We start from the raw sequence: 72,089 nt of genomic DNA on the forward strand, positions 1-72,089 counted from the left end.
ACTCCACGTGTCTGCCAGGTGGATTCCGCTTACGTGGACGCCGCCAGAATTCCACCTGGCAGCCACGTCAAGTCCACGTCACGCCCGGGCTGCGGCGGCGGACCAAATAGGCATTTCGGGCTGTGACGCGGCGAAAAAAAAGATAGGGCTGTAACTCGAATTTTTGGAAAACTTTAGGCTGAACCGTGATATTAACCCATTTATTTTTAGATTTTTTGGAGTCAGATGCATAATTTTTGCCTCAGATGTGGAGATGGTTGTTAATTGTGTTCTTGTACGTAATTTTGATAATAATATCTAAAACTGCCAATTAATTTTCAGCTCGAAGAAAATATGAAATCATGGTGCAAGTAGTTTTTTTCTAAGCTTCATTATGGGGCCTTTAATGAGCTTTGAGAATCGCCTTTTCCTCTTGATTTCTTTGGTATCTCAAAGTGTCCTTCTACCTTTCACTATTAAGTTTTCTCCTTATAACTGATGCAGAACGTACGCCCAGGACGTCGTCCCGTCGTCACTGAGTATGATGGCTCGACGACGATAAAGAATATGTATCGGGAGCGACGATGTTGTCGTCCGACGACACCCTAACGGGTATGTAACTACGGGATGAATGCCCTACGTGTCGTACGTGCAGGCCCCGACTCGAGGGTGGCGCCGAGCTCCTAGCTTGGACGAGAGTTGCCGGGTGACGGCAACGGGGGCCACTCGACCTCGTCGGAGGGACGTAGGCGACTATGGCCGAACGGACTCAGTCCGTAGGGCTCGCACGTGACGGACGAATTCGTCCGCACCGGTAAGACACTCAGATTCGTAGTTTTTCTCTCGTTCTACCACACTCACCTACCTAGCCCGAGCGCGGTGGAGTCGAGACGAAAATATACTGCAAGGAATAAATAAACGAGCGTCGGAGAGTACGGTGTACCTCGACGATGAGCTCGAAGTGCAGTATTCGACGACGGCCGATGTCGGAGCGGGTTGGGTGACGGGCGCCGGAGACGTCACGGCGGCTCGACGGGCAGCGACGGTGCCGGAGCGACTGGCAAAGTTCGGTCGTCGAGGTCTAGGCGTCGGAGCGCCTATCTAGCGGAGTGGTGGTGACACGGGAATGACGCGGAGCGGTGCAGGGCAGCGCGGTCGTCAGCGAGCGGCGCGGTGGGACGACGGCGCGAACACGGCGGTGATGTGGCCGCGGTCGGACGTCGGCGGTATCGGCTGGCGCAGCACGGGCGACGACTCGGCGTGGGCGCGAGCGGAGCGGCAGCATTGCGGTGCGGCGGCACAACGGCGCGGCGCGGCGGCGGTGCCCAGGAGGCGCGACGGCGGCGGCGCTGGCGGCGCGCGCGGCGACGCCAGGTGCGCGAGCGGCGCGCGGACGGCGACGGCGCGCAGGCGCTCACGTTCGTGGCGGCACGCGGGCGGCGCTCAGAGTGACGGGCGCGAGCGGCGGCTGCGTGAGGGGCGGCGCGAGCGGTGGCGGCGGCGACCCTCCTCCTTCCTCTCCTCCTCTTCCTCCTTCCCTTTCCTTCCTCTTCCTCCTCCTTCCCTCTTCTTCCTCTTCTTTCTGTTCTTCTCAAAACGAGGAACGAGACCCACCAACTGTTCGATAAAATGCTTCAATGAAAGAAAATGTGTCTAACTGACCTAGGGCGCCCTCTCTTCCCTTATAACGGGGAGAAGAGTTGGGCCCTAAGTGGGCCATCATGGGTCCGACTTGGGGCCCTTCTAAATGGGCTCCCGTAACACATACAAGACAGAACTGAAGAAAATAAAGGGGAAATGAGGGGAATTTGGGGGAAGAAACGAGGGGAGAAGGGTGGATGGAGACATCCATCCCCTCGGTGGAAAAACAACGAGACACGACCGTCGCGGGAGCGACGAAACAGGACAAAAACAGTCAGAAGAGACGGGGTAAAACAAAACATGAACGAAAGAGAATGTAAAGCAAGGAAGATAACCGGAGCAAGGTCACCCGATCTTCAACGTCGTGGGCGCGGGGCGCGGATGACGTCGATGACGATCCTTGATGGCGTGCGCCATCAATAAATTTTGCCCCATGGAAACTGGACAAAATTTATTTACCACAGGCACATTATATTTGATGGTTCTTCCTCGAAAGCATTAACCATCAGTTACATTAACCATCAGCTACTTTGATTGATTTTCTGACTTTAACCATCAGCTACTAATCCCTTCTGTATTGTGGAAAATACTTTCAAGCCTAGAAAGCTTATGGCATAAAATAGCATAATTATGTTTGAGATAATTATGATAACATTTTTTCTTAATAAATTAATATTTAAATAATTAGATATTTAGTTTCATTAAATTGATTATCAACCCTAAAATGGTTAAATCTGCTTTCATAAAAAAATTGAATTTGTGAATTTTAAGTATTTTTTAGGGATTTTCCGATGCAATGTTCTCAAAGAAAAAAATTTGAGTCATTTTATAATTTTCCTCAACTTTTGACATCATAGTCATGAAGTTACAATTTTTCAATGTCATAAAAAATATTTCTTTTCATCTTTTGGAATTTTAATTTATTTAAGAATCATTTATTTAATATGTAAAAGCTCAAAATTTGCCGCACCAACTGTCACCATTCGATTTGTCTAACGATGGCCAATAAAAAAATATTTTAACTATTTGCACCAACTAATCATTGGATCTTGATTTACTCAATCATTGAAAAGATACTACTATGGCATCATGGCTCCATCATGATCATTAATTTCAGATACCTTTCTTAGTATTTTTTACCTAAGGTATTGATATGGCCCAATAAAAAAGGACAATTTTTTTTCTCAGTAAACGAGGTGCGGAGACCAAGGAAATCTGAATTAAAATAATATTATTGTATTATTATTTATCCTTTGATTGTCCAAAATTTTGGCATCCACTGATGTTTCATGAGAGACACCACACCATGTGCACATATTGCATGCACATGTATGTGTACACACGGTGCTGATGTGTCCATCATTATAACGGCATTTTAAAAAAGTAGATTGACCTGGCGCATGCAGACACCACACCACGTCATACCAATACTCTTTCATTTTTACCTTTTCCTGGAGGGCATGTTGTGCGACATGAACTGTTGACTGAGGATGATGCATAAACATCAAGGTCAATAATCATATTTAATGTCGAGATAAAGACAAAACCCTAGAAATGATGTGACGGCGTTGACAAGCATGAGGAGAGATAAATATTTAATTTAAATTGACAATTAGGAATCATGCAACTTCAAGCCCCTATATCTGATGATCAATAAGGCAGATGAGCTGAAATTTGGAGGGCAACTTTATCTTTATCCCCACTGTACATTGGAATAATTGGATAGCTAAATTGATCCTAGATCTTTGTAAAAAAATCTTTGAACTCACCTCATCCATCCAGGTTTTTCCAATGTCTTGAGTGCTTAAAGAAGTCCAACGAAGAAAAGAAGAGGTTGATCTACATCAAGAAGGCTGCATGATATCAGAAGAACATAGTGATATAAGGTTAGTATATTCCCTTACATTGACATTCTCCATCACATATTTTAGAAAGATCTATAACACCTTCCTCATCACCTCCATTCCAATCCATCATCCTCATTATCGCACATCTTCTACACCATCATGATCACGATCGTTTCACTATCATGTATTTAAATCATAAACCCTAAAATTCTACCTTCCTCTCTTTCCTTTCTAAATCATCTCATACATCCACCATCTTCCCCTTACATCTTCGCCCATCTTTCCCTCTCATTTTCATTCACTCTATTCACACCATCCAACCTACTTCTTCTCCTATTAATGGATACATCTTCATTAAATATTTGGTACCTCTCCTGTCATCTCACCCATCCCATCACATCAATACTGCTTTGATGTAACACGACGGAGCCAGGATCGAACGGCTCGTGTTACACCACATGGTGGTAAGGGTAGTAATATCATGTAGTGGAGACGACTAATGTGGACGTAATACAAGTGATAATGCAACGATGAAATCACTGAGAAGTATAAATTTGGCGTCAACGGACACCAACGACTACTAGGCTACGGTAAGTGCGACCTGAGAATGACACTAGACTCCCAATGACCTAGGCAACGGGTTAAGGGCAGACAGTGCGAGTATGACTATTGTTGCTCGTGCATGCACGTTCAAAGCACCAACCAAGATTGTACCGATGGAAACCTATTCCCACTAATATATTCCTATCTATCACTAATCTAACCCCGGCGGTGTAAAAAATGTTCAGAGGCACTGAAAGAAACAATATAACGCCGAGAGGAAACTGATGAGCGCACTAGAAGCAGTAGGGGGGTGTGGTGTATGAATCAACAGCTATGGAAAGCGAACAACACGTAGGCACGATGACGATGCAGGTAGGAGCGGCGGCAGGTCGGACGACAGACGCAGCGTTGGGCCCGACAATGGGCACAACAGTTAGCACAATATGGCACGACAGCTACAAGGCACAACAACAGTAGGGCGCAACAGTAGTAGGGTACGGTGGCGCAATGGTGTGGTGCCAACAGGGCGCAGCGGCGACAGGGTGCGGCAGCATCAAGGCACAGAGGTACGATAGGCACCAAGCTTAGGCCTGGCTGGATGCTAGGCGCGGTCAAGGAGCGGTCACAGAGGCCGGCGAAGGGGAAACCGCGAGACAGTTGAGGGGCGGCCACAGGTGTAGCCAAGGGGTGGCCGAGGACCAGCTGCGGGGGCAGTTGAGGGGCGACTGCAGGGCGGACGAGGGGCCAGCCATGGGGCCGACCATGGGGACGACTGAGGAACGGGCCTAAACAAGATTTTGAATGAGCAAATCACTCCACTAATCCTAATTAGGAACACAATTTATAGGTGCCTTTTTACAAATATGACATCCTCTATTTTTAGATCCAGGATGGTGGATGGCTTGAGGAGGGAAAGATGGAACGACCTTGAAAATTGTTCTCAAAAGTCCTTCTAGATCATTAGATATCATCCTTTAAATTTGGAGCAATTTGAGCCATCTGATTTTTTCTCTCCTTTAATTTGATTGGCAGATTGCCAGAATAGCACACACTTCTATGAGTGGAAATTTTTTAAAAAAATTCTTAAAAATAATAAACTAAATTTTATTTCTACGTTATATGAATTTATGTCAGAAAATTCAACAAAAATACAGAAAAATCATAAAATTATTTTAAAAATATTATAAACCCCTTAATATACTTAATTGAATCTAAATAAATAATTAATGACTTTTAAATTTATTTATTCATGACTTTAATGTTAGAAAGCTAAGTTAAAATATCATAAAATGAATAAAATAAGAAATTAAATATAAAACTGCAATAAACCATTCTAAGAATTAATAGTATGCATTTATGATCATTTAAATGAAAATAAGAACATAAAATGCATGAAAGTTTTAATAAAAATAGAATCATATTTATTCTTATCAAAAATATTTTTTGAATAATCTTTTGAGCTGGCCCCCCTAGAGAAGCATCTAAGCCACAATTGGGATAGCCCATGATATAGTCCTAAAAAATCAGATTTGAGAAAAATATAATGATAAATTACAATGGAAAAGAGTTGATTTTATATATTAAAATTTTAGATGTATATATTTGAGTTATTATTTATGATTTTTGGATAAAAGGAAATTTACAAAGAGAGAAATTGGTAGAAAATTGGTAAATAAAATAATAAATTAGTGTAAAATGAAGGAAAAATGGTGGAAATGGACGTGGATGATGGTTTCTTTAGCCCTTGAGCCCTTGTAATTGAAATGATAAAGCTCATGTCTTGAGCCCTTGGTTTCTTTATCTAATTTTAGGGGTAAAAAATATATATTGTTAGAAAACCAACAATAGATTGTCTTATTGATTAATATTGACTTATACAAGAAACGCATATAAATCATTTGTGATATTTGTAATGAAGTTCTTGAGAACATGATAAAATACTATTGAAATATGTTTTACCAATATTCCTTTTAAGGACACTCAATTTTGGATAGAATACCACTATTTAGTCCCACTCATGTGATGAGTATGAACAATTCACGTAATTAACAAGTATGAACCCTAATTGGTATTATGGATATTGTTTATAGATAGTGCTTGTTTAATATCATTTTTTATTTCCAATATTATGTAAGGGGTCCTTAATTATGTAAATATCAGTGATTTTCAAGCCAGTCACACATTCCATACTTCATTCTATCTTAATTAATACAATCTATTTATTATAGTGCATGTGTGATATTTATAATGAAGTCCATGAATACATGACTTGGGTTAGTGAATTATGACAAGATCATAATACATAGATCACTAGTATTCAATGATTTATTCTCAATATTCCAACTTGAAGGATACTCAAGAAGGTAATTTAAGTATCCGAATAGATTCGGACTATCTAGTCTCACCCATATGATGTATATGGCCAGTCTCGTAGCCATTAGTTCGGAGACACTAAGAATGAAGAGTGAGTGCATTTTAGGAGAAAGAGATAAATTAATTAATCTATATAGATCCCTGAATGGTATTATACCAAAGTCTCAATCAGATAACTCAATTGATTCATGTGATGGTTTTGCAAATGGCCCTTAGATGTAAGACACCAATAACATCTTGCTGAAGGGCAATTTCACTCTTACCATGACCTAAAAGTTAATGGAACTATAAGCATTTATATTATGGAACTCTAAATCATGGAATTCTAAACATTCATATTTTTGGTGTACAAAAACGTTCATGAAGACAATTAAGTCATTAAGATGAGATGATACACCCTCGATATAAGAGGAGAAAGCTCAAGGAAGTTGGTAAGATGATGTCCATGGCAAAGGATGTAGAATATCATAGAAGAGTTCTGATGATTTTCTAACACATCAGTATTAACTCTGATGTCTGATTAGGGTTTGATAGTTGACCATACCCTAAGTCATACTAAGAGTATCAAGCAGATAAGGGGCTATAGGTATATGGTAACAGACATTAGGTAGGTTCCATGAGTGGGTCAATACAATCAATTGTATCTTCTGGAGCCTAAGATATAGCTTGGCCCCCCCATAGACTAGAAACTTGACCTATCTATTGGGTTAAATCAACCCATGATTAACTAATCGATTTGATGATAAAGTTAATTTAATTGGAAGAGTAGTAAATTTTATTGGGCCATTAGATTCATTAATTATACCGACATATGTGCCTCGAGGGTCTCACATAAGTAAGGTTGGACATTTAGGACTGAGTGCCGGCTTAAGTGGACCTGACTGGGACCGTAGGACCTCTATTTGAGAGTGGATCAGTTTTTCAAACAGGTTTAGGTCCAAGGGTCAAACAGGACCGAAACCAAAAGTATATTATTTGATATTTATTTAGTATTTTTTATTAGAATCTAAAATATCAAATCCAACTCAATGGAAAGGTTTCTATTGAGCTCAACGTACACGCCATATATTTCACGATCTATGGGCACTTGATGTAGAGAATATTTAACATGACTATAAAAATAAATTTTCTAATTTGACTCTGACATTGACTAGTTAACCTGAACAGACAAGGATCAGACCGGGACCGAAAAAGAACAAACCAGAACCGGACCAAAGTTTAGGTAAGGTTTAGGTCTTTGCTAAAAACCTGGACTGGACTGGGACCATCATACCCTACACACAAGCATTTTTTTGGATGTCAGAAGATATACTTAAATTTAAAGGGGTTTTATGCAAAATAACTACTTGGTATAAATAGGGGAATGCCATAAAAAAATTTACCTTAGTCATATTTTTTTGAGGGTCCTTCCCTTTCTTCTCCCATCTCCCCTTGACTCATATCCATTCTTGATGTGATCTAAGCATCATACCGATGACGGTGGAGCATAAACAAGGCTCTTTAGGATGAAGGATAAATTTTAATTGCTAGGGTTCATGTGGATACAACTAGAGTTTGTAGGCTTGACCAGCTTAACATGTCTCACTCAAGAATTCAAAAAACCATGGATTAAATGTGCGTCCATATGATTTGATCATTAGCTTTTGAATGTTTTTTTATTATATTCAGAGTCTTCCACTACATAAATTTCATTCATTTCATCCAAATAAAGGCCATAGAATCTGATACTTTGGGCTAAGCAACCAAAGGCATCATGTAGATGGAGGTTTGTGTTTTCACTATGATCTGTGAGTTCATATTCTGTGAATTCTGAACCATCTTAGCTCATCGACAGCATGAAGTTCACAAACATAATTGAATATTCAAGATGGGATCATACACCTTTGATATCAGAGGGGACAGCTCAAAAAACATAATGTGATGAAGTTTTTGGCTAAGATATTAGACTGCAGAAGAATATTTCTTTGATACTCTCCAAATCCATGAATACTAAATGAGATGACCAGTTATGGTTTAACATTTCACCATACATTTAATCATCTTAAGAGGGAGTTATATGTACACAATAACTGATATTGGCAAAGGCCTTGGGAAAGATTTAATATAATCCATTGTATCTTCTCAAGCACAAGGTATCTTTTGGCACACAAAAGGGTAGCAGCTCCAGCTATCAATTTTATTCAATCAATCCATGATTAATTAATATAGTCATTTATATAATTAATTTATAAGGTTGTCCAATAAATAGCATCGGTCTGTTAGGGTGAATAATTAAATTTTATACATTGGCCTATATAGCCACACCTAAGTGGTATTTTGGAGATCAAAAGATATACATTAATATTAGGAGCATTATGAAAACTTTATTTTGAATATAAATAGGATAACTCAGTGAAAAACATTCAACCAGGAAAGATTTTCCCAGTGGTCATACTACTTCTGCCTTCTCTCCTTGAGTGAGCTCCCCTATCAATGTGATCAGAATACAAAATGACGATGGTGGATCAACAATCGGGCTCATCAAGATGAAGATATCTGACTTATGAGGACTGTGTGGATAATTCCCTGTTTTATTTATTATTTTATTCTGATGTTTTTGCTCTATCTTTTGGTATTGCTTTAGAAACCCATTAATTGAATTTCATGATGTATCTAGGAAGAAAATTCAGGGGATTTAAAACATGACCCCAACCATCTAACTGATCCTTTCAATTTAAAAACCAAATTTCCTCCAATTGGGCCCAACATCTCAAAGAAACAGCTTTAAAAATCATATGGATTGCTTAAGCCCATCGATCATTAGCACATTTAATTCTTGTAAATTTTTATACATGTCAGAGTTGAAATCATGTATCGATAATAAATATGCTTGAAATAAAAGTCAAGAAAGGTTAGTTATAATGCCCAAAATATGCATAAAATGATAAATATTATTTGAAAGTAATAAATATTGAAAGAATATATTTAATAACATGATAAACTAAGTATTTAAATGCTTAAATTCATATAAAATGCTTGGAATTATGGGTACATTTGTCATGTTATCACATGCACTCCAAGATACCAACATTCATGTTGGGTTGGGCATATAGGACTGGGGACTGGTTGGATCGGATCAAACCAGGATTGTAGGTCTACTATTTTAGGGTGGACAAGCCAATCTACAGTGATTTGGTCCATGAGTCAACTTGAACGAGACCACATGTTATTAAATCCTTTTTATGTTTTAATAAAAATATAAACTTCATAATTGATTGTCCTTCCCACCTATCTCCCCCTCCTTACTCCAGTTTCCAACCCCCATGCAATCTTGCCAAACCTCTCCCTCTCCATTACTCTGGCCCCCAAGCACCCCTCCCTATCCCAACTTCTCATTCCCACTCATATACTTGTTGGATGATCCCACATTGTTTTTCTGATGCTGAAGGTATCACATGACTTGAAGAGCAAGTGGGAATGGTAAAAAATATGTGATTGTTGTAAAGGAGAATCGATTGGCTGAACTTGATGACTGAAGTTGGTTGACTTTGCTTTGGGCCTTGGTGGTGGGATAGTTTATGGGGGTGGGTGATAACATCCATCTTGTGCATTCATTTGTATCATCCTTCACTATATTTAATGCATAATTCTTATGATTATGATGCATGTTATCATTACTTTATAATATTTTCATTATTTTGATGCTATTCCACTAAGTCATAATTTTTATATTAATTTAAATTCAATTACATATTTTATTCATGTTGGACCTTTCTCAAGGTCAAATAATTTCAAATTAACTACATTTATTAAGTTTAGTTCTTTCAGGAAAATAGTGGATAAACAAAGAAGGTGAAGATTAGAAGAATCAAAGCTGTTATAGTTTTGATTTTCAAGTAAAACTAGTGATTAATGTAAATTAATCATTTTCCTATCTAATCATTCATTTCAGGTGCCATGGGTTCAAAATAAGATAAATTAAGAATCAAATTAAGAAAATTTCATTAAAAAATACCTGTTAAATTAATAGATATGAATTTTCTATGTTATAGTATTTATTTCAGGGCCTAAAAGTAAAAATAATTATAGGTAGGGGGCTGACGTTGGTGCTATAATGTGGGGGTATCCCAACCAGCTAGCACAACCACATGAGCCTGATGCAGTGCCTATGTGGCATAGTGAGGCCCATAGGATCCCAAGAGAATTTATTTCAGAAATAACATTTTATAATCTTCCATTAATTTAAATATTTTCATATGAGATCATTGTTTCAAGGTTCCATGTACACACATGTTGAAGAAGGCGAGTAATTAGATGGTGATCTAACGATCAAGACTTGCACCCATTTATGGACCCCACAATGTGTAAGACATGGCCTCACACATGATGCCATGTGGCATCATCTTGCCCATCAAATTTCATTCTAAATATTTCTCACATTCACGTGCATTTAAATAAGTTTTTTTCTCTTTTTTTTCAAGAAAGATAGCTCAGAAATCAAAGAACAATCGCGCATGTAGTACTATTTTCTTGTCAAGTATAGAATGACTTGGATTTGCATTATTGATTCAAAGGCACTCATATTTTAGCAAAATTCGTGTTAATCTATCAAAAAAAGTGGGGAAATTGTTTCCAACAAGCTAGAATACTAAAAAATATTTAGTTTCTTAAAAAAATAGACAAATATAGTTATCAATTACTATAAAATACATTTGAGATTAATTTTGAAGCGTGATGTTCTCAAACTGACGGCATGATAAATATAGTGATACTAATATGATAAGTTTTGAGTACATGCTATCATATTAACATTATGTTAAGATTTAAAATATGAATAAAAGGTACATCTTAGATATTTTGATTGCATATTTCTTCATTTTTCCTCAAATCATTTGTGGTAATGTGAACACATTTTTTCTAACTCATTACTCTCCCAAATCTTGTGCTTGTAGTAAAGTTTGATAAATAATAATTTCAACTTTTAAAAAATTTTACACTCCAAATCTTGGTGGGACCACTGCATTCTAAGTCGAGTCATGATTTCTAATCATTGAATTGTGATATCCATATATCAATCCTCAAATATTAAAATTTTCATCATTCTCATACGTTCATATTGGAATCTCCTTAAGAGGCTCTATCTTCAGCAAGAATCACCTAAGGATGATTGATGCCAGATGTTTTTTGATCAGAAGAAGAGGTGGAAGAAGAGGCATAAGAGAAGAGGCGGAAGAGAAGACATAGAGGAGAGAGAAACCCCATATCAATTCATTAGTGCAAAACACCTAATGCAAGGTACGTTATGGTATGGATCTTAAGATCCGAACCCAATAATTACAATGGTCTTATTTACAGCCGTTAGAAGGACACATGCAAATATCAAGCAATATATGGGTGAGACTTTAATATGAGATTTGAACACTTTGGAATCCTCTACTCATAAGATTTCAATCCATAACTTCTTCATAAAATTCTGACATCAATTTCTTGGTCAGTGGGCAGCATGGGGATGTGTAGTTGGGCTTGGAGGATGCATTGAGTTGTTAGAGAGGCCCATATCAAGCTCGTCATAGCCAGAACAAATTTGACTGTCGCTGGGTGCCAAGTTGATGAAGAGGATTCTTTAGAGGACAAGGCTAGAACCCATTCCAAGCTATTCTTCTATCTGATGGTTCTTTTTGGTCTATTCACTATGAATGTTCTCTATGAACAGAGAGAGGTCTGGAGGAAGAATGACCCAGCGAGGGAGATAGAGAGAACGATAAAGATGGGTATGGAAGGGAAGGCACATTCATTACTAGTGCTTCTAAAGCTGGTCATGTTGATGGTCAACAAAACCATCAACTTGAATTTTTCTACTTTGACTTTGGCATTGATTAGTCAACTGGACCAGACTAGGACCAACAAGACCATGCCAGAATCAGACCAAACTTTAGGTAATGTTCAAGACATGGTTAAGAAGGGGAACAACAAAACCTACTTTCATGCCACTCAACTACCAAGATGCACACCAACTGCTGCCAACACTGCTTTGTCCTGCTTGAGCACCACACTTTTTCAATTCCCGCTGCTTCTTTTATTCAATTCTTCAATTTCTAGAAAAACTCCAAACCTTAGAAAATAAAATATATCAAATAAATAATATTATTTTTACTAATTTTCAGATTTTCTATTAATCTTTATGTGAAGAATTATAAAAAAAAATGTAGATTGGTGGAATTAAAAAAGTATATACTAAATAGTAGTTTACTCACATAGTATCCTGCTACCTATGGGTTGGAAGCTTGGTCGCCATAAACTAAGAAACTTTATATACCTTACCCTGTATGATTTAATCCAACTAGTTTTTGTTGTGATTTAGACCTCTTTTGGAACTCCATTTATGTGAACCTTGTTCCTGGATGAGGGTGATAGTTGCCTCTATCCAGGGCCTCCACATTACAGTCAAGAAGCGACATACTTAGTCAGGAAACCCAGAAGTATGAGAAGCTTCAATATCTTGAGCTTACAAATATCTTGAGGATAAGAAATGTCAACTTTTTGCCTTTTAATTAACAGTCCTCATACAGTTTTGAGCCTTTTTTTAACTTGCAGTATGCGCCTTCTATAACTGGTTCAGAAAATACAATCACCAAATATCATCATTTTTTACTGCATTTCAGGTGTCTCACATGTTAAATAAAATATTAAAAAACAGGACACCTATAGTGCTACGTATGCGGTTGCTTTTTTGTATGGTGCAGTGCATTAAATGCATGAAAATATGTATTTTTTTCACTATACCACTTCAGGTGCAGACTAAAAAAGCAAATTATTTTTACCGTCAAACTGTTATATTGCCAACACCTGTTGGCGTTCCCAGAGAAAAGATTTTGATCTTTGACCATTGTCACAAAGACATAACATCCTTTGTCTTAAATCATCCCATGATTAGAAGATAGCATTTACGAGGAAATACTCAGGGGAAGCAAGATATGTCAGGTTTAAATAATCACTCCCGTGTAACATGTTGCATCGTGATATAATCACTAAAACGCCCATAACAAATATAAAAACCCCTTGAAAATCCCTTTTCAAAAATCAAAAAATATATTTTCAAACTCAATAATTTAATTTATATATGAAATAGTTAGATGATTTATTTTTGACATAAAATTTCAAAAATTTTAATTTCTTGAAACTCAAGGACAATTCTAGAATAAATTTGGGTATCATTTCGTACGTAATATTATTGACAAAATACCTTAAATGTCATGAAAATAAGAATAAACATGGTTATGCATTAATAATTTAGATAGCTATAAAAGAAATGATAATATCCATTATTATAATCAGTTAAATGGCTAAAATGATGATAATTGAAATGTATTGTCAAGGTAACGAGGTCTACAGACTGAACGTCGCGGCATCTGCTAAATGCCTCGCTCAACAGGACATGAAGGCAAAGTGAATATATAGACAGATCTTGGTCCATTATTGATTAAACCTCCAAAAAACATAATTTTTTTTCTAAAAAAATATTTACATTAGTCCACTGCTTGACTTCTACTGAGTCGAGTAGGGTACGTAAGCAAAATAGATAAAAGATAATTATATGTACATAGTATTTGAGCAAACAGGCGGCAGCTATCTGCTGACGACCAAAGAGGATATGACATTTGGCAAAAGAGGCAAAGGAAGAAACCTACATATAATATTAATTGAAGCGGTCAGAATGCTTTTTTAACATTGGAAGAGTGGCTGCATGAGATTATGACAAAAGAGAGGTCCTCTTTACACATATCACGCTCGCGTGTACTGATATAACTTATTACAGATGGTACTAGCCGCACCGTTCACAGCTCATCAGCCTAGCGCCTTTATTCGCAGATTACACTTCATCGCTGGATCGCGGTGCCTCCCGGCCTTAGGGAACACATTTTGTTCTACATGCGGATGAGGCAGCGAAGGCCTTCGCCTCGGAACATGAGATCGAAGGCCTTGTTAATCTCCGCAAAGGGCAACTCATGGGTGACGAATTTGTCAAAGTCCAGCTCCTGAAAGATCAATCAAGAATCAAAATCACGCCTGTGGAAGCCTAGGGACAATCAGACGAGTAGAAACGTCAGTCTACTGGCTCTTATGCTCAACGAATTTATTGAAAATCCGTTGAGCGACTTTTCCGGTCGTAGGACTTGCTTTACAGGATGAAGACAAGCCGAATCAACCACGGGTTCGAAAGGACCCTTGAAGAGGTACTCGATTCCCACGGTTGCTTTGTTTGCATCCAGTTCACCTTAGGGGGGGGGGGGGGGGGAGCAGAAATATTTCTTTTCCTTTTTCAGATACCGCTCCACCAGTGGGGAATATCGGTTCGGGGTTGTAGTTCCGTAGAAGGTACCCGTCAGCGTCCGCTCGCACAGGAAATTGATCGGCAGAGTCTTGAAGTACGTATCTTTAGGAGGCACTCCGACCAAAACCGCCTTGCCCCAGCCCTGCAACCGCCGCATTTAAGAGAAGATAAGTAAAAACAGCGACACTAGTCGGCACAGAAGATCTGCAAAACTCGGAGGTGTGTCGAGCGAGATTACATCGTGGACGCATTCGAATGCAGAAATCATGGCGTTGACGTTGCCGATGCACTCAATGCTGCGGTCTACTCCGCCGCCCGTCATCTCTACGATAACCTGTCACACCACGTTTCAAAGGATTAATAAAGGTGCCCGCACAAGGCTTTACGGATACTAGTGATTCTGAGAAGTGAGATCGAAAGAGAAGAGACGCCCAACCTCTTGAACGGGCTTGTCGTAGTCTTTTGGGTTCACAAACTCCGTCACTCCGAACTTCTTGGCTGTACACAAAACAAATATACCCCGAATATCTTCAATTCTCTGGTCCACTTCAGACGACTAAAGCTTATTATTTCTAAGAGTTTGGACGCAGACCTTGCTCGAATCTGTCCGGGTTCAGGTCGACGCCGATGATCCTTGAAGCTCCGGACACCCTGGCTCCCTCCGCGGCCTGTTTTCATCAGATCATGTAAAGGACTAATCCGGAGAAGACGGCCCAGGGCAAGTCCACGCAGGTACAGGATAATTAAAGCGAATTAGACGGTGATAGAGGGACACTCACGGCAAGGCCGACGGATCCCAATCCGAACACGGCGACCGTAGAGCCTTTCTTGGGCTTTGCCACGTTCACCGTCGCGCCGAAACCTGCATAGGACACGCCCGTTTGAACATCGGTATTGTAGTTCCAAATTCAGAAACGCGCGAGGACGAGGAATCGAAAGCTGAGATCGTTGTTTCATGGGAGACGCACCCGTGGCGATACCGCAGCTGACGACGCAGACCTTGTCGAGGGGAGCGGCGGGGTTGATCTTGGCGAGACAGCCGACGTGAACGACGGTGTACTCGCTGAAGGTGGAGGTGCCCAGAAAGTGGTAGATGGGCTTGCCGTCCTTGGAGAATCTCGTCTTCCCGTCGTTGAGCATCACGCCCCGGTCGGGGTCGATCCTCAGCAGGCTACACATGTTGCTCTCCTCCGACTTGCAGTGCGCGCACTCCCCGCACTCCCCCGTGAACACCGGCAGAACGTGGTCTCCCGGCTGCACATCCGTCACCCCTTCTCCCACGCTCTCCACAATCCTGATCCCAACAAATCCAAGAACGATATCCCAGATTAGCAACACAGCGAGACTGGAGAGTAGAAAATTGGAGAAGAGAGGAAGGAACGCGTTTGACGGCTTACCCAGAGGCCTCGTGTCCCAAGATCCTGGGGAATACGGGAGTCTGACCCTGCAATGCCGTCAAAAACCAGATCAAATCAGGAATTCCACCTTCGATCGGAGCCTCTTATCGCGTCTATCTGGTATGAATTGATGAATAATGCCGTACCTTGGCCTCCCAGAAGAAGACATCGGTGTGGCAGAGGGAGGTGAAGAGGATCTTCACCCGGACCTCGTTGGCCTGCGGCGGAGCCACCTCCACCTCTTCGATCGACAGCGGTTTCCCCGCTTCCCAGGCAATCGCCGCTGCAACATGAGCGAAGAAATTCGGTGGGGATTAGCAGTCGTACCAGAGAACGTCAACATTAGAGATCGCCGCCTCGTTGATGAGGGACCAAAAAGCTCTGCTCAGACCATTGCCATACGGGCTGGAACAGAGTGAAAGACTTTGCAACAATGGGCGAGCGTCGTACCTTTGCATCTGATGACTTGACCAGCCGTACTCGCCATCGTCTATCTCTCTCTCTTCCTCGCTCTCTCTCGCTCTTTCCCTCGCTCTCTCTTTCGCTCTTTTCCTCACTCTCTTTCTCTTAATGAGGATTTATGACCAGCAGTGGATACGAAGAAATACAGGGCCGTCCAGGGAATATATAAGGGGTGAAGCTGCCCTGGATATTCGTGGTTTCTTCCATCTCCAAAACCGTTTGTGCTGGAAGAAACGTCTCATACGGTGGCTCGGTTCTAGGCTTCGCAATGTCTGATGTCTTTTCACAGCTGTGAGGGGTCGACAGGTTGACTGATACGTCAACCTCAGCTGTATTTCTAGAATCCTGTATTCCTGGAGCGGTTTTGGTTTCAGCAAGATTCTCCGTTACCGGTGGTTATTTTATTTATTTCATCCTTATTACCGCTGCGGGCTACGGATATAGCAGATTGTTTAACTCAGTCGCTGCTTTCGCGACATTAATGGTTCAAAATTCTTGAGCGTGGTAAATTATAGAGGATGGGATGAGTATAAAGTGAGATTGAAAAGTATGATCTTTGATATTACATCCCGTTCCGGCCTTCCGTTTCATGGAGCTTCTGCCCATCACTTTTAACTTACCTCAAGATAAGTGGGTTTATAAGTTTGACTTACCCACAGCATGATTAGGGTCAGGAAAATGTCAAGGGATGAGATAGGTTTGCCAATCTCAGTTTTAAAATGATGATCTGGTGGGCCGGCTTAGTTTCCAAAACCGGCATCGGCGCGTGGAAAGTCGATGACTTTTTAAGCTCTTGTCTAGATAGAGTCCGACTGCTCTCAACGAAGATGCCAGCTGTCATCACGGTAAAGAATTGAGCATGAAACACAACAAAGACCATGGAAACGTCCGTTTCACGCTGTCTCGAAGTCCATGCTTCGTTTCTTTTATCCGGAAAATATGACGCATAAAATATCATTAAGATTTTCTTCAATCGACGGACGGAGCTGGAGAAGCCAAGTGGCACGTCCAAATTCGTTGAATAAAGTCAATGCCAAGAGTATCGGTCAATCGGCGTGTCAGGTTTGGCCTGGGTCTGGATCCAAAACTCAGCCTGGAACTATGCACGCTGGTTGGAACCCAGGACTTGGGCTATGGCTATGGATTTTCTCACCAGTGGATAGTGGCTGGTACAAACGCACACACTGACATACATATATATATGTATATATATGTATACATATGTATGTATATATATGTATATATATATTTATCGAGGTCTTTGATGATTTATCAGGCATGATTGACTGGCAAAAATATCTAGCAAATATTTGATCTATATGATGGAATCCTCAATATAAATATTTTAAAATTTGATATCATGAATTAATGCTATAATATGATTTCAATTAATTTGCAAATTAAATCATCAAATAAATATTTATGATATTCTAATTAAATAATTTTAAAGCTCAAATATTTAATTAATATTAAATAAAAAATCATACCACCTTATATTTAATTGGCCTTGAGTTAAATGATTTAAAATTTGAATTATCTTGAGAAAATAAAGAATCTATATTTTGGACCTATATTTTAAACATTTAGATTGATCATTTTTAAATAAACCCTTGTTATCATTTTGAAAAAATGTAATTGAATACTTTCTGATTTCAAGGAAGTTTCTCATGTTTGTTATGAGCAAACTTTTTAATATGAAAATAATTTACCTTTAAATAGAGACAAAAAATATTAAAATTTTTCTCAAATAACTCCCAAGGTAAAGCGCATTGGTCACAACCGTAATGCATGGCGCCACATCAATATAGACCTAGGATCCAAATCACAATAATTTGGGTTTGTTGTCTTACCTCTATACCTACTTATTTGGGAGGAACACATTTTGTGAATAAGATGCATAAGGTCATGGTAGAGGGATAATGTATCTTTGTTTTTCGAGCATAAGGACTGCATCTGTATCGATGCAGAAGCTTAAGGACCTAATATCCTACATGCAGAAGCTTCATGAGGACCTAATATCCAACATGCAGAAGCTTCATGGAGTAACCCATTATAAATGATGTAAATCATATCACTTTATGTTTAGCGGAGGTGGCTAAAGGTAATCTTCACGTCTCCGAACCTAGCCTATGTCCTTGAGATTGCCACTTGTGTTGAGTTTTCATTATATGTCTATGATGGAATATGATTAATTGCTATAAGTGAAATTATCATTTTGATATAGGTGAATGTAACACCTTGTCCTTGATGTGCTATCAATTGTTAAGGTAATGTAAAAAAAACAGGACACCTATAGTGCTACGTATGCGGTTGCTTTTTTGTATGGTGCAGTGCATTAAATGCATGAAAATATGTATTTTTTTCATTATACCACTTCAGGTGCAGACTAAAAAAAGCAAATTATTTTTACCGTCAAACTGTTATATTGCCAACACCTGTTGGCGTTCCCAGAGAAAAGATTTTGATCTTTGACCATTGTCACAAAGACATAACATCCTTTGTCTTAAATCATCCCATGATTAGAAGATAGCATTTACGAGGAAATACTCAGGGGAAGCAAGATATGTCAGGTTTAAATAATCACTCCCGTGTAACATGTTGCATCGTGATATAATCACTAAAACGCCCATAACAAATATAAAAACCCCTTGAAAATCCCTTTTCAAAAATCAAAAAATATATTTTCAAACTCAATAATTTAATTTATATATGAAATAGTTAGATGATTTATTTTTGACATAAAATTTCAAAATTTTAATTTCTTGAAACTCAAGGACAATTCTAGAATAAATTTGGGTATCATTTCAGACGTAATATTATTGACAAAATACCTTAAATGTCATGAAAATAAGAATAAACATGGTTATGCATTAATAATTTAGATAGCTATAAAAGAAATGATAATATCCATTATTATAATCAGTTAAATGGCTAAAATGATGATAATTGAAATGTATTGTCAAGGTAACGAGGTCTACAGACTGAACGTCGCGGCATCTGCTAAATGCCTCGCTCAACAGGACATGAAGGCAAAGTGAATATATAGACAGATCTTGGTCCATTATTGATTAAACCTCCAAAAAACATAATTTTTTTTCTAAAAAAATATTTACATTAGTCCACTGCTTGACTTCTACTGAGTCGAGTAGGGTACGTAAGCAAAATAGATAAAAGATAATTATATGTACATAGTATTTGAGCAAACAGGCGGCAGCTATCTGCTGACGACCAAAGAGGATATGACATTTGGCAAAAGAGGCAAAGGGAAGAAACCTACATATAATATTAATTGAAGCGGTCAGAATGCTTTTTTAACATTGGAAGAGTGGCTGCATGAGATTATGACAAAAGAGAGGTCCTCTTTACACATATCACGCTCGCGTGTACTGATATAACTTATTACAGATGGTACTAGCCGCACCGTTCACAGCTCATCAGCCTAGCGCCTTTATTCGCAGATTACACTTCATCGCTGGATCGCGGTGCCTCCCGGCCTTAGGGGAACACATTTTGTTCTACATGCGGATGAGGCAGCGAAGGCCTTCGCCTCGGAACATGAGATCGAAGGCCTTGTTAATCTCCGCAAAGGGCAACTCATGGGTGACGAATTTGTCAAAGTCCAGCTCCTGAAAGATCAATCAAGAATCAAAATCACGCCTGTGGGAAGCCTAGGGACAATCAGACGAGTAGAAACGTCAGTCTACTGGCTCTTATGCTCAACGAATTTATTGAAAATCCGTTGAGCGACTTTTCCGGTCGTAGGACTTGCTTTACAGGATGAAGACAAGCCGAATCAACCACGGGTTCGAAAGGACCCTTGAAGAGGTACTCGATTCCCACGGTTGCTTTGTTTGCATCCAGTTCACCTTAGGGGGGGGGGGGGGGGGTCAGAAATATTTCTTTACCTTGTTCAGATACTGCTCCACCAGTGGGGGAATATCGGTTCGGGGTTTGTAGTTCCCGTAGAAGGTACCCGTCAGCGTCCGCTCGCACAGGAAATTGATCGGCAGAGTCTTGAAGTACGTATCTTTAGGAGGCACTCCGACCAAAACCGCCTTGCCCCAGCCCTGCAACCGCCGCATTTAAGAGAAGATAAGTAAAAACAGCGACACTAGTCGGCACAGAAGATCTGCAAAACTCGGAGGTGTGTCGAGCGAGATTACATCGTGGACGCATTCGAATGCAGAAATCATGGCGTTGACGTTGCCGATGCACTCAATGCTGCGGTCTACTCCGCCGCCCGTCATCTCTACGATAACCTGTCACACCACGTTTCAAAGGATTAATAAAAGGTGCCCGCACAAGGCTTTACGGATACTAGTGATTCTGAGAAGTGAGATCGAAAAGAGAAGAGACGCCCAACCTCTTGAACGGGCTTGTCGTAGTCTTTTGGGTTCACAAACTCCGTCACTCCGAACTTCTTGGCTGTACACAAAACAAATATACCCCGAATATCTTCAATTCTCTGGTCCACTTCAGACGACTAAAGCTTATTATTTCTAAGAGTTTGGACGCAGACCTTGCTCGAATCTGTCCGGGTTCAGGTCGACGCCGATGATCCTTGAAGCTCCGGACACCCTGGCTCCCTCCGCGGCCTGTTTTCATCAGATCATGTAAAGGACTAATCCGGAGAAGACGGCCCAGGCAAGTCCACGCAGGTACAGGATAATTAAAGCGAATTAGACGGTGATAGAGGGACACTCACGGCAAGGCCGACGGATCCCAATCCGAACACGGCGACCGTAGAGCCTTTCTTGGGCTTTGCCACGTTCACCGTCGCGCCGAAACCTGCATAGGACACGCCCGTTTGAACATCGGTATTGTAGTTCCAAATTCAGAAACGCGCGAGGACGAGGAATCGAAAGCTGAGATCGTTGTTTCATGGGAGACGCACCCGTGGCGATACCGCAGCTGACGACGCAGACCTTGTCGAGGGGAGCGGCGGGGTTGATCTTGGCGAGACAGCCGACGTGAACGACGGTGTACTCGCTGAAGGTGGAGGTGCCCAGAAAGTGGTAGATGGGCTTGCCGTCCTTGGAGAATCTCGTCTTCCCGTCGTTGAGCATCACGCCCCGGTCGGGGTCGATCCTCAGCAGGCTACACATGTTGCTCTCCTCCGACTTGCAGTGCGCGCACTCCCCGCACTCCCCCGTGAACACCGGCAGAACGTGGTCTCCCGGCTGCACATCCGTCACCCCTTCTCCCACGCTCTCCACAATCCTGATCCCAACAAATCCAAGAACGATATCCCAGATTAGCAACACAGCGAGACTGGAGAGTAGAAAATTGGAGAAGAGAGGAAGGAACGCGTTTGACGGCTTACCCAGAGGCCTCGTGTCCCAAGATCCTGGGGAATACGGGAGTCTGACCCTGCAATGCCGTCAAAACCAGATCAAATCAGGAATTCCACCTTCGATCGGAGCCTCTTATCGCGTCTATCTGGTATGAATTGATGAATAATGCCGTACCTTGGCCTCCCAGAAGAAGACATCGGTGTGGCAGAGGGAGGTGAAGAGGATCTTCACCCGGACCTCGTTGGCCTGCGGCGGAGCCACCTCCACCTCTTCGATCGACAGCGGTTTCCCCGCTTCCCAGGCAATCGCCGCTGCAACATGAGCGAAGAAATTCGGTGGGGATTAGCAGTCGTACCAGAGAACGTCAACATTAGAGATCGCCGCCTCGTTGATGAGGGACCAAAAAGCTCTGCTCAGACCATTGCCATACGGGCTGGAACAGAGTGAAAGACTTTGCAACAATGGGCGAGCGTCGTACCTTTGCATCTGATGACTTGACCAGCCGTACTCGCCATCGTCTATCTCTCTCTTCCTCGCTCTCTCTCGCTCTTTCCCTCGCTCTCTCTTCGCTCTTTTCCTCACTCTCTTTCTCTTAATGAGGATTTATGACCAGCAGTGGATACGAAGAAATACAGGGCCGTCCAGGAATATATAAGGGGTGAAGCTGCCCTGGATATTCGTGGTTTCTTCCATCTCCAAAACCGTTTGTGCTGGAAGAAACGTCTCATACGGTGGCTCGGTTCTAGGCTTCGCAATGTCTGATGTCTTTTCACAGCTGTGAGGGGTCGACAGGTTGACTGATACGTCAACCTCAGCTGTATTTCTAGAATCCTGTATTCCTGGAGCGGTTTTGGTTTCAGCAAGATTCTCCGTTACCGGTGGTTATTTTATTTATTTCATCCTTATTACCGCTGCGGGCTACGGATATAGCAGATTGTTTAACTCAGTCGCTGCTTTCGCGACATTAATGGTTCAAAATTCTTGAGCGTGGTAAATTATAGAGGATGGGATGAGTATAAAGTGAGATTGAAAAGTATGATCTTTGATATTACATCCCGTTCCGGCCTTCCGTTTCATGGAGCTTCTGCCCATCACTTTTAACTTACCTCAAGATAAGTGGGTTTATAAGTTTGACTTACCCACAGCATGATTAGGGTCAGGAAAATGTCAAGGGATGAGATAGGTTTGCCAATCTCAGTTTTAAAATGATGATCTGGTGGGCCGGCTTAGTTTCCAAAACCGGCATCGGCGCGTGGAAAGTCGATGACTTTTTAAGCTCTTGTCTAGATAGAGTCCGACTGCTCTCAACGAAGATGCCAGCTGTCATCACGGTAAAGAATTGAGCATGAAACACAACAAAGACCATGGAAACGTCCGTTTCACGCTGTCTCGAAGTCCATGCTTCGTTTCTTTTATCCGGAAAATATGACGCATAAAATATCATTAAGATTTTCTTCAATCGACGGACGGAGCTGGAGAAGCCAAGTGGCACGTCCAAATTCGTTGAATAAAGTCAATGCCAAGAGTATCGGTCAATCGGCGTGTCAGGTTTGGCCTGGGTCTGGATCCAAAACTCAGCCTGGAACTATGCACGCTGGTTGGAACCCAGGACTTGGGCTATGGCTATGGATTTTCTCACCAGTGGATAGTGGCTGGTACAAACGCACACACTGACATACATATATATATGTATATATATGTATACATATGTATGTATATATATGTATATATATATTTATCGAGGTCTTTGATGATTTATCAGGCATGATTGACTGGCAAAAATATCTAGCAAATATTTGATCTATATGATGGAATCCTCAATATAAATATTTTAAAATTTGATATCATGAATTAATGCTATAATATGATTTCAATTAATTTGCAAATTAAATCATCAAATAAATATTTATGATATTCTAATTAAATAATTTTAAAGCTCAAATATTTAATTAATATTAAATAAAAAATCATACCACCTTATATTTAATTGGCCTTGAGTTAAATGATTTAAAATTTGAATTATCTTGAGAAAATAAAGAATCTATATTTTGGACCTATATTTTAAACATTTAGATTGATCATTTTTAAATAAACCCTTGTTATCATTTTGAAAAAATGTAATTGAATACTTTCTGATTTCAAGGAAGTTTCTCATGTTTGTTATGAGCAAACTTTTTAATATGAAAATAATTTACCTTTAAATAGAGACAAAAAATATTAAAATTTTTCTCAAATAACTCCCAAGGTAAAGCGCATTGGTCACAACCGTAATGCATGGCGCCACATCAATATAGACCTAGGATCCAAATCACAATAATTTGGGTTTGTTGTCTTACCTCTATACCTACTTATTTGGGAGGAACACATTTTGTGAATAAGATGCATAAGGTCATGGTAGAGGGATAATGTATCTTTGTTTTTCGAGCATAAGGACTGCATCTGTATCGATGCAGAAGCTTAAGGACCTAATATCCTACATGCAGAAGCTTCATGAGGACCTAATATCCAACATGCAGAAGCTTCATGGAGTAACCCATTATAAATGATGTAAATCATATCACTTTATGTTTAGCGGAGGTGGCTAAAGGTAATCTTCACGTCTCCGAACCTAGCCTATGTCCTTGAGATTGCCACTTGTGTTGAGTTTTCATTATATGTCTATGATGGAATATGATTAATTGCTATAAGTGAAATTATCATTTTGATATAGGTGAATGTAACACCTTGTCCTTGATGTGCTATCAATTGTTAAGGTAATGTAAAAAAAACAGGACACCTATAGTGCTACGTATGCGGTTGCTTTTTTGTATGGTGCAGTGCATTAAATGCATGAAAATATGTATTTTTTTCATTATACCACTTCAGGTGCAGACTAAAAAAAGCAAATTATTTTTACCGTCAAACTGTTATATTGCCAACACCTGTTGGCGTTCCCAGAGAAAAGATTTTGATCTTTGACCATTGTCACAAAGACATAACATCCTTTGTCTTAAATCATCCCATGATTAGAAGATAGCATTTACGAGGAAATACTCAGGAAGCAAGATATGTCAGGCTTAAATAATCACCCCCCTGTAACATGTCGCATCGTGATATAATCACTAAAACGCCCATAACAAATATAAAAACCCCTTGAAAATCCCTTTTCAAAAATCAAAAAATATATTTTCAAACTCAATAATTTAATTTATATATGAAATAGTTAGATGATTTATTTTTGACATAAAATTTCAAAAATTTTAATTTCTTGAAACTCAAGGACAATTCTAGAATAAATTTGGGTATCATTTCGTACGTAATATTATTGACAAAATACCTTAAATGTCATGAAAATAAGAATAAACATGGTTATGCATTAATAATTTAGATAGCTATAAAAGAAATGATAATATCCATTATTATAATCAGTTAAATGGCTAAAATGATGATAATTGAAATGTATTGTCAAGGTAACGAGGTCTACAGACTGAACGTCGCGGCATCTGCTAAATGCCTCGCTCAACAGGACATGAAGGCAAAGTGAATATATAGACAGATCTTGGTCCATTATTGATTAAACCTCCAAAAAACATAATTTTTTTTCTAAAAAAATATTTACATTAGTCCACTGCTTGACTTCTACTGAGTCGAGTAGGGTACGTAAGCAAAATAGATAAAAGATAATTATATGTACATAGTATTTGAGCAAACAGGCGGCAGCTATCTGCTGACGACCAAAGAGGATATGACATTTGGCAAAAGAGGCAAAGGGAAGAAACCTACATATAATATTAATTGAAGCGGTCAGAATGCTTTTTTAACATTGGAAGAGTGGCTGCATGAGATTATGACAAAAGAGAGGTCCTCTTTACACATATCACGCTCGCGTGTACTGATATAACTTATTACAGATGGTACTAGCCGCACCGTTCACAGCTCATCAGCCTAGCGCCTTTATTCGCAGATTACACTTCATCGCTGGATCGCGGTGCCTCCCGGCCTTAGGGGAACACATTTTGTTCTACATGCGGATGAGGCAGCGAAGGCCTTCGCCTCGGAACATGAGATCGAAGGCCTTGTTAATCTCCGCAAAGGGCAACTCATGGGTGACGAATTTGTCAAAGTCCAGCTCCTGAAAGATCAATCAAGAATCAAAATCACGCCTGTGGGAAGCCTAGGGACAATCAGACGAGTAGAAACGTCAGTCTACTGGCTCTTATGCTCAACGAATTTATTGAAAATCCGTTGAGCGACTTTTCCGGTCGTAGGACTTGCTTTACAGGATGAAGACAAGCCGAATCAACCACGGGTTCGAAAGGACCCTTGAAGAGGTACTCGATTCCCACGGTTGCTTTGTTTGCATCCAGTTCACCTTAGGGGGGGGGGGGGGGGGGATCAGAAATATTTCTTTACCTTGTTCAGATACTGCTCCACCAGTGGGGGAATATCGGTTCGGGGTTTGTAGTTCCCGTAGAAGGTACCCGTCAGCGTCCGCTCGCACAGGAAATTGATCGGCAGAGTCTTGAAGTACGTATCTTTAGGAGGCACTCCGACCAAAACCGCCTTGCCCCAGCCCTGCAACCGCCGCATTTAAGAGAAGATAAGTAAAAACAGCGACACTAGTCGGCACAGAAGATCTGCAAAACTCGGAGGTGTGTCGAGCGAGATTACATCGTGGACGCATTCGAATGCAGAAATCATGGCGTTGACGTTGCCGATGCACTCAATGCTGCGGTCTACTCCGCCGCCCGTCATCTCTACGATAACCTGTCACACCACGTTTCAAAGGATTAATAAAAGGTGCCCGCACAAGGCTTTACGGATACTAGTGATTCTGAGAAGTGAGATCGAAAAGAGAAGAGACGCCCAACCTCTTGAACGGGCTTGTCGTAGTCTTTTGGGTTCACAAACTCCGTCACTCCGAACTTCTTGGCTGTACACAAAACAAATATACCCCGAATATCTTCAATTCTCTGGTCCACTTCAGACGACTAAAGCTTATTATTTCTAAGAGTTTGGACGCAGACCTTGCTCGAATCTGTCCGGGTTCAGGTCGACGCCGATGATCCTTGAAGCTCCGGACACCCTGGCTCCCTCCGCGGCCTGTTTTCATCAGATCATGTAAAGGACTAATCCGGAGAAGACGGCCCAGGGCAAGTCCACGCAGGTACAGGATAATTAAAGCGAATTAGACGGTGATAGAGGGACACTCACGGCAAGGCCGACGGATCCCAATCCGAACACGGCGACCGTAGAGCCTTTCTTGGGCTTTGCCACGTTCACCGTCGCGCCGAAACCTGCATAGGACACGCCCGTTTGAACATCGGTATTGTAGTTCCAAATTCAGAAACGCGCGAGGACGAGGAATCGAAAGCTGAGATCGTTGTTTCATGGGAGACGCACCCGTGGCGATACCGCAGCTGACGACGCAGACCTTGTCGAGGAGCGGCGGGGTTGATCTTGGCGAGACAGCCGACGTGAACGACGGTGTACTCGCTGAAGGTGGAGGTGCCCAGAAAGTGGTAGATGGGCTTGCCGTCCTTGGAGAATCTCGTCTTCCCGTCGTTGAGCATCACGCCCCGGTCGGGGTCGATCCTCAGCAGGCTACACATGTTGCTCTCCTCCGACTTGCAGTGCGCGCACTCCCCGCACTCCCCCGTGAACACCGGCAGAACGTGGTCTCCCGGCTGCACATCCGTCACCCCTTCTCCCACGCTCTCCACAATCCTGATCCCAACAAATCCAAGAACGATATCCCAGATTAGCAACACAGCGAGACTGGAGAGTAGAAAATTGGAGAAGAGAGGAAGGAACGCGTTTGACGGCTTACCCAGAGGCCTCGTGTCCCAAGATCCTGGGGAATACGGGAGTCTGACCCTGCAATGCCGTCAAAAACCAGATCAAATCAGGAATTCCACCTTCGATCGGAGCCTCTTATCGCGTCTATCTGGTATGAATTGATGAATAATGCCGTACCTTGGCCTCCCAGAAGAAGACATCGGTGTGGCAGAGGGAGGTGAAGAGGATCTTCACCCGGACCTCGTTGGCCTGCGGCGGAGCCACCTCCACCTCTTCGATCGACAGCGGTTTCCCCGCTTCCCAGGCAATCGCCGCTGCAGCATCATGCCATAAACGTAAGAACGATAGAAACACGCGCAATGAATGGATCGAGAGAACAAAACCCACGAAATTCCGCTCCCCTTCTTGCGCAATCAAGAAACAAATTCGCATCCCATCTTTCGATGAGCGGAAACTGAGATCGAGGCCAAATAACAGCGAAGGACAGAGAAGAGATAGTGATAGAAGAGTAATTAACCTTTGCATTTGATAACCTGACCGGCTGTGCTAGCCATCTTCTCTTCTGTCCTGCGATCTTCTAGTCTCGAACTTTGCTGTATGAGCGCTGATAAATCTATTTGTAGATAGACTTGGTGAAGCGCCTTAAACGAGTGAGGAGTATATATAACGATGCAGGACGTTGTCGCTGGACGGAAAGCAGCCCGGGAGAAACCGCTACCACCGCCAGGTTTCACAAAACAAAAGCGGCCATAGTTTTCTAAGGAAGGTGGTTTCGACTCGCCCACTTGCCGGCCATCGCCCTGGTTTTGTGGGAGATCTCTCGGATCTAAAATTCACATTTTTTCCTTTCTTGGGTTCTTGGGTTTTGACCTGATCACGAGTCATTGTTCACGGTATTCACGTGTGGCGGTTTGCCGTCCACTGCATCCTTAATCGCATCCGCTACGTCTCTCGGTGCGACACTTGGCAGCAGCTGCGTAGCACTGAACTAAGGCTGCCATCCAAAGCGCGTCAAAAATAAGGGAAGTAGGTGCGACAGAAAAAATAGCACCTCAGCTTACAATGAATTAATTCCTCAAATTAGATGAATTAATCTACCATTCATTTATTTATTTATTTCTTAGATCTACTGATTAAGATCTCCAATATGGAGTTATTGGGATAATAACATCTTAATTATACTATTTATTCTTAAATAGTCCTAAGTAAGGAGTTTTGGGCTTAGAGAGTCACAGACATGGTTCATTGGACAGCGAGGTTGTACTTTAATCATGAGGTTTTTTTGAAAAAAATCCATATATTCTTAAAGGACAATAACTACTAGGTGAGAAGCGTTGAGTCATGCCACAATCAAAAATCTGAAACAGAATTTTCACACTAGAATTAATATGAATCGAGATAGACCTATAAAATAAAAATAAAACACATTGATGATTGAATCACCTAGTGCAGATTCAAATCCACTACTATTTGGTTCCTTAAATGAGTCCTCTCAGATCGGCAGGCGTTTAAACTATAAGATATACATGTAGTCCTTAGTATATCAGATATCCTCACCTTTTTCTCAATTAAATCTAGTAAATATTTGAACAAACCTTTTTTGTCATTGCAATCACACCAAATGGGAAGGGCACTGATAACATGCAATTTATGCATGTTATCTCATGGTAAGTTATGTGTTTATGCCAAAAATTATCTAATTATAGTACATGTTATCATGTTTTTATGCAATTTTTGGCATAATGGTATCATTCGACTCGTAAACAATAACTGCATGAAATTAATCTCATTTGAGCTTAAATTTGATTTGAGTGAAAAAAAGATTTAATCAGGAGTAATTTCATTTGAGCTTAAATTTGATTTGAGTGAAAAAAAGATTTAATTAGGAGTAATTTGGCGAAACTTTCTTGTAAAAAGGAGTTATATTGTAGAAGGTATTGAGATTTTAATTTTAGAGAATTTATGGAATTTTTAATACATTCTCTAAAGTATTTTCAGGATTAAAATAGCAAAAAAAGGCCCATTTATACCACCGGGCAGACATGCCATGCTGATGAGGCAAGCACACTTACATGGTGCTCCAATAGTGCATATGGTGCAGAGGTGGCAAGTACAGGTAGGGTTTGACGGTCCCGGCCTGGTCCAGTTTTTTTGGCATGGACCTAAACCTTACTTGAAGTTTGGTCCAGTCCTGGTCCGGTCCCGGTCCCGGTCCCCTCAAATTGACAAGTCATAGTGAGAAACAAAGTCAAAGATGCAAATTTGGCAAGAACTTTTCCTAAAAGAATATAGCATAATAAGGAAATTTACAATATCCATCTTGAAAAGTGAAAAACACCATTTAGATGATGCTTCCTCGCTCTCTTCAGTTTGATCGCTGCACAACCTCCAAAGTAACACTGCTTTGGCACCACCTTGCTGCTAAAACCTAAAAGAAGCATAGACATACATCATGATTAAACAACACGCAATTGGAAAATACAATATAAATTTTGAAAATTAGTTATACCATAAAATGATCACAAAACTTTTAGTCTTCATCGTCATCCTCTGAAATTTCCTCCACTTTACCATCTTCCTCTTTGTTCTCCTCATCGGCTTTATATGCCCAGCACTTTAAAGTCTTCAATATGGATATAGATTCTGCAGATAGCCGTCCTCTTTTTAAAGTGAAAAGAGACGCTTTGATGGCGCACTCGAAGCACAAATAGAGAGGAACTCCTTTGCGACCATGCAAGCCGTGGATATTTTGCAGACCCAACTTCAGACCACCATTTGAGTGGGTCATCATGAGGACCAATGCAAGGCTCTTTCAAATATTTATCTAATTCATCTCTAGTTTATATTTGACTTGGACTTGTAGTTGTTTTTGATGGAAATATATGTGGCCGGCAAGCCAATCACACATTCCACATGTCGTTCCATATTCATTAATGGAACATATTCATTATCGTGCACGTGTGTTGCGTATAGTCCATGAATACATGATCGGACTTAGGGAATTACGATGAGATCGTAATACGGAGATCACTAGTCTTTAAGCATGTGTTCTAAACATTCCTATTCAAAGGATACGTGAGAAGGACATCGAAGTATCCGGATAGAATAGCACTATCTAGCCTCACTCATATGATGAGTATGGCCGGTCCCGTAGCCATTAGTGTGGCGACACTAAGGATAGATAGTGGGTGCTCTTTAGTGGAAAGAGTTCACTGAATTGATCCGTACGAATCCCTGAATGGTATTATACCGAACTGTCAATCAGGTTGATTCACGTCATGGTCGTGTAAGTGGTCCTTAGACCTGAGACACCAAAGACGTCTTGTGGACGGACGGTTGTACTTTGGCTATGACCAACGAGTCTCTAATCATGGGATTCTAAACGGTCTTAGTTCGGGTGCATCAAGAAGTACACGAAGGCGATTGAGTGGTCAAGATGGGATCGTCCACCCTCGGTATAAGAGGTGACAGCTCAAGGAAGACGATGCAACAAAGTCCTTGGCCAAGGCATTGAAATATCGGAGAAGAGTTCTCCGATGATTTTCGAATGCATCAGTAATAACTCGGATGATCTATTAGGGTTTGACAGTTGACCATACCCTAAGTCGTCCAAGGAGCGTCAAGTGGATGAGGGATTATACATACACGATAACCGATGATGAACAGGTTCCATGAGTGAGACGATACACACCCCTTTGTATCTTCTAGGACACGAGGTGTAGCTTGGTACCCCACGTGTCGGAGTCTCGACCTATCGATTGAGTTAAATCAATCCGACATTAATTACTCTATATGATGATATAGTTAATTAATTTGGAAGGCCAATAAAGGTTATTGGGCCGCTGGAGTCGTTAACTAGACTGATACATGGGCCTAGAGGGTCACACGCAAATGGTCTTTTGGACGTTGGAAGATATACTTAAGTTTTGGTGGTTTTTATGAAAAATACCCACTTAGTATAAATAGGGGAAGGCCCTGTATGAAATTCACCTAGGCCAGAATTGTTCAGGGGCCTTTCCCCTTCTTCTCCACTCTCCCCACACCCCCTCTCAATCCCTGATGTGATCAGGATGACGTAACGACGCCGACGGAGAAAGAACGGGGCTCGTCAACGAGAAGGAGAAGATCCGACGCGCCGAGGACTGCGTGGATACATCTAGAGGCTGCACACTTGAGCAGCTCGACTCGTCTCGCTCTGGGATCGAAGAAATCACGAATGAGATTCATGCAAGGTACGCCGTTTCAATGTTTCTGTTGATACCGTTCAATTCGCAAAGAGTCTTCCGCTACGCATCGTTTTGTTCTGTTCATCCATCTCAAGGCCTATAGAACCCAACAGTTTTGTCAGGCTCCAGCAATGCAACCATTAATTTTGAGCGCTTTGCAAGTATAGATGGTTGTTCTTCAATAGTTTCTTGGTTGGTTGAAGTTAAAGAGCTGGACACTTTCTTGAGAAATTGTACAGTAGTATGGATGGCGAAAAAATTTTCATCATCGCAAATAAACTCAGGCTTCTTTCGTGGGTCTAAATTGTTGCAACGGCGAGAATATGCTTTAACTTAAAGTGATGTTGACAATCTATCAATTTCTCCTTCATTTCACCATATGCAAATTTAAGCGACCTTGTTTGTTCCTTGCTTGGTGATCTTGAGAGTTCAGGATGCATATCGTCCAACACATGAATATCAGACTCTAATTGATCTAACAGAAGTTGATGCGCCCTCAAAAAAGTAGATGTTGTAATGGTTTGTGACTGTGAAAATATGTTAGTAGCATCATGAAAGCCTTCTAGTTCATCATGAAAACCTTTTCAAGAGATCCCACTCTTCAGCCATGATTGAATAGCTAACTTTGTTTGTGTTTAGATAATCACTTGCCATCTTATCTAACACAATTCTCTTCTCATAAGCTGCTTCAATTCTTTCATATATAGAGTTCCACCTGGTGGGCACATCTTCAATGAGCAAGTTTTGATTTTCCATGCCCAAATCATGGCATAAAGTACGACAGTGATGAACTCTTTGTTGTGAGGCTCTAGCTGCAATGACAAGTCTTTGAAGTCTATGTAGAATTTCTTTAAATGAAAGCTGAGTATTATTAAAAAGGATACTTGGTCGTTAATATCTTCACAAAGTGAGCGTGTTGCCCCCGTAATGTGAGTCAAATTATGTGCTAAATGTTTTTTAAAATAAGGATTTTCATTAGAAAAAGTTAAGAACTTTAAATACCTAGCTCCTTCAGGCCTCTTTGAACTGCCAAATTTAGAATATGTGCCATGCATGATACGTGATATTGGTAGGTGAAGTCTGAACCAGAACCCTTCATGAACCTTTCTAAAGTTTCAACCAGGGTTTATTATTACTGGCATTGTCAGTTATGATGGCAAGCACATGGGAAAAAAGGTAAAAACATTTTAAATATGTAATTACTATATAATAAGAATTAATGATGACATACCTTGTTTGTGAGATTGTAGTCCTTCAATACATTGTGCACTACCTCTGCCAAGTAAGCACCTTGATGAAAGCCAATTAATTGGCAAACACTTAGAACTTGTTCACGAAGTATCCTTGTTGTATCAATCAAATGAACAATGATCCCAAGTATAGCTACACTATTTGAGGTTGTCCAAGTGTCCGTTGTGAGTGACACTTTTTCTATTGGCTTTGAGTACTTCTTTCAGCTTCGACTTTTCTTGTGTAAAATTTTCAGGTGTTGTGCGTCGTACAGTCTTGGGACTTGGAATATATGCATCATCACTTTGTGCATAGAAGGTTAAAACATTCTTAAATTTTGGATGGTCAATAAGTGAGAATGGTATATCCACACTCACAACAAGGTCCAAAAAAAGTGCTTTTGCTTCTTCTAGAGATCTACGTGAATACTTTGCAGTCTTTGTCAAATAACCTGAGATAGGTTTCATAGTAGTAGGAGGCTTTAAGTCATTGTATTCCTTGATATGCCATGCTTTTAGGTGCTTCCATAACTTTATGTGCTCCTCGTCTTATCCTTGGTCATCAGTCTATTTCTGCTTTTACAAAGTTTGCATTTGTAGTTTACGTCACTATTTTAAATATGATGTCAGACATCGTCAGTGGCATCGTCCGACGGGTAATTCACTAAAGAGAATGTAACGACGTGAGTGCAAATGACCTAGGTGGAGTGTACGTGCATGACCGAATTGTGGGAACTCTCCGATCTCCGAGCTCCAAGGTGGACGACTGGTGACGGTGACCCTCTGACCCTCGTCAGAGTGACAATGACGATAACAACGTCAAACGGTATAACACTGTTGGCACTCGCACGTAACGGATGGCTCGACCCGTACCTAGAGAATTCACTCTACTTCGTAGTTTTCAATAGATAGACTCTCACCTATTCTAACCTGAGCGCGGTGGAGTGCACCCGAAGATATACTATAGAAAATAATATAACAGACGAGCAAGGGATGGTGTACCTTGTCAATGGTGATGCTTGTCGCCGTGATCTCAGTCGGTGTAGGTATTAGTCGGGCTGATGTAGTGAGAGATGTTTCGTAGAGGGTTACTATTGAGCTCGAATGGTGGTAGCGTCGCGGCGCAGGAGCGGGAGTCAAAGGACAGAGGCGAGGAGTTGGTTGAGACCTACGGTGAGGTGGCTCAAGCAACAGTTGATTATGATGGGCACAATGCTTTGTTAGACAACGCAAGCGGAGACAGTCAACGGTTGCGAGCGAAGGCGAGCAGCACGACGTCAGGTGCAGGCAGATAGAGTGCAGGCGCGAATAACTCCCACGGTGGTCTTAGACATGTGCATCAACAACAAAGGCTCTATGTAGCAATTGGGTCGCTGGAGGACAGATCTGGGAACATCCTCATGCAACACACGCTTTGAGCATGTCAATGCCTGCGAGACAGTTGCATTTTTTAGTTGTGAGACCGGCGTGTGCACTGTGCAACGGGAGGGTCGTGGTGCGTGGACCATCAACGGTGAGAGGGTCGTGGTGCGTGGATTTTTTTTACGGCGAGAGGGTTGGATGATGCTGAGGAGTCGATTGGTCATCATATCCTGCGCAGCTGGCCGATCAGTGCACCAAAGGATTCATGAATTGCATGGCAAACCATGTGACCCGATGTGAATTAAACCGGTCCCACCCCACAGGTTGTCACCCACTAGCCTACTAAGAGCCGCGCGAATGGCAGATTGGCACACCCGGTCTACGGACTCGATCACGCAGGTTGTTGACTCACGCCATGCAGAAGCAAATCGATGGACCAACTAATAGGCACCCAATGTTGCACCCAGAGGGTCCCAGTGCAATCGATGGAGTGATTCGGTGCAGGACGGCGATGTCTGGTGCAATCGAGAGGAATGACCACCGACGCGTGTGGCGAATCATAGCAAAGACCAGGGGCGAACAACCGAGGTTATGCCTCTTGCAGGTTGCCCTTCTTCTCTCCTCTCCCACCTCTCTTCCTCCTTCCTCCTCCTTTCTTTCTTGGGTGAGATCTGAATGACAAGAATAACTGCAACAAACTGAAATCCAGATCTGAGAACATGTGGCGCCCATCATGGCCTTATATAGGGCCATGATGGGCCCTTACAAGAGGGTCCATTGGCCCATTAAGAAGGGTCCAACTTGGAGTGTCCTTTAACACAAGGATCCTCCTTAGAACAACATTAAAAGAAAGAATGATTCAAACGACAAAAAAACGGCGATGACGAAGATGAAAATGACGAAGGTGAGGATGGAGACGAAATGATAAGATGATGACGAAGACGAAAACACTGGAAATGATAAGAATGATTCAAACAACATTAAAAGACAAAAAGATGAAATCAAAACAGGGGAAAGATATGGACGTGCTTTTCACTGGGGGTTTCTTGAACCCGGGTGCCATCTTTTGCACCTTGGCGTGCCAGTCATCAGGGATGCGAGCCGGCTGGGGTCGATGAAGACGATGACGAGGGCTTCAAAGACACGGCGGTGTTCTCCGACGGGCGCACTCCATCATAATATAGTACTGCAAGACAGGTGATGACTTTTGACGATGGGAAGTCGGGGAGTCATCCATTATCTCTAAATCAGTTCTTGTAGTGTCCAGTACATGGTCTTCACCTACATCCATGAATCCAAAGCTGATTAGACTTGGAACTTAAAGAGAAAATAATAGAAAATTGGTCAAGATGAGGTAGTACAAGAGTATTAACCAACATAATAAGAAATAAGAGTACCAAAACAAAACCAACTAGAACATGAAAAAACAAAGATTCTTCTAGTATAAAATAAGAAGACAAAAGAAGAATAAAAGAGGGACAAGAGAACAATAAAAATAGAGGAAAATGAAAATAAGATGAATAAAAGAAGAAGAGAACAAAATAAAAGGAAGGAAGATGAAAATAAGAAGAATAAAAGAAGGAGAAGAGAATAAAAAATAAGAAGATAACTAAATGAAAAAAAATGAAGAAGAAAAAAGAGGAAAAGAAGAAGATAAGATAAGAGATAAGAGAAAAAAATGATGAAGATAAGATAATAGATAAGAGAAAAATAAAGAAGACCAGAAGTGAAGATAAGAAGAGAGGAATATGTAAATTAGAAGAAAAAGAAGAATAAAGGGGGAAAAGAAGTAATGAAGGTCAGAAGAGAAGAAAAAGTAAAAGAGGAATACAATAAAGAAGAGAAGAACACAAAAAGCAAAAGTAAAAATAATAAGAAGATAAGATCAAAGAAAGATGAAAAGAAGAAGAGAAGAATAAAATAAGAAAAGAAGATGAGTATAAGAACGGATGAAAATAAAACTACATGGATAAGAAAGGAAGATTAAAATTTTAACAGACACAATAAGAAATAAGAGTACCAGAGGCAAAGTGGAGGGGGGAGGAGGGGGGCGACGGCCAGTGTGGGGGATGTGTGGCAGTGACAGAGGGGGTGGGAGGGGGGCGGCGGCGAGCGCAAGGAGGGGAGGCTGCGGCGACAGAGCAGCGGGAAGAGGGGGCAGCGGCGAGCACGAGGGAGGGGGGTCGACGGCAAGAGAGCAGGGGGAAAGGGGGCAGCAGTGAGGGCAAGGAGGGAGGAGCGCCGAGTATGCCGAGCGGCAGGGGTAGGGGCAGCAGACGAGGGTGGGGATGGCGGAAGAGCGCGGGGGTGGTGGAGGCGTGGGGGTGGCAGACGATGGGGTGGATGATGGGCAGCATGTGGAATGTGGATCTTGCATGAGGGGGTGAGAGGCAAGGCTCTCGGAAGAGTAGGGTTGACCATACACCGGTACCAATCCGGTCTGACCTTCACACCGGATCCAGACCGACCAGGCGATCCCCCTGTAAATGGTGGACCGCCGGTCCCGGTGTGGTCCGGTCCAACTGGTCCCCAGTCCAAAATGTCAAAGCCTACAAATAGGTATGCACACGTGTGTGCATGTGCGCGAACGTGTGAAGAGAAGCGGAGGGGTGCATTAACGCAAATTTTTAATATCAAAATGCCTTTTGGTTTTATAGGAAGAATTTTCACACATAAAGTCCATATGGAATTCATCATTATTCTGTCTTTTTTCGTAGGGACACATGGCGATCATCCATGTGTTTCAATTGCATTGCCTATCGAGTCATCCAATCCCATGGAACCAATCCATGTGATCAGCTATCACGTGCGCCACATTTCCTATTTCAGCGAAGAACGTCAGCACGACACGTGGCACACTACTGCCTCTACGATTGTGATCCAGCGGTGAGGATTTTCCTTGTGTGTTTATTTTCTTTTGATTCAGGTGGATACTTGGTGTTGTCTGAAGCAATGGACTCAGTGTCCATCACATCCAACAACTGAAACGATTTCTGAGCATCTAAATCGTCATCCAATTGCTGAGAAATGCTCTGCACTTGATGAGATTGATCTGATGGTCCACATCACACCCACATTTGAAAAAGGAGCCAAGTCACGCGATTTCACCATGTGGCACAACCTCGTGCCTTCCAACTACCAGATGCGATGAATGGCCAGAAAAAAATCAGAGTAATCACCAAAAATACCCAAAAAATCCAAAAAGGGGCATTTTCAAAGCGTCATAACTGTCAATAATAAAGGGGTTAGTGGCTAAAAGTTTTTTGTTCGTCTCCTCTTCCACTACTCTTCATTCCAACTGGTGGCCATGCCCTAAATAGGTCCATAGAACTAAAAGTAGGTCCATAGAGCAAGCCTTGTGAACCAAGACCTTAGAGCGCCATTTTCAAGTTGTTGCTTGCATAAATAGGTGAGTTTATCCCTTCTCATCTTCAATTCTTAAAGTCAATAGCAACACAAGCCACGGGTAAAATATACGGGCTCACAAACAGAAATTAGGACCTTGGGGCATCGACAAAGGAGGTAAACACTTGGAGCTTGTAGTTAGGGTTTCTATAATTTTCTCTCCATTCCCATCATTCTCTCATCATCCACAAGCCTGGAACCACATTCTCTTCCCCTGTCATAGGTTCTTAAATCTTGAGAAGAGGATTTAAGGGCTGATATACATCATTTACACACACCTAGGTACTTCATTTTTCTCATTCTCTTCTTATCATCCATTTTGTTAAGATTAAAAAAGCATGAAAATCAACCTAATTATATCTCCTCTATGTGGTTAGAATCCTCGCTGATTCTATTTAATTTTATTAAGTGAATTAAGGGTAAAATTATAAGTATTATTGCATAAGCATAAAAATTGTGCAACAATTAGGTAAACCCCTATTTTCTGACTTATCGATTGGCAATATTGCAGGGGAGGTAGGTGTCACTTAGATTGATTTTGAATAAAAAATATTCATAAGATGAAACCACTATCATTTTACTGTTGACTAACTGTATCTAAATTTTTTCTTGAGTGTTTTCTATGATCAGTAGGAGATCATTTCATTGATGACTCTTCAACATCGAAGTTGGTGAGAATTCAACCTTCAGTTTACATTCTATACTTTTTATTACAGAGTATTAAAATCTCATAGAAGAAGAAATGGATCAAATTCCCACTCAAAACAACAATCAAAACGAAGGAAATCAAGGTACGTATTGTATGCATCTTAGGGAGTATTCTCACCCCACCATGAACCATGAGTACACTAGGATCTCATCACCCTTACCAGAGAGTGTCTCCTTTAGAATTGATCCTCAAATGCTCCAATTTTTACCCACTTTCTTTGAAATATTTATTGAGGATTCATATGAATTTTTGGAGGAGTTTTATGATATTTGTGCTATTTATAACTATCCCCAAGTATCAGACCAGAATTTAAAATGACACTTTTCCCTTACGCACTTAAAGACAAAGCTAAGGAGTGTTTAGGTTTCCAAAACAGTTGTTTAATGCTTGTAATGAAATTTATTTAAGTGTTTTTTTCAAAATATTTATTGCTTCAGAAATATCAAATCCCTTAAAAAATTGATTAGAAACTTTACCGAAGGGACAAACTTTGTTAGTGAGGAATGAAAGAGATTTAATGCATTAATTAGGTGATCCCCTCACCATGGAATCCCACATTGGGAGCTAGCCCAAACATTTTATGGAGGTCTGATTGATCATGAGAGAAATATGGCCGATATCGCTAGTAAAGGCACTTTTGTGGAGAACTTTTCCAATGAATCAATGGCCTTGATGGAAAGGTTAGTTGAAAATGGGCATCTCAAAATTATTAAGATGGAGATTTCTGAAATCTTGAATTTACATTTTTATGAAGAGGAAATACATGGGTATGAGGAATCACAATCAGATGCTTCTAAGTTAAATTTTCAGGATGATATGCGAGAAACGGTGGAAAGAGATGAGGAAGGTCAGTTTGAAAACACCCATCCTCATCTGGAAGAGTATCAACCTCCTATTCCATTTCCAAAAGCACTGCGTACTGGAATTGTATGTAAACCCATATATAATAGGAATGGAGAAGAGATGAAAGAATTTTCAAGACATGATTCTTTTGGAAAATTGTGCAGGGATAATTTTGGGGAGTCAAGGATCTCAATGGAAGAAGTGGATGAAATAATCTCTAACATCTACATGTTGTTTCTTGATGACAGAAATCATGTGAAGGAAAATAGAAATTTGAAGGCTTCCATGAGGATGGTATTGATGGATATAGAAATGGAAAAAGAATTTTGCAGTACGCCAAATGAATTAGTTAAATTTCAACCTAGGACAAGGATGAAAAAAAATTGTGATGAAGTTGAGGTTGAACCTTTCTTATGCAAAATTCTTTTTACAGATTGGCATGATTATTTATTTGAATTGAAACGGCAATCTTCTAGTAAGGTTTTCTTTGCATTTGATCTCTTAAATGTTTTACATTTGTGGACCAAAATTACAAGGAAACCTATTCTTAAATATAGGTATGTACACATGGGAATTGAGTTTCTCATACAAAGTCCTTTGAATTTTGCTTTATGATTGAGACAATCTTTAGTTCGATTTATTCTGCTTTTCCCAATGGGAACTGGGATCCTTTTCCAGTTCTTCTTTATGTTTTTTTCCTATTTCTTTAGCTGTACCAAGTAGGTGGAACCCACATGAAGGAGGAATCAAGGGATGCAACCTTACCATAAGGGGGAGCGGTTTTGAAGATTTGTCCACAACCTGATCTTTTAGGACCCAAGTCCTCAACTTGAATTCTCTCTTCAATTTCTATGTTTAAAGACTTCAAATATTGTTTTTCATGTGCAACCTCTATCAATTGTGTTGTTGTGTTTTTATCAGGATGTTGACCAAGTTGGAGCAATCATGATGTACGACGCAACACAACTTATTCAGGATTTTATATCTATCATCTCAACGGCGAGCCACACGTCCATTCCCACTGTTTGCCATTCTCTCCCTCAATTTTTATTTTCATTATTTTCTTAGTTATGCATTGAGGACCATGCATGTTTTAGTAGGGGGGGAGCTAGTTCATTTAAACTGGTCAACTATGACTTATACATTTAATTTTGAGAAATATTATATGAATTGAACCCGCCTATAACAATAATTAACATGCCTCTAGATGAATCAGAAATTTTCATCCAATGGTTTGGGAACATGTGTAGAGAAGTTAAGCTCCTAGAGCGGATCAGGAACATGTTGAGGTGCAACACAAGTGATTTTGAGCAATGTGGGTTCAATGTCAAATTGGGGAGGTCGTCTAGTGGGTGATTAGATGATGGAAAGTCTAAGGGTAGAAGCTCTATACTTCGAAGGAGAGTGATGAGTGAATTGAGATCCCCCATTCTAATCAGCTCAAAATAGCCGATCCCACTTATGTATTTCGTCCCACCATTAGCCTACTTTCATTCCAAAATAGTGGGCAGTCATTCTCCAAGTCCTATGCACAGAATCCACCATCTCCATCCACCTCATTGTTCCACACACTTCACGCCATATCCATCATAACTTGACTCCACCACCTTGCTCCCACTACCAAAGATATACCTATCTCCCAAGTACGTCTATCTCCCTTTCCACGGTATTACTCCGATACTGCCTCTTCAACTCTTTTTCTGTCCATAATTCACTCTGCATTATCTAAATCTTATTCTTCTGTCTCTTCTCCCTAGACCAATGTGATTGTTATAACACTCATGCTAGTTGTGACAAGATGTTTGGAAAACCATTTAGATCATGGAAAGTGTTTCATTTTTTGTCATTCCCCTCGTTGATATACAAAAAAAAGCAGAAAGAAGTTAAAAAAAAAAGAAAAAAAAAGAAAAGAAAAGACAAGAAGAAGGAGAAGAAGACAAAGAGAAAAGAGGGGTTTGACTTGCACAATTTCTGGTGTTAACTTTCAATTCAGGGTAATATGGTTCTTTATCTTTGTATCATCACATTGGTTCCATCTCTGCTATCTCCCCCACTTCTTCTAAAAATCTTGGGAGTAGGTTGTCGTAGGTAGCACCACGTTCCATCAACCATACATCCACCATATTTTTTAACACACTTATTCAAGTCCCCTCATGTTATTCCCATCTCTTGCATCACAACCCCAACAATTACGCCATATATCCCTTTTTGTTACCTTCATTTTCTGTGCTAAAGAGGAGGAGAAATTGGCTGCATCTATTTTTGGGGTGGAAAAAATACTGATGGGAGACAAGTACTCGATGGCCGCCACCTAGGGAGAGAGTGATCTTGCTTGCGAGAGATGTGAGGCCACTTTCAGATGAGTGCAGAGAGTTCACCTTAGGAGTATAGCATCATACCTAGCAACGAGTACACTCCCTTCTCATCCACTTAGACATTCAAACAAAGGAGAAAGGAACCCCACATTCCTGAAAAGGCCGTGGCTCAAATTGTCATTTAGTGTTTTAGCTCGACTTGTGATTGATGCACTTAACACTTCCAACACTCGTTGTCTGACCTACAGGATGAAAGAAATGATAATGCGGCAAAATACTTAGATGTTGCTAAGGGACTAGCAATGTCTAAGCAGGGGGGTATATGATAACACCCTAATTTCTGTCTTTATTTCATGTTATTAGCACAATTTTATGCATTTAAAGAGCTTAAAATGGGGTTGTTATCATATATTTACATGAAAATAGTGTTTTCAAGTGATTTCTGATTTTTCCCTAATTTTCTGTCAATTTTATGAATTTTAAAGGATTTATTGAAGCTCGAAATAATTATTTTTGAATGAAAATGGCATATTTAATATTTTATTTCGACATTTATCAGCATGGGAATGAATCAGTGAATTTTCTAGAATTTTTTAGAATTTTTTACGAATTTTGAGGATTTTTCTGAGATTTATTTGAAGAGGAAATGTATTTATTTCAAGGAAAAAAAGTATATTTATAATAGAAAAAAGTATTTTTATTATTTTCGAACTTTCAAGGGTCTTTTTGCGAACTTTTGTTGCAAAAAGACCCTGAAAACAGCTCTCGGTCGCCACTGCAGGCGTAAAGATCCAATTTAAAAATTTACAGGGTTTTATTGCAATTTTTAATATATATTTTTAATGTTTTTAGGAGAAATCGGAGGAGAGAGAGTGCGCAGGCATATATAGCAATTACTTTTGGGCGCAAGGCCAAAAGCAATTCCAGGCTTTTTAAGGACTTTTCTGCAAAAAGGAGGATTCAAAATGCGCCAGCCAATGAGAGAGCGACACGTCATTGCGTGTTTAAAAATAAAATTAATAAATAAATCAATTTTAAATCCAATGGATTAAATTGGTTTAAAATTGATTTATTAATAACTTTTGATCCTGAAGTCCGATTGAGATGAATTTTTTATGGATTTTTTTATGGATTTGTTCGTCTTGATCCCCTCTTTCTATCTGTACGGTTGGATCATTCAGATCTAGCCTACATTGATAGATAAATAGTAAGTACTAAACGGGGGTAAAATGGTGATTTTTACCATATAACCTAAGTATAAAAGCTAAATTTCGAGAGGGGGAGCTCATTCTTGATGGTTCTCTATCACAGCTGCAAGACAGAGGAGCCCCAGCCTGGATCAACAGTTTTGGTACTTTTTCCTTTCATTGTATTTAAACTTTTATGCATTTTGAATGAAATAGGTTAAGTTGTTTGTTTCTTCATCTCTATTCTGATCTGAACTTCTAAATCGCTTGGCTTGAGGGCATGTACAAGCCCTGATTAGGATTGAGAGGAGAAATTGAGGGATTCACCTGGGCATTCAATTGCATTCCAAAAGAAAACTCTAAAAATTTAGTTTTAATTCTTAGGATACTCAATTACCCCATTTTAGTTCTGAATTATCAACTTGCAAACCCAAATTAACCTAAATTCCAAATTAACCTCTCTAATTGAATTCTTTGATCCATCCAATTGGATCAATTAATTCAATCTAGAGCCCACATTTCTACCATTCTTCTCACCTCTTCTACCCCCCTTTCTCAATTCTCATCTAATTAGGGTGACTTGATCCTTGTTCAAGACCAAATTCACTCTAATTAGGATTAAAACACCAAAAAGATAATCACATTGAACTTCCTACTTGCTTCCCTTGGACGACACTCACACTTATCACTATACATGTTAAGTAGAGTTTTATAAATTTTATTGCATAAGTTAGAATTCACAACGACAAGGGCTAAAAATCCATAATTTTCACCCCTATTTTCGGCTTATCAGTTAAGGTACTAAAAATGCATGTTATCACCTCTCTTGTGAAACCCAAACGCTGCTAACGTCTTTGTCACTGCCCCCATTCCCCTGATTAGGATTGAGAGGAGAAATTGAGGGATTCACCTGGGCATTCAATTGCATTCCAAAAGAAAACTCTAAAAATTTAGTTTTAATTCTTAGGATACTCAATTACCCCATTTTAGTTCTGAATTATCAACTTGCAAAAATCAACCAAACCCAAATTAAAAATTCCCACCAACCTCTCTAATTGAATTCTTTGATCCATCCAATTGGATCAATTAATTCAATCTAGAGCCCACATTTCTACCATTCTTCTCACCTCTTCTACCCCCCTTTCTCAATTCTCATCTAATTAGGGTGACTTGATCCTTGTTCAAGACCAAATTCACTCTAATTAGGATTAAAACACCAAAAAGATAATCACATTGAACTTCCTACTTGCTTCCCTTGGACGACACTCACACTTATCACTATACATGTTAAGTAGAGTTTTATAAATTTTATTGCATAAGTTAGAATTCACAACGACAAGGGCTAAAAATCCATAATTTTCACCCCTATTTTCGGCTTATCAGTTAAGGTACTAAAAATGCATGTTATCACCCTCTCCCCCCTTGTGAAACCCAGACGCCGCTGCTCACGTCTTTGTCACTGGCCCCCATTCCCGCTGCCAAGTGCCCATGTTTGCTGCCTCCTCTCTAGTGTACCATACACGCTATAGGACATATGTCGCCGTTAGCATCTTGAACTCCAAAAGTATTGTCATTCGTCCCTGCCTGCACCGCTAAATCATCATACCATCCTCACTGTTGTCGGGTGCCACCCTGCTCGCCGCCGCAACACCCGTAGCACCGCCACCCACTACCATTAGCCTGTTGCTGCTCACTCATCGCGGCCCACCGTCACCAGACTTGCCACCTTCCTACACCGTACTATCGTCGTCCATGCTGCTGCGCCACCATTACCACCGTCGTTCATTCTGTTGCCACCGCCGTCACTGATGCATGTTAATTTTCAAATGTGTTTGTAATTTAATTTGCCTACAATCAAATAAATTTTAATAAAGATGTGAACTTACTCAAATGTACAGTTAGAGTAAGGTCGTCTCCATAGAGACTGGCCTTTAGAGATGTATTTAATAATTGAGTTACTAGTTAATAAGAAATAGCAGTGAAATAAGTTTAGAAAGTGTAGGAAGAAATTAGTAGTTAGGGAGTAGAGAGAATAATAACTGAATTGATAGAAGATAATATCAGATAATAGGTATATGTTTTTCTAAAACTGGAAAGAGTAAAGAAGATAAGTGGCAGTATATAGTTTATTTACTTAGTAAGAGAACTAATTAGATATGTTAGAAGAATTTACAAGGTAGTATAACTAACTAGAGAGTTAGGGGAGTTAATTTTCTGGTTTAGTTTGGAAAAACTAAAGTAAAAGGATAGTAATAAGAGAATAGAAGAACGTTAGGAGCAAGTAAAAATACTAATAAGAATTTTAAGGATTAATATTAGTATTACTAAGTTATGAGAGTCAGATTCGATTTATGAGTTTCGTTGCTACTATATAGTTATATATAAATATTTTGATTTATATTTTTTTTTTAGGGTTGATTTTGAGAGTTAAATGGTTGATTAAGTCAAACACCTGAGAGGTGCTTGACCAAAAGCTCAAAAGGACATCAAAATCAGAGTTTTATATTTTTTAATTTTTTATGATTCTTATAATAGCGAATTGAGTAAAATATATGAGTGATTATGTAGCCACCCGAGAGGTGCTTGACAGAACACCCAAGAGAGGTCAGGATAGAGTAAATGGATATGTATATTTCTATATTTAACTTTTCATAAGGTTGATGAAATGAACTTATATGAATTGAAGATGATTTATCGAACACTCTAGGTGTTCGATAGAATGCCAAAATGGAATAGCGTTAATGAGTCGTTGATCAAACTGAACAAAATTTCTAATTAAAAGATTTGAATCAGATTTATATTCTCAGGTTCCTAGCTTTCAACAAGGATGAGCTCAAGGTTTACCAGACTCTGCCCTGAATCAAAGAATTGGGGTGGCGGTGGTGATCCCCGCCACCTAGCGTCGGTGTGCATTTTCCCCCTCTCTTCTCTCCCTTTCTAGCAAAGAATCAGCACTCTCTTGCTCCTCTCTCAAGCCTCCCCAAGTTCTTGAAGCTATGTTGGGACTATCACAACTCCGCCGAGCAATCTGATCTCCAAGAAGGGACCTCCACCTGCTAAGAATGATGGACAAAAGATGTAGAAAAATTGAGCCCACAATCTCCCTTTAAGGAATCAAGAGGGGTTTTCTTGACCCCTGAAGGAATAATGCTTGAACCAACGGTCCTCTCGGGGTTGTTGGATCCACCCATGGTCCCCTCGTTGGCCGCTTCCATGGGCCGACCGACGAGGACGATTACTCGGGGTTAAGAAAGACAGTATTACCACCTATCTGTCCAATCTACCTTTGAAATGAGTCACCAGCTGCAATTAAATTGTAATCGTGGACCCATCTCTAGTCAGTGTACCCCTTTGTCCATGTCAGCTTGCCCTTTCAGCAGGCTTGGCATCTTTTCACCTTGTGATTCATCCATTTGGGTGGTCCCTCATCTGCATCCATCACAATGACCAATAGGGAAGCCTGAAAAGGAAATAAGATATAATAAATAATGTGACCACCTGATCTTCCTTGAGAATGTCGAATGGTCGTGATTAAGATGACACTAGAAAATTGGCCCAAAACTACACGTGCTTCAGGTCGAGGTGGCTCAAAGCCTGGTTATGTTTCTTCCTCTCATTTCTTAAGATCGTGGCTGTGAAACCCTAACCTAGGTTAGGAGGAAGAAGATGAGAATGAGAGAAGAAGAATAATCCCATAATAGTGAAGGTACATGAGTTGGGTATATATACCCTAGGAGAGAGAAACGAGAATAAGAGGGTAATGGGCTAAACATAGAGGCCCATTACCCATACAAGATATATCTCACTAACAGCCCCCCGCAAGCGAGGTGTGGATGTCGTCCATGCCGAGCTTGGAGACAGCACGAGCAGGAGGGGTTGGAGAGGCCTTTGGTCAGAACATCTGCAGCCTGGTCGGCGGAAGGAACAAACTGGAGGTCAAAGATGCCCTCATCCATCCGCTCCATGAAGAAGTAGCGGTCATGCTCCATATGCTTGATCCGACCAGTTTGGCCAGGGTTCTTGGCCAAGGCAATAGCCGACTTGTTGTCGCAGTAGAAGTGAATCGGGCCGGTATACTCGACGCGAAGTTCGCACAAGATCCCGTAGATCCACTGGCCTTCCGACGCCCCATCGGCAAGGGCACGGAATTCTGCCTCGGCGCTGGAGCGGGACACCTTGTCCTGCTACTGCTTTTCGGTGACAAGGCCACCAAACACGAAGCGCAATACCCGGTGGTGGATCGGCAATCGGCAGCGGACCCAGCAAAATCAGCATCCGTATAAACCTTCACAGTCAGGTCATTGCTCCGTGGGAAGAGTAGGCCCTTCCCGGGGCAGCCTTTCAGGTATGCAAGGACCCGATTGGCGGCCTGGCGATGAATCTCATGCGGAGCATGCATGAACTGGCTGAGAAGGTTGACGGTGAAGCTGATGTCTGGGCGAGTGTGGGTCAAATACAGAAGCTTCCCCACCAGCTGCTGGTACTGGTAGGGGTTGACCGGTGGAGAATCGCCCCCTTCGCCCAACTTCACGTTGGGATCAATGGGCGTCCGGAGAGGAGAGCAATCAGTCATGCCCATCAGTGCCAGGAGATCAACAGCATACTTCTGCTGAGATAGGAAGATGCCGCGAGACGAGTAGGCAACCTCAAGACCCAAAAAATAGCGGAGAGGGCCGAGTGCCTTAATCTCAAACTCCCGAGCAAGAGCGAGACCGAGGCGAGAGGCTTCAGCAATGTCGGAGCCAATAATCAGTATGTCGTCGACGTAGACCACCAGGATGGCAACCCCGGCCGGCCCGTGACGGAAGAAGATCGTAGCATCACCGTTACTCTGAGTGTAACCTTCAGCGCGCATGACGGAAGAGAAGCGTCCGAACCACATCCGCGAAGACTGCTTCAGTCCATACAAGGACTTCCGCAATCTGCAGACTGTGCCCAGAGGACTGAGGGGATACCCGGGGGGGTGGCTCATGTAGACCTCCTCCTCAAGATCGCCATGGAGAAAGGCGTTCTTCACGTCAAACTGCCGGATCAACCACCCATGATGAGCGGCGAGTGCCAAAAGGAGACGGACGGATTCCATCTTCGCCACGGGAGAGAAGGTCTCGAAATAGTCAATGCCGTAGGACTGCGTAAAGCCCCGAGCGACAAGCCGAGACTTGCGACGCTCAAGGGAGCCATCCGCACGGTGCTTCGGGGTGTGAACCCACTTGCACCCCACGGCCTTCTTTCCCGGGGGGAGAGGAACGACGTCCCAAGTATGTTTTTTTTTCAGAGCCCGCATTTCTTCGTCCATAGCCACCTTCTAATGAGGACAGGCAAGGGCATCGGCCAGGCGGCGTGGGACAGAGACCGAAGTAATGCGGGTCAAGAAGAGACGGTATGAGGGACTCAAGCGGTCGTAGGAGAGGTAATGAGAGAGGGGGTAGAGAGGTGTGCTGGTGCACTGGCGGACACCTTTGCGAAGAGCGATCGGCCAGTCAAGAGAGTCATCGTCAGCACTAGAGGGGGCCGACGGAGAGGGAGAACCAACGGGAGTAGGAGCGGAAGCAATGGAAGTGGGAGAGGACGGCCTGGCACGAAGAAAGGACTCGGGTGGAGTGGGAAGCAAAGGAGAGGGGTTACTCGGGTCCAAAGTGGAAGACAGTTGAGGAGGGGACGACGAGGGAGGAATCACGTCCGTAGGGGAATGACTGGCTGGGGACGCAGCAGGAGGAAAGGGATCTAACAAAGGGGATGAGGAAACCTCGCCAAGCGGAAGGCCGGAAGGGGAGGCGGCGAAGAAAGGTTGAAACTCAGCGAAGGTGACGTTGGCAGACACGACGAAACGCCCAGTGGGAGGGTGATAGAACTTGTACCCCTTTTGGCGAGAGGAGTAGCCGACGAAGACGCACTTGAGGGCACGGGCGTCAAGCTTCGTCAAAGTGGGCGCCGTGTCGTGGACGTATGCCGTGCACCTGAAGACACGAGGAAGGAGGCCCGTTCGTAATATCACAGCTGGAAAGGCGGTCGACATACGATCGAGCGGACTACAGAACTGAAGAGTCTGAGACGGTAGCCGGTTGGCGAGGTGGGTGGCCGTCAAGACAGCTTCGCCCCAGTATGTCCAAGGGACGGAGTAGTTCACGAGCAGAGTGCGGGCGGTAGATGTCACGTAACCAATCCGATGTTCTGCCATACCATTCTGCTCCGGGGTGGCAACGCAGGACGTCTCATGGAGAACACCACATGTAGCAAAGTACGAGGTCAGCTCCTGGTTGACGTAGTCGCGAGCGTTGTCCGAGCGGAAACGTTGAATTGGGTGGCCAAACTGAGTCTGAACCATTGTGCAGAACTGCTGAACGGTGGCGGCGACAGCGGACTTGGTAGGCAGCAAGTAAGTCCACGTGTAGCGGGTGGCTTCATCAACAAAGAGGAGAAACCAGCGGTGCCCCTTCAGACTAGGCCGCGGAGCCGGGCCCCACACATCACTGTGAACACGATACAGCGGCACCGTCGTATGGGAAGTAGATGGAGAAAATGACGAACGTTGATGTTTGGCTAATTGACATGCCTCGCAAACAACGGTCTGAAGGTCCAAGCCCATACCTAAGGACGGAAGCAAACGCTGTAAAGTAGAAAACGGCGGGTGGCCGAGGCGCTGATGAGTGAGCTGAAGGCGGTCGCGGCGAGAGACAGCCGTGGTGTGAAGGCTGCGCTGCACCATGAAACACTATCGGCCCCCATCCTCGAACAGCAGCAATCCCCGATCCCGTCTAATCGGTGTAATCTTCCGCACCTTGTTAGACAAGAAGATCCCATCAGGTTGGATGTGGAAGGAACACTGAACCGCATCAACAAGGCGTTGCGGTGATAGAAGCAAAGCTCGAAGAGACGGAACATGGAGAACGTTGGGGATGAAACCAAGACCATCCACGTGGATAGTCCCGATACCAGCCACTCGAAGACGCCCGCCGGTGAGGACAGCCCGGTTCCCACCATGCCTCTCATAAGATACGAACCGGTGATTGAACGGGGTCATGTGGTCCGTGGCCCCCGTATCAAGCACCCAAGTGGTATCCGACAGGAGAGGAGCGGTGAGAGCCGTATGTCCGCAATACCACGAATCAGAAGTAGAGGCAAGAGGCGCACGAACGTCCGAAGGAAGCCATAGGCTGAGTCTGGAGGGCGGTCATCTGCGTGAACAACCGAGCAAGATCCGCCAGAATCGCTCCATGGTGACGGTGGCACTGCCAGTCGAGGAGAGAGCCGGGCAGGGACAGCCGCAACATGAGCTTTGGCATCTTTGGCAGCTTGGAGATCAAACTGCTTCTTCCTGCACCGCTTCGCCGTGTGGCGGCACTTGCCGCAGTAAGTACAAACCAGTTTGTCTCGCGGGTCGGCAACCGAGTCCGGGGGAGCAGAGTGGGAAGGCACCGGTGGACGCGGCAGTAACCCAGGCGAGTCCCTAGAGCGGGAGACTAATGCAGTGGAGTCGGCCGGGTTCGCCATGTCGGGACGATCACGGCGAAGACTGCTCTCCAGCTCAATCAGGTCCTTGACCACAGCATCAAACTCCGGGAGAGTGCCTCGGGTGTGCAAGGTGCGGCGACGCACCTCGGCATACTCCGGGTTGAGGCGATCGAGGAAGGACAAGAAGCGGAGACGAAGAGCATGACGCCGGTCCACTCCGTGCGGGTCACCAACCGGCATGTAGTAGTCAACCTCCCGCCACAGGGCATTGTGAGCCAAGCTGTAGTCCATGATGGACAGCGTCCCTTGGCGGAGAGCATTCGCACGCTCCACAAGCGAGAAGATGCGCCAGTGGTCGGCATCATGGCCACAAGATGCTTGTGGGCATAATCCCAAATCTCCTTCGGGGTAGTCAAGTGGAGGAACTTATCGTGGACCAAGTAGACAGGTGTGATTCAGCAGCCAGGAGTGGATGAAATTTTGCTCAGCATCAAAGGCACCATAGTGCGGGTCGGTCAGGGCAAGCGGCGGGCATATCAAATGTTTGTGGAGAAGCCGGCCTTTGAGTGTCGACTCCATGAACTTGATCCAAGCCAACAATTGAGGAGCGCTCAAGCGACAGCACTCTGGAGCAGGAGGAAGCGGGAGACCGATCTTTGGAGAAGGGAGGTCTCTCCCGAGTCGCGGTGAAGACGGAGCCTGCACGGGGTTTCGTCGACGAGGACCGAGACCACGAGTTGGCGTAGACATGAGGGGCAGGCTGCGGGCTGCCGCGGAGAGCGCGGCGGCGGCGGCGGCGGCGAGATCGCGGGGCGCGGCCGCTGCTGCGAGAGCGGCGCGGCGGCGCGCGGCGCGGCCTAGCTGCGGCTACTGCGGAGAGCGGCGGCTGCGGCGGCGGCCTAGGCTGCGGCGGCAGCTGCGCTGCGAGAGCGGCGGCGCTGCGACGGCGACCTAGGGCTGCGGCTGGCGGCTGCACTGCGAGGGCGGCGGCGGCGCGGCGGCGCCTAGGCTGCGGCTGGCGGCTATCGCCTACGGAGCAGCGGCGGCGGCGGCGGCGGCGCGCGCTGCTGCGCGAGCGGCGGCTGCGGCGGCGGCTGCCTACGTAAGCAGGTGGCTGCGGGCGGCGGCTGTGGAGAGCGGCGGCAGCCTAGGGCTGCGGCGCGGCGGCGCTGCGGAGCGGCGCGGCGGCGTGGGCGCGGCCTAGGGCTGCGTGGCGCGGTGCTGCAGGAGAGCGGTCCGCGTCTGTGGGCGGCGGCCTAGGGCTGCGGCGGCTGCGAGAGAGATCGCCAGAAAGGGGAAAGAAGGGAGAAGCAAGGCTGGTGATACATTGTGAAACCCTAACCTAGGTTAGGAGCAAGGAGGCGAAGCAAGGAGGAAGGTCTGGATCAAGAGCTTTGCTCTGATACCATGTGAAACCCTAACCTAGGTTAGGAGGAAGAAGATGAGATTGAGAGAAGAAGAATAATCCCATAATAGTGAAGGTACATGAGTTGGGTATATATACCCTAGGAGAGAGAAACGAGAATAAGAGGGTAATGGGCTAAACATAGAGGCCCATTACCCATACAAGATATATCTCACTAATAGTGGCCCATAGGGCCGAAATCTTTTCTATTATGTTTATGTCCGGCCCGACATGGGTCTGAAACAACAGGCGATTACTAATTCCATATTGGAAAATTGTAAAAAATGGATATTCCATAAAATTTTCGCATAAAGGTATAGATTGAAATGAAACAACTTCCCTCTCCATGTGAATTGAACTCCTTTGTGCTTCAGATGGCCAGTTGGGGGCTTCGCTATGCACTGATGACAACTCAGGGTTGTTATGCAGTGGTGCGCACTGTTTGCTGGCCAGCTCAAGTGCTATGCGCCACCAATTCAGTGCCACCGACTAGTCTTGGGCTGGATGACATCATACAAAACTCCAATTTTTTATTCATTCTTTTTCTATTTTTTAAAGGCCATAATGATTTCTAAGCAATTTTTAAAATGAGATAAAGATGGCATTCGAACACTAAATAGGATTTTAATGAGAAAAAGGTCATGTTGAGAATTTTCATTAAATAATGTTTAGAAGACAAATTAAAATTAAAATAAATATAAAATTAATAAAATAATGCATATATTAACTCTAAAATGTGTAGATTTTTACAAATAAAAATCCCTTTATCAGTCATGTGCCACCGTCTTATTCCTGATGCTGGTCTCGTGCTAGTGCCATTCACACACCTTTTGCGACGCTGATTATGCCACTGTTCATGCTGCCCCACCAACACCCAAAGAAGATCGCCGTCGTGCCACAACATCAACCGTGTTGTCAAACACCAAACATATGCCGCTGGCCTCTACCACCATCAATCACCGGACCTACATCCTCGACGAAGTGATTTTCTCCATGCCGTGCGCACCCTCGCGCTTGTTAATTTTCTCCATGCCGTGCACCGACATCATCATCAGATCAACTGCGATTATCTCGCATGCCAATCGACAACCCGGCTCCCCAAGCACAGCTCGCGTCCTCAACAATTGGGATTCATTAAGCCTGACCCTCGGATTGCCGTCATTGCACCACCTCCGGTCGACGACATCAACTTCGACGAAGCTCACGCTGGACTCCTGCTATTATTGTGACAATCAACCAAGCTACGGCTCCATAGGTGTGCTTATCGTTACCTCTTTGTACATCTGTCATTACCTTGCGAGTGCATCATCACCGTTGGGGCTAGGATAGCAGTAGATACCTCTAATGCTCTAAGGGATATGGTTTTTGTCAGTACATCCTTGGTTGGCCCCTTGAGGGCGCACACCCTAACGACAGTAGCGATGCCTACAACGTTAGTCTTCAACATGACGTCGGGGTCATTGGGAACCTAGTGGCATTCCCTGGTCCCTCTTACTGTGACTTTGCGGTCTTCGATGTCATACGACGACCTATTTGTGCTTGTCTTTGACTTTCCTTGTGCCTTTGCATCGGCATTCCATGTGTCGTTCTGCATCACTTATCCTGGTACTTATCCTTGAACTTCATTTTAAATTTAGCACATTACTAATAAGTAATATCTTTTTTATTAATTAATATTGAATGATGGGATTGGATTCTAGCCACATAGATCCATCAAGGACCCACACAACCCATTCTAGGGGCGCCCCCTATTCTTTGCTCTTCTTTTTTAGATTCCCCCTCCTGGTGTGATTCAGACTAAAATATGCAAGGATCCCTCGCAGTGTTGATTGGTAAGAAGTTGAGGAGATCCAATGTGTTGAGTACCATGTGGATACTCTTAGAGACTACATATCTAATTAATATATTCATTTGTGTTCAGGGTTAATATTCAAGAGGATGACAAGAAATAAGACATCTAGATGGCTAGGAAGACATTAGGATAATCTTACAGGAGTTATTGTACAACTGAAAAGGAGCTTCATGTAATTATTTTCATGGAATGGTGTTTTATATCAAATGGTGGACAATAATTCTTTGGATTGTACGCAAATAATACATAAGGAGAAGCATAAGGGGATTTCAGTACCGCTGTAAGTTAACTTCAGGGGATTATAATTGAAGTAGTTGAGGATTTATTTTATTCTCTCAGGCTTCTTCTAAATTTCAAGGAGAATAAACCTAGGCATATGAGACAGATATTATATTACAATTATTAATAAATAAATAAGTGATAGATTTTTTGTAGAAATAAATAATAGATGACATATGCAGGTTTACAATAGAGATGACCATTAAAAATATAGATTGATCTCCTAGTGAACAGTTTTTTAGGTGCCACCCTGAAGGACCACCACAACATGCACCCATAAAAATCATATTTTAAAGTATAAACAATCAAGTAATTGGGATTATGACAATAGGAAGACCTGTTTGTGTTTGTTTCAAAAAATTTAGGGTTCCAATTTCTTCCTCTACTTAGGAATGCAGTTATGGTAAATCATAATGCAAATATATCAGTCAGTAAGAAATCATAAGAACCCCACTTGATACAAAGAGATGAGGGAACTCATATGGTGACCCCTAGTTATTTAAGTAGATAATACATATTTGATCGTAAATCATGTATATCATAGGGGTACATGGATAAATTTCAGATTGAGAAAAAGAAAAAAAAACATGGCAATATTTTGTGATTCTTAAATTGAACTTGAGGGGGAGATAACAAAATTGAAGTTGAAGAATGAATGAATTTATGGTTTATGTTTCTTTTATAAACAATAAATATCTTTCTGCTATGGTTTATGGTTTATGTTTCTTTGATTATCTTCTTTTTCTAGTATAACCTAAAAGTAGCTTATGATGGATATTATGTGGTCGTCAAGCCAAACACACTTCCACAGCATTTTAAGTTCATTACATCAATGTTTGTTTATTATGATTTTTGTGTGATCTTTATGATGAAGTCCTTGAATCTGTGCAAATAATTATTGAATTATGATGGCATTATTATATAGAAAACTCTAGTTACAAGTTTTTATTCAAAATATTTTTATTTCAAAATGAGCATCAAACTATCCAAAATGAATAGTACTATCTAATCCTAATTATACAATAATTATGGTTGATCCTATTGCCATTGGCATGGTGATGGTACGGACAGATGGTGGGTACTTTTCAGAGAATGAGTTCACTGAAATGGTTTGTACGAATCCCCGAATGGTATTACAGTTATATGGAATTAGTTTTATTCATGTCACGGTCATATAAATGTTCCATTGACCTGAGACAGTAAAGACATCTTGTGCATAGATGGCTATATTTTGACTAAAACGCATGAGTCTCTAATCATGGATTCAAATATGTCTTAGCTCAGATATAGAAATAAGTATACAAAGGTGATTGAGTGGTCAAGATGGGATCATATGCCTTAAATATAGGAGGAGATTTACTCAAGATGAAGATGCATTAAATCTTAGGCCATGATAGTGAGGTATTAGAAAATGAATTCTCAGTGATCCCCATTATGCATGAGTACTAATTAAATAACAGGTTACGGTTTGATGGATAACCATACACTAAGTTATCAAGGACTATCTAGTAGATGGAGGATTATATACATATTGAAAGCGATGATAAGAATGGTTCCTTGAGAGAGCTCAATTATTACACTGCATCTTCAAAAGCATGAGCTATAGCTTGTCACCCCACAGTTTGACAACTCAAGATATTGAGTAGGTTAAATTGATCTTTGACTAATTCATCTATATGTCGATAGTGTTAACTCATAAGTTATTTACTAGAATGATACATGGGCCTAGAGAGTTACCACATAAACTAATTAATGTTGGTAGCTACAAATTAAAGTTGAAAGGGTTTTTACAAAAATCTCTAAAGAGAGGTAAAAATAGAGGGGGTGTCCATTTTAGGTGCATATGCCCACCACATCTAGGCCCATCCATTTGTCTTTTTCCTGTATTACAATCTTCCTTCTAGTGAGATTGTGGGAAGATCTAAAACATCCTCAAGGATATTTGAAAAAGCTCAAGAGGTAATCCATTGCCACATTGATTCCTTGGATACATCTAGAGCATGGACCAGTTAACAATTTCATTTATTTCATTTAAGAGTTTCAATCACGGAGAAAGATCACCATTGAGGTTTATTTCATTTATTTTTATTTTCATTTATTTGCTTAAATTTACATGGCTGAATGATCAATTAAGCGTCATGAAATCCCATCAGTTTTAATCTATCTCAACATCAAAAGGATCTAAAAAAGGGAAAATTTATATTATTTAGATAATTATTTTTTATTCACAGAGTATATTTGATGGACTAAAAAAATAATGAGTGAACTCTAAAAATAGAGAAGAAAAATAATTATATTCATAGTTTTGTTAAATCGTAGATTTTTAAATAAGTTTAATTATAAAAAAATTAGGAATTTAAATTTTTTTGAGATAAACTCTTTACAATTTAATACATATAGAAAATTAGGTGACCAGTTCAAAGTAGAGGAATGATTTTTAATATTAATATTTCAATTAGCTTTGCATTATTTAATACTGATGTAAATAAATTTTTGTATGAGATTTCTACAAGATATTTGTGATAATACTATATATTTTATTAATATTTCTTTTGAAAATGAAGAGATATTTGGTGATTCAAGTGGAAAAGAGAAGAAGTAATAAATATTTTATTGATATACATTAAGATCCTAAGGGAGATCGTAACTTTGATGTTGAAACCAGTTCTAACATTGAAATTTTTATGTACAATACAAAACTGACTTTTGAGTTATGCAGTGAATGGAATATAAAATATTGTGCATTAAAGTTTTTCAAATTATATTTGAACTTATTAAAAGTTGGTTTAAGTGAAGGTCGAAGGGATAGTGTCTAAAAGAAATTATTAGAAATGAAAAATTCAAGTGAAGCCTTAGTTAAAGGAGAGGAGCTCAACTTATTTTTCTCGAAGCATTGGTGTTAGATGAAATGGAGTTGAATATCTAACACCTACTGCATGATTTGATACTTTTCACTAGCCTTTTACCTGTCAATAGGGTTATGCCCTTGTGCCCCAAACAATTAAATGTTGTGAATTAGGCTATGGGTAAGAAGAGATACTGAATTCAAGACTGGGTAAGACCAAAAGATTGCATTAAATACTTGATTCATTTCGTATGATATTCTAATTCTTTAATAGTTAAAACTATAATAATCATATTTAATAAAAAGATGATTATTTATGTGAAACGTGTTGTTAGATTCATTAATGATGTACCAATAAGCTCTTTGGATGATATATAAGTTTCTTACCAATATAAACATTTCATTGAAAAGATAGTCATTTGTCAGTAATTAACGCATTTTATCTTATTTATTATTCAGGATTAATTATTCTTAATTGCCTTTTATTTCCATCAAAGTTTCACAGTAGCTAATACAAAGAAATAAAATTTTCACTAGATTTGTATCTTTAAGTATTACAGACAAGTAATTTTACCAACAAAGTTGAACTTTTTAGCACTTAAATTGCTAGTTTTATTTTTTAAGTCAACTACATAATTGTTTTTATGTAAAAATATATTCCAATAATATGGGATTTTTTTCCAATTTCAAGTTGATCTAGGCGATTCAATGGATTTTTGATATATGTTTTGGAATTTTAATTTAGTTTTTAGAAGTGAAAGTATTTAATAAAGGGCCTATATAATAGAAGTAATAGTTACATAAAATATCATGCTGGCATGGGGGTAACATCAACACACATGTTATATTTGGGTTGACCAACACACGACTAACGCTGAAATTGACATTAGATTGCAATTGTGATTTTGCATAAAGATTGGATGAAAAAGAGTAGTAAGAATGTATGGTTCATTTTTCCTAAAAACCCTGAAGTCAATCAAATTTACTAAAAATGCTTTGGCCACTGTCACATGGCTAAGTCGAACACAACTTTTGACCTCGATAAATACCATTTCTCCATCAAAAATGAAAGATTTCGGAAAATTTGTTCAATTATTCAAACATTTTAGAACATTCGCAGAAAATTCATCAAGTACTATCACGTGCTGAACAAAGTACTTAATAAATGTAAACTGACGTTACTTAATACACAAGGGGAAGGGGGACCATCGATCACGCGACGGGTTCACCGATCACGCGGTGGTCGCTGCACTATCCGTTACAAGAAACCGAAGCCAGCTTTAATCGTATTTCAATTAATTGATGTGACAGCCGGTTGGCAAGCTCGAGAGATCGGCCATTCCTCCTCCCCGCGCCTTGTTCCAGATCGCTTCTTTCCCCATGAAATAGGGAATGAACGATCCCGCCTTCTTCGTTCTTCATCTTGCCCGAATAATCGTTTCTTCCGAATCGTCGTTGCTTCTTGTTGGAGGTTTTTTGATGTTGAAGTTTCAGATTTCAGATTCCCATTGTCGAGGTTGGGCGCTGCATTCTTGTTCAATACCCGTTTTCCTTTTGATGTAATGCATGCGAGATATACTATAGATTGCTGAGATGCATCGGAGTCAGACATGGTTGAAGAAGACGGATGGAGAGGAGAATGAGCGGAATGCGCAGCAGAGGGTTTGGTATAGACAACGCAGGGCCCAGATGAGCTTGGAAGAGATTGCTGACCAGAATCAACGGCGGAGGATGAGGTACAGACAGAAGAGATTGAAGGCGAGTGCTGCGGAACAAAGAGAAAACTCCAGATCGTCTCGCGAAGAAGTCTCGAGGGAATTCTGGGTTGAGGGAAATGGGTATGGAAGATGCCATTGGAGATGGAAAGTTGAAGCAAGGCGAGGAAAAGGGGAGAACGCAATCGCCGATACAGCTGCTATTTCAGGAGATTGCGCAAGATCTGACGACTCCGAGAGTACTGAAACGGATGAGAGCTGTTTTGCTTCTTTTTCAACGATCAATCGATCAGCGAACGATGATCATGCTGTTTGCTCTCGAGAAGGTTAGTCGATGGATATTTAGATCCTTGGCCAAGTAAGCTGATATCTGATTTCTCTGATTTCGTTTGTGATTATCTCATTAGTTACGTCCGAGATTGGATCGGTGGGCGATGTTTGTCAGCATCGATCTACTGCGAAAGGAATTGTGCGGTTGTCCCATGTGAAGCAACAAGCTCGAAGGCTATGCATCAACCCTGTGTCTCATTTCATGTGCGTGATTAGGGGTACGCTTTAAAGTGATTCCAATATTCTTTCTTTGCTCAGTCGAAATTTATGCGAATAATCGTGATTTCTGTAGGTTTGGATTAGAAAAAGTTCCAAGTTGAAGATGATATTCGTCAAATCGATTTTGGAGGAAGGTTGTGTATAAAACTCTCAGGAAAATCAGTAAGAGCGGGAGACAAATATGGATTTATATGCAATTGTTGAGCTCTTCTTTTCGTAGGTGCGTTTTCCTCATAATTTCTGGATCAGAATAGCGTTTTCTTCGTTTCGGACTTTGTTAGTTTGGGGGGCGCGGATCCGTGACATGATTTTTTCTCTAATCGTATGAATCCCACCGGCTTTCCCAGATTTTTTTTTATGGTCATAATATTAAATAGGAGATATAATCTATGATAAATTTATTTTGAAATGGGTGATTTCAAAATCTATCATAAATAGAAGATGATTTGAAATAAATTTATCATATATTTAGGGAATTTACTTCCCTGAGAGAGAGTTCTCGAAATTTTGGCTCGATAGTTCTTTTTCATGTCCCGATATTCAAGCATTTCTCTTACGCCTGTTTTTAGTGGAAAACAGTTGGGTATTATTCGCCTCATTCCATATTTTTTCCTAAAAAATTATTCGCCTTTCATTGTTAAGCTGACTATTGATCAGATGTCAATTTATAGTGAGTTCTGTATTCCTACGTAGTTTTTATTGCTTTGTATATTCTTTTCAGCCAAGATTTTTGTTTTTATTTTTTTGGTTCTATGTCGAACCCGGGGTATGAATTTTTTGAGGAGTCATAAAAATTTTACATGATTTCAAATTTTATTCCCAATTTTTCTCTCATAGCGTTCGTAAATCAGTCAAGTTCACTTCTCAAAAAAAAAATATTCCAGTTCAATCCGACACTGATTGGTACAGTCTCAAGCAGCCTAGAAATATCTTCCACTCGTTTGAACTTGAAAAATTTTATTTTTTTAAGCACAGATCAAATTTCAACGTCGATAATACGAGGATCTGAAAGTTGGAAGTTTATCCATGACAGAAATTGTTTTATTGGAGATGTTAGCGTGATAGTGAAAGCTTATTATCTAGGTATTAATCAACTTGGGTTTAAGTCTCTATCAGACTGACTACTAGAAAATTTGTCGATACGAAAAATTGCCTATAGAAAATTTTCTGACCTAGTAATCTGATGACCTATTCTGCTCCAGATGTACTCTTTTGCATCGTATGTACAAAGCAGTAACAGGAGCACGATATACGAATGATTAACATGATTATATTTGCTAAGTTTTGCTATAAAACGTACTGCGCAAAACTACTTGTTAGCTCCCCACTGAGATAAAGAACTAAAATCCTTGCTCATCTATGTTCCGAAGATGAAATTACAGTAAACTGGAGCAAAGAGAGAGACATACACATACATAGACAAATTGAGAGGGAGAGAGAGATGAGGAGGATTATCAGAGAATCCCCGGACGACAATGATGGGGGAAGTTGGGTACCACCAAGGGGGCTGTAGGTCTGGGTTTTTCCTCCTTCGAACTTTGGTATTCATGAGCAGTGAAGATCTGTTCCAGCGGTTTCTCCTTCTTTGTTGTCTTACTTGGGAAGATCTTTCCCAATGGGGGAAAACAAGAACAATAAGCCATACTCATCTTAAACTTTCCAAGAACAAACAGGCCGTAGGAAGCAGTGTGCTTTAGAATACACCGTGATGGGTCTTCAGTTATGTCGGAAGAACTTGAAGCAAGAGTCTATGTAGCACATATATATATATATATACATATATATGTATATATGCTATAAGAGGAAGCGTGAAATTTCCTTCACTTTGCCAGGTGGCAGACTTCCTCCCCAAGTCATTGACCCTGAAATGCGACGTCAGGAAGTGGGGTAGTTAACAGTCAATAAAGACGGAAATTTGAGGAAAACTTTCCTCGGGAGAGTAAATTTATGGGGCAGTATCTGACGAACTGCAGCCCCAATGTTATCTTATTAATGACTTCTGACTGGTGAATTGGTACCCATGAAGTTGATTGCATCAGACTATATGATTAATTGATGGGATCCATGAGAACAGGAGCAACGTGAGATCAGCATGGTTGTGGGTTAACCAGAAGCATGGTAGGTTGAAGGAAACTGAATTAATATCATTGGACTATAAATGATAAAATTAAAGAACCATTGATAGTTTCAGTAATCGAGTGGAGCATTCTTGTGCAAGTAAATACACTTCTACTTATACCACTTTATGAGTACTTTTTTTACTCAACTTTATTATGTGTGTTTATGATAAGTCAAAATGTGATTTGTGAAGGATGTTGATATGTTTTGATACGGACTATACATTTAGTGAATTATTTTTTTAGAATCCTAAGACTACTAGATGTAAAAGTCCATTCATTAGCATAATCTCTGGCCCAAGGAATAATTTAGTCGCGAGTCACATAGAAAGAATTTTCTCAATTGTTGAATACTTAAAAAATTAAATATTAGGATGTGAATAAATAGTTGTATAAAACATATATGTTTATTTGAAAGGTACAAGATATACAAGGAACAAGGAAATATATTCCTCGAACAGAGATGTTTATTGGCAGAGGAACACAGAAACATACACCTCATATTCATAAGGTATGAGAGGATTATTGAACATTTTCATGGAACTTATTTTTCATCAATTGTTGTGCATGTATATTTTTATCAACTATCAAACCCTAATGAGGATTAATTAAATGAGGAAATCAATAGAGATACTTTAACATCAGCCAAGGATTTCATTTCATTATTTTCCTAGAGTCTATCTACACTTATACTTGAGACAAACAATCCCATATTGACAACTCAATCACCTTTGTAAAAATTTTTTTACCCATTCAAACTAAGCTTGTTTGGATCTCGAGGTTTGGAACTTGTAGTTCAATAGTCCAAACATGGTTTCCCAAGATGTTTTTGCTCTCTCAGGTTTAAGGAGTAGCTACATAAATGATACATGAATCAACATGATTTACAGCTATCATCCAGCAATTTAAATAGTCAATTAATAAGAAATTTTCGTAATAGCACCCAATATGTATCCATATTGTCTCGATAGAAATGGCTTAAGAATTTGATCATACTTATCATTTGAGGGGGACTAAACTGTGTTATTCTCTCTAAATATTTTGATGTACATTTGAGTATCCATCAAATATTAATACTTTATAATACACTTTTAAATATAAGTGTCCTCATATTTTGGTCTCTTCATAATTCAATAATTAGAGCATATATTCTTTGACTTTAGAATAATCATTACACATAAACAATAAGTGATATGATTTACTTAAATGAACTTTAAAGAAACACATAATCTTGATTGGCTTGTAGGCCACATAATTTCATCATATAAGGAATGAATGGACCAAGGCGAATAAAATGGAAAATATTTTAGGTGTGAAGTGACATATGTTTTATTGGTCCTTTATCTTGCAACTCAAGAGATAACATTTCATAGATGACACATAACCTCAACTCTGAAGATTTTATACGCGGGGAAGGGACAACTAAAATGTAAACGCAAATTTGAGTAATCTAGTCAAAGGAGATGAAAGAAAATAAAATACAAAGAAAATAAAGAAGATAAAAAGGATGAATATCAATGGTATATTATTTTATCCCTTTTCATAGACATTTTAAATTTTTTGGCGGTTCCTTAGAGATATTCATTTTGCATTTTAAATGTTATTTGAAGATAAGGCTCAATGAATTAATAGAATAATGCCTAATCATGTGTTTTGATGAATGTTAAAAGTGTATTATGCCAACTCAGCAATTAGTCTATAAGTTTATATTATCAGAAATATTTATTCATATCAAGAAATACACATATGAAGATAACTAACTTCACATGATTCAAAGCATCGAACTCAATCATGCATTACATTTATAACATGTATATAAAGATATGCAATGTTTGTCAATCTGGTCAACAGGTGACATCACAGACTTTTGTCTTGAGATATTTATAATAGGTTGACAACCAATTCCTATGCCATTGGTCCAATATTATGTTAAACATAGATCATTGAGCCAGTGAAACAAGATGGCCAACTTGAATGTATCTACCCATTTTTATCTGAATTAATGGGTTATCTTACAGAGATCATGTATATTAATAATCATAAATATTTATTATATTTTTAATACGACAATTTCAGATATCTACCCTAATTTTTAAGGAATTTTTCGAACGTAAATTCATGGAGAACATGTAGTTTATATTTTTATCTTTAACAACTTAAGGTAGTGAATGACAATATTGTAATTATGCTAGTTCATAATTAATGTATTCTATATATTTTTATCTCTTATATAAAATACATTTCACTATTTAATTTATGAAAATTTCAGGCTTTTCACTTGATAGAACCGAAATGTGGCGTGTAAATGTACACATTTTAAGGTCATTTTGGGTACATTTCATGTGTATTATCTTCAGTTTCACAAGAATTGTGCATTTCATGCACTAAATAGAAAAAGTAATGAAATAATGCATCTTTATGCATGTTCTACATACTCAAGAATTTTGCATTTCTAATTTCCTTTTTAGTATGTTATCTATGTTATTGCAGGGGTGAAGTCAATGTAGAATTTGAAGAAAGAAATCAAATATATATATATATATATATTTAAGAAGAATAAAAATATGTTTATTGGGCCAGCTAGTGGCCGACCAGGCGTATTGCGCCCAAGCCAGCCACAGGCCAACGAGTGTAGGGCTCAAGCCAGCCCACAGCCAGCAAGGGGCAGCGCCCGATAGGAAAGCCCTGCTGACTACACAAGTAACTCAAAGGACTAGTTAGGCCCACCATGAAGAGGAGGGTGTACACTGAAGAGGTATATGATTCAATTAACAATTCCTTTCAAAGAATGTATAGTACTCCACATTTTAGATATTTCCAATGTGGGATTAAAATCTTATCTATTTTAAGTCCATAGCCGGCCGGGCCATCAAGTGGCCAAGCGATCGCAGCCCAACAAGCTGCAATCCAATCACATTTTAAAGAAAAAACAATGATCGGGCTTCGAGCCGACCCAGCCAGAAGCCCGTGCCACTTCAGGCTCATTTGAATTAGGTGGATATGATATCATCCGTCAGATATTATGACTGAAGATTAGATGGATGAGATCAATCCTCCATATTTAATCTATTTTTTATATCTTTTTCTGGCCCTCCTATTGGCAGGTGAGGGTGGTGCAGATCATGGGGCCCCCCAACGAACGAATCCAAAGGTTGGAAGGTGACGTGGTCGGCTAACGGGGCATGCTGATGTGGCTGAGGTGGGTACACCTGGTCCATGGCTGCAATTTAATCACAGTTGTTGGACCTAGATGGAGACAATCCAATGGCCAGGGGAAATTACATCCACTCTCGGCCCTGGCTGTGAACGCCGCCGACTGGAGGCAGTTTTTAGTTGACGAGGAGGACCGTTGGGCTATCCAACAGCCCGGGAGGACCCCCACGGACGTCCTCCTCCATCGGACGGCCTGGGAGGTCCCTCCCAAGCCATTAAAAGGGGCCCAAAGTCCCCAATTCATCCATCTTTTGACCTTAAGCCCAAGAGCGTCGGCAGAGATCCCTTCCGTATTTGGAAGCAGGCTGCGGTGTCATGATGGTGCTGGTGGCTATGGACAGCAAGGACGGATTCAGGGAAGAGCTAGGAGTGCTTGGATTTGCGCTAGGATGGAGGAGAAGAGCAAGGGAACCTGTAAACCGATGTTAGGCGACAGCGAACGGTGCCGCCACTCTCGTTCTTCAAATCAGGGCAGATCTTGTGAGTTCTCAGTTCTTTCTTGTTGAAATTGTGTTGATGAACACTTTAGATTTAAATCACGTTAGTTCAACAATCAGTTTCATCCAGTTCGTTATGAATTCCTATCACGATTTACTCTTTGTGACATTTTATTGAACACCTCATGTGTTTGATAAACATCCTGAGATTTATCCAACTACTATCTAAACCTTGTAAAAATATAAAAAAAAATACATTCATCTTACCCGACTTCTATCTGACATTCTGTCAAACACCTCACGGTTGTTCGTATCTCTGTATCTCGATTTTCTACCATTAAAACTCTATATAATGTATAAAAAGCATATGAAGATTAAATACTATATATCTCTCTTATTCAACCCCCTTTCGGGCAATTGGTTGAACACCTCTCTGGTGTTCGACTACATCACCCATTTACCTCTCAAATTCGACCCTAAAAGTCTATAAAATATAAATAAAAGATAAACTACACACATTAGCTGTATAATCACTAAGTAAACATCTATAAAATTTCATAAAAACATATTATCTTCATCCCCTTATACCTATCTACTTACTTAGTTGTATAATAATTATATAATTACTTAAATGTCTCCCAAGCTATAATTTTCTACTCTATCCTCTTCTTTTCCTTCCTCTCATTAAATAACTACTCTTTAGTAACTTTATACTTCTCGCATCTTATTATCTTAGATCCCTATTCTTAAATCTTAATAGTTAATATTATTATCCCTCTCTTCTAAATCTACTATTAAGAAAATAAATATCCTCTTATCTCTATCAGTAGTATATTACTACTATATCCACCTCTTCTACTTCTTCACTAGCTACATTACTATCATTCTTAAATATAATATATAACTTCTTAGTTCTTTACTATTCTTAGTATCCATAGAATATATATACATATAGTATTTGATATTCTCTCTTATCTACTTATCTTATTAAACTAAGATTCCCTATACTTACTAATTACTTATCTCTTCTTATATTCATTATCTTTAGTATTATTACTATATCTTATTAACTAACAACTCAATTATCAAATACATCCCTAAAGGTCAGTCCCTGAGGAGACGACCTTACTCCAACTATACACTTGAGTAAGTTTCTATATTTTATCAAATTTATTTGATAGTAGCCAAATTAAATTCACAACAACATTTGAAATTTATTACCCAATTTTCCTCCGTCACCACATTCATTTTCAAATCCAATATATGCAGATTTAACCCTAATTGCATTCACTTCTTCTATATATCTTGATAAAAATATGTGGTCGTTAAGCCAATCACCCATTCCATATGTGATGCTTATGATGAACTCCATGAATACATGATCCGACTTAGTAATTATGATGGATTGTAGTATGAAGATCAGTAGTCCTTAAGCATGTGTTCTCAATATTCCTATATAAGAGATACTCAAGAAAGAAATCAAAGTATCCGAATATATTAGCACTATAGTCCCACCTATATGAGGAATATGTCTGATCTAGTAGCCGTTAGTGTGGAGACACAAAGGAGACACTATGGGTTCTCTTTTGTAGAAAGATTTCGTTGAATTAATATGTATGAATACCTGAATGACATTATATCAGATTGACGATCAGGTTGATTTTGATTACGCTTAGAACAAGAGGCATCTTCTGGAAAAACAGTTCTTCTTTGGTATTTGACTTGGATGACCTATTAGGTTTTGGTATTTGATTAGAGCCTACGTCATTCTAGAAGCGTCAAAAATATGAGGGACACGGTAACCAATGAAATGTTTTTTGCATTAGTGATGTCAATATTCTCCTCTGTATCTTCTTGAGCACAAGGTGTAGCTTGGGATCGCACAAGCTTTAAACTCAAGCTGTTAATCGAGTTAAATAAATTCATGATTAGTATATATATATATATATATATGATGATATAGACAATTAACTCATGTGGGAAACGAAGCTTATTGGGTACTTGAGTAGTTAACTAGACTGATACATGGGCCTAGAGGGTCAGACACAAACGGGCTTTATGAAAATATACTTCAAGGTTTGGGGTTCTATGAAAAATTCTCATTGATCATAAATAGGAAAGGCTAAAAATAATTAAACTAAAACATAAATTTCAGGTTTTTCACCCTTCTTCTCCCTTCTCCCCTTAGTTCATCTACACTCTCAATGTGATCAGATGGCGTAATGATGATAGTGGAGGGAGAATAGGGCTCATCAAGATGGAGGAGAAAGTTTGATGTGTTAGGATTTTGCAGTTATGCTTGAGGCTTGACACATGGAAAACTCAAATTGTCTCACTCGAGGAACCAAGAAATAAGGGCCTTATAACCAATAACTCTATACTTGAAGATCACACTACAAAGAGCAAGCATAAAATCTCATTGTCTAATGAAATGTGCATACTATTTTTTAGAAATTTTCATGCGAAGTTTTCTTATTAATAATCCCAGGTCCATTGAATTTAGAATCACACTGTTTTTAGTCCAGGTTTGAATTTTTTTTAATAAAAACAAGATAGTAACCTAGAATTCATACAATTAATGAGATTAGTTTAAATATAGTCATTAGGATATTTTTATTGATACTTTTATTTATTTGTTATTTATCATAAAAGATATTTTTATCATCCATGAATATGCATAGCATCTAGAATCATACCATTTGATGTAAGATTGAAGTTAAGAGAGGCAAACACCATGATTAGGGTGGCAACAAACTTGGCCCAAAGATCATCACTTGGGATTTTTACTAACTTTGTATGTTTAACTGCATAAAAATTTTATTTTTTAAATTCTTACAAATATATATCATCCTGATTTGTTCTATTTGACACATGATTGAAGAAGTCATTAAGGAAAAAATGATAACATTATGATATCACAGGGAGAATAAAATAACGAACTTTTTTTACGTGATGATTTAAGGAAGACTCACCAAAAAATTCAGCATGAAAACCTTTTGATTATTGTTTATGTTATCCTGAGTTTGCGGATACTTTATCAGAAATTTTCATATAGAATTTTGAAAGTCACATGCAAGAGGAGGAAACATCTGTAATATTTCTATTGAGAATTGAAACAAAGACTTTTTGTCTCCACATGTCTTGAAATGCTTGTGAATTTTATCAATAGAAGGGTTAAATTTGCATCAAGATAGAAGAGGATCAAACATCCGCATTGACACCTACCCCAAATTTCTCCCTTTAAAACACTCTTATATATGAAGTTCTCTTTCAATGGTATCAACTTTGGCAAGCCAAGTGGATATTTTTGATATAATTTATTGATTTAATTTTATAATGTAACCCGAGATGCAACAGAAATGAAAATCAGGAACAAAGTTAATGATTTTAAAATTAATGAAAATTTGGATCAAGTATGTATCGTCATTGTTTTGGGTTCTACATGATTTACTAGGAATATCAACTCAAATTCATGAATGACGTCATATCATGCTACAATGATTTGAAATGGATCTTAGAAAAAATGATAGAATCAGTGGATGTTTTCTTATTTGAGAAATAATCTATATTTTGGGAACAACAAATAAGTTTAGGATTTAAAACCTAGAATGTGAAATTTCATTGGATAAATATTTGAAAATCTAAAAAAAATTTATTTTTTTGATAAATTTAAACCTTTCAATCTGAATTGTTTGTGACTGACTAAATCTTTAAATATATAACTTTACGCTATATGGAATGTAATATCATTAAATTTTACAAAGATAAAGAAATTCTAAAATGAATTATGGAGTTTGTGTTTGGATTATACTATGAATATTGATATGTATATATGAGATTAAATTTAATATTTTTAATCATCTTTAAAAACTATTTCAACATTTAAGAAACTGGATTCAATAATTAGGATGCCAATATCAAGTGTCAATATGGAAACATAAATTAATATAAGATATCAGTAACTAAAGTAAAAATCCATGTATTATCAAATAAAAGTGATTAGAGTCGGATATCAAATAAATTTTTTTCCAATTTCAACATCTGACATTGTGTCCCTTTGGGAATCTAAAAAATCCAGTGGTTGATAACATTAAATTTGATCAATAAAATTATGCTTTTATACGTGTTTTACCATATATTTTTAGATTTTCAGTAGTATTATTCACCATTTTAGGATAAAATGAAAAAAATTTGATTTATTTTTATAAGCACTATTTTTATGTATATTTTATTAATTTTTTTAGACTAACCCCACTTGACTCCATAGAGTCAACTGGATTTCTCACGTCTTCTTGGAGTTTTATTCGAGGAAACAGGGCCTAGTTAAGACATCTACCAGATAATAAGAAGAGGCCCAATACACAAGAAACCAACTCTAGCATTACATTCAAACCTTCTTAAACACCAGGTCAACTAAAGGCAAAAATTGTGGAACTAACCCACAATTTGAACTTGAAAGGCCTGTTTTCAAATCTGAAAAGGTGGGAACATGGATCTAGGATGGAAATCAAGAAATCTTAGTCCTCCAAACCCTTTAAATCCAATGGTTGGGAGAGTTAGAGCATTTCTATTTATTCTCTTCTCGCCTCTATTTGTATCTCATCTTTGATTTCTACTCCCAACTTGTTGTTGGAGGCCTAGTGCATCATATTTCGTTGATCCACTCTTGTTTTAAAACAATGTGGTTGAGACAGCTCAAGGGTGATCAAGATTATTAGAGAAAGAGCACCACTTAGCCTGTGGGGAAGCGACAACAAAGTTCATGTGATCTCCTGAATGTTTGATTTGTATTCTTACCATTTTGACTAGGTAAACATTACATACGATAGCGTAGACTTCAAGATTTCCAACGCGTCAAACATCACTAAAAAAATCCTCCTGTAGAGACAATGTTTTCAGTGCAATAAAAATCTTCCCCCAATTTACAACATAAATAAGAAAATAACAAAATAAACGACGTGAAAATGAAAACGATACGAATAGATACGAAAACACGGTGATACGGACCTGTCACAACAAGTAGGGGGCACTCGTCATGATGAACACAAACAGAAATCAAAGGACTGAAAATAGATAATTAAAACATGGTGATATGGACGCGAATGTGCTCTACCCGGGGTATTTAAACCCGGGCGTCTTCACGGATGCTTTGGCGTGTCGGTTGGGCTGGACACGGACCGGCAGTGATGCTAATGACGGCGAGGACGGCTCCGATGACGTTTTATCGATGTCGTTTGGGTGCTCCATCAGGTATATTTATATCTCACACCCTAATGGATATTTAAGTTAGTATTGACAGGTAATGGGGTTCATTAGAGAAAGTTTTATCTAATATCCACCACCATGGCCGGCGATTTAATGCAGCTCCTTCCTCGAGTAACTATCATTTTGTTACCACGCGAAAACAACTCTATCTTGGCCATCTAATCATCTTCTTTAGTTTATTTTTGTGCCCAATTTAAGACTGGTTTAAATCTTGTGGTTCGAGACTCGTAGGTTGTGGTTAAAACATAACCATCCATACAAAAGTGTGCAATTGTTGTCTCAGATCTTAGGATTAACTACACAAATTTTCATCTGCTAGTTACTCGGCGCAAGTGAACTCCAGAAATTGTGTAGTTATTTGTTGGGCAGTTCATTCTGTGTCCCCTACAAAAAAAAACACTTGTAGTCATAGCCTTCCGGTCTTGTAAAAAGCTTACTGAGATTGCTCTCCAGAAAATTTGGATAAAGGACAGATTAGCCGGGTGTTGATTGTGTGACTTCTAGAGAGTTATCAGTTCTTGTGACAAGTTTCTATGATTAGCTATGTTATTTTTGTTTTTCTTGTAAACTTAAGTGATACATTTTCAAAATTGACTAAAAGATAAATCAACACAATTCATAGTTAGGTATAATACCGTTCAGGGATTCATTTACATCATTTTGATGAAATCTTTCCCTAGAGAGGACACACCATCTGTTCTTAGTGTCTTCACACTATTGGCCACAAGGTCAACCATACCCATCATATATGTTGGATCCTATTTGGATATTTTTAATTACATCCGATGTATCATTTGAATATAAATATGTATAACACATTTTAAAAAAAATGATTACCGTATAATAGTCTCATCATAATTCAGTTGGAAATTTCATGTATTGATTTCTAAACATCATAGTGGAGTAATAATGATTAAATATTTATCTCACTGAATATAAATAGACACAAGAGTGATGGATTTGAAGGTCACATGATATCCATCACACCAAATGTTGGAAATATTCCTAAAATATATGGAGTTTGAGGAAATTTATCATTTAAGAATACAAGATCTACCCTCTTTTCAGAAACACCCTTGTGAGTTTAAAAGAGGAGGCCACTCGTTCTTTTTTTTCTCTTCTTGACTGTCCTCCCTGTCTTTGAGAGATTAGGATGGTAAGGATATCTTCACATTAATCTTCGATAACACAACAAAGAAAATTGAATTACAAGGGGCGTATGGTTACAAAAATCTATCAGGGGGACATCTGTGCGGCTTCAATAGACTCATTCAAGCAGTCATTTGACTGAGGACTTTGACTCTATAAAAGATGGTTTTATCATTGACATGATTGGTTTTTTAGAGTATTTTTTTTGAATTTGTTTGTTTCCATTTCTTTTATCAGATCTGGGACCTTATCATTGTACAAATACTAACAATACATTATATATTCCATGCTGTACTGTAAGTCACCTTTCCTACAATTCAATTATCAAAAGATAAAGAGTAAGATGTAAATATTTTTTATTTTCATTTTTTTTTGTCTCTCTCTTTCTCTTCATTCATGTTTTTTTTACTTTGAAGTTCAGTCTAGTAAAAGATTTGGACCAAAACATCACAAAAGCTAAAATTTTATGAAATCCTGAATTCGAATGATAAAGAGGTAGGGAAAGAGGGAGAAAGATATAGATAAAGAAAGAGGAGGGAGACATAATTGGAAGGAAGTGGTAGTGCTGTCCTACAAGTACTTTTATTTTATAAATTATATGACTATTATTTTTCTTCTAAGAACATCTAAAAATAGGGCGAACTCGTTTTCTTCTGCAAATTTAGCTTCATAAAATTCTCATAAGTTTCTGGTCAAACTAGGTGTAGTTGTTTTTTCAAATTAAGATCTTTAAAAGAAATATTTATATTTTTTTCCTCTATAATATACTAAAATAATTCACAAAAAGGTGAACATACATTCTTGCTTTAACATTTTCAATGTACTAGTGAAATGAAGTCATATGTACCAAAATTTTCACAAATGATTTTGACAACGTATATTTATTTCCTGAAATTCATCCCCAACGTCA

The 72,089-nt window shown here is 40.2% G+C and overlaps 3 protein-coding genes and 1 pseudogene across 5 annotated transcripts; 1 reads left to right on the forward strand and 3 right to left on the reverse strand.

Moving 5' to 3' along the window:
* Positions 1-14,287: 14,287 nt before the first annotated feature.
* On the reverse strand, positions 14,288-16,703 carry LOC144706023 (alcohol dehydrogenase 2-like). Its single transcript, XM_078578900.1, has 10 exons — positions 16,542-16,703; positions 16,238-16,374; positions 16,092-16,138; positions 15,663-15,988; positions 15,474-15,556; positions 15,287-15,362; positions 15,131-15,192; positions 14,933-15,028; positions 14,699-14,836; positions 14,288-14,398 (listed from the first exon to the last, which is right to left on the reverse strand). Exons 1-10 carry the CDS (start codon positions 16,576-16,578, stop codon positions 14,288-14,290), a joined length of 1,113 nt encoding a protein of 370 aa, XP_078435026.1. The 5' UTR covers positions 16,579-16,703.
* Positions 16,704-19,704: 3,001 nt separating this feature from the next.
* Positions 19,705-22,461, reverse strand: LOC144705186 (alcohol dehydrogenase 3-like). The gene is made up of 10 exons (XM_078577746.1): positions 22,326-22,461; positions 22,022-22,158; positions 21,877-21,923; positions 21,448-21,773; positions 21,259-21,341; positions 21,073-21,148; positions 20,917-20,978; positions 20,717-20,812; positions 20,459-20,620; positions 19,705-20,179 (listed from the first exon to the last, which is right to left on the reverse strand). The coding sequence occupies exons 1-10, from the start codon at positions 22,360-22,362 to the stop codon at positions 20,069-20,071; spliced, it is 1,137 nt and encodes a 378-aa protein (XP_078433872.1). The 5' UTR covers positions 22,363-22,461; the 3' UTR covers positions 19,705-20,068.
* A 3,022-nt stretch (positions 22,462-25,483) lies between these two features.
* Positions 25,484-28,306, reverse strand: LOC144705185 (alcohol dehydrogenase 3-like; annotated as a pseudogene). The gene is made up of 10 exons (XR_013581997.1): positions 28,143-28,306; positions 27,803-27,939; positions 27,657-27,703; positions 27,230-27,553; positions 27,041-27,123; positions 26,854-26,929; positions 26,698-26,759; positions 26,498-26,593; positions 26,240-26,401; positions 25,484-25,958 (listed from the first exon to the last, which is right to left on the reverse strand). The product of XR_013581997.1 is annotated as an alcohol dehydrogenase 3-like (transcript).
* Positions 28,307-58,023: 29,717 nt separating this feature from the next.
* Positions 58,024-59,217, forward strand: LOC144705940 (uncharacterized). Of its 2 annotated transcripts, XM_078578806.1 has the most exons (4): positions 58,024-58,250; positions 58,319-58,775; positions 58,857-58,983; positions 59,072-59,217. In XM_078578806.1, the coding sequence occupies exons 2-4, from the start codon at positions 58,328-58,330 to the stop codon at positions 59,097-59,099; spliced, it is 603 nt and encodes a 200-aa protein (XP_078434932.1). In that variant the 5' UTR covers positions 58,024-58,250; positions 58,319-58,327; the 3' UTR covers positions 59,100-59,217. The 2 variants fall into 2 exon arrangements, with proteins under 2 accessions (XP_078434932.1, XP_078434933.1); XM_078578807.1 differs by having other exon boundaries at positions 58,026-58,775; positions 58,857-58,997.
* The last annotated feature ends 12,872 nt before the right edge of the window (positions 59,218-72,089 follow it).

Source organism: Wolffia australiana, chromosome 7, assembly GCF_029677425.1.
Source record: "Wolffia australiana isolate 7733 chromosome 7, ASM2967742v1".
Taxonomy (NCBI): Eukaryota; Viridiplantae; Streptophyta; class Magnoliopsida; order Alismatales; family Araceae; genus Wolffia; species Wolffia australiana.

What these genes read in the sequence shown, in the direction of transcription:
- LOC144706023 (XM_078578900.1), bottom strand. Translation starts at nt 16,578, where the DNA reads ATGGCGAGTACGGCTGGTCAAGTCATCAGATGCAAAG. An exon ending in TTGGGACACGAGGCCTCTGG is followed by an intron (nt 15,989 to 16,091) that starts GTAAGCCGTCAA and finishes TGTTGGGATCAG; the next exon opens with GATTGTGGAGAGCGTGGGAG. An exon ending in ACGACAAGCCCGTTCAAGAG is followed by an intron (nt 15,029 to 15,130) that starts GTTGGGCGTCTC and finishes GTGGTGTGACAG; the next exon opens with GTTATCGTAGAGATGACGGG.
- LOC144705186 (XM_078577746.1), bottom strand. Translation starts at nt 22,362, where the DNA reads ATGGCGAGTACGGCTGGTCAAGTCATCAGATGCAAAG. An exon ending in CAGCTGCGGTATCGCCACGG is followed by an intron (nt 21,342 to 21,447) that starts GTGCGTCTCCCA and finishes TGTCCTATGCAG; the next exon opens with GTTTCGGCGCGACGGTGAAC. An exon ending in TGGGATCCGTCGGCCTTGCC is followed by an intron (nt 21,149 to 21,258) that starts GTGAGTGTCCCT and finishes TGATGAAAACAG; the next exon opens with GCCGCGGAGGGAGCCAGGGT.
- LOC144705940 (XM_078578806.1), top strand. Translation starts at nt 58,328, where the DNA reads ATGCATCGGAGTCAGACATGGTTGAAGAAGACGGATGGAGAGGAGAAT. An exon ending in TGCTGTTTGCTCTCGAGAAG is followed by an intron (nt 58,776 to 58,856) that starts GTTAGTCGATGG and finishes TTATCTCATTAG; the next exon opens with TTACGTCCGAGATTGGATCG. An exon ending in AACCCTGTGTCTCATTTCAT is followed by an intron (nt 58,984 to 59,071) that starts GTGCGTGATTAG and finishes TGATTTCTGTAG; the next exon opens with GTTTGGATTAGAAAAAGTTC.